Source organism: Oxyura jamaicensis, chromosome 23, assembly GCF_011077185.1.
Source record: "Oxyura jamaicensis isolate SHBP4307 breed ruddy duck chromosome 23, BPBGC_Ojam_1.0, whole genome shotgun sequence".
Classification (NCBI taxonomy): Eukaryota; Metazoa; Chordata; class Aves; order Anseriformes; family Anatidae; genus Oxyura; species Oxyura jamaicensis.
Genome location: NC_048915.1, coordinates 6,740,807 through 6,803,648, shown reverse-complemented (window position 1 = coordinate 6,803,648; position 62,842 = coordinate 6,740,807). Strand labels below are relative to the sequence as shown.

Sequence of the window (62,842 nt, the reverse complement as noted above, 5' to 3'; positions counted from 1 at the left end):
ATAAAATAAAATAAAATAAAATAAAATAAAATAAAATAAAATAAAATCAAGGAAGCCTTTCCCCCACCCCCGCCCTCTTCTGGATGTTTCTCAGCCCACATTCAATACCTAATTTCTTTCTGCCACATCAAGATACTATGGATCTGAATCAGCTGTTTTTACAAGAGAGGATTTTTTTTTTCTCTTTTGCATTTGCCAACAAAAGTATTAATACTTTCAGCTTTGGAGATGAAAAACGAGAGGCTGGAGAAAACGCAGCCCAATTTCCAGGTGTGGAGCTGTGGGGAATCTGCGAGCTGCCCTGAGCTTGTGCTTTGGAGAAGGCAAGGAGAAGCCAGGAGCTGCAAGTCCAGGTTAATTTCCACCAGAACAGAGAATGAATACCAGCAATTTTGCTGGCCCCAGGCAGCCTGCATATGGCCAGGGAGTATTCCTGTGCAGCTCCCCAAGCTCGTCTGTAAAGTAAAACAAACAGGGGCTCAAATAAAATAATAATAATAAAATCTGAATTGAAAAATACCAGCCAAGGCCTTTTGTATAAAGGGGACCCTGGGAGCTGCAAAAATGCAGGTCCTCTGGTTTTCTCCATTCCGCAACTCCTTACCTGGACTGGGGGCGGCTCACGGCCGCCCCCAACCCCAAGCAGCCACGGAGCCAAGGCAGGACTGCAGCAGAGGCAGGACCTGGTTCTGATTCTGCACAGCTTGGATGAGCCTTTCCTGCACAGGCATGCAAAGAAGCAAGGTACTGAGTGGGCCTTTCTCTCTTACCTGCTCAGGCTGCAGAGTTTTTAGAAAGACAAGTTCTTTGCTGCACAGCAGCCTGACTCCAGCACACGTAACGAAGGTCCTTGTCAGCCTCATGCTCGCATGAAGAGTTGTGCAAGAATTAAAACTCACTCCTGATCCCACCTGCTGCTGCTGGACAGAAACCAAGGCCTTTCCCCTCATTCAAGTCTCTCATTTCCAGTGCACCAGGCTCGTCCATTCTTTCCTCCCAGGTGCATCATGCCATTGCCGGTGACATGCCTTCTCTCTACTCAGCAGCAGCAGGTTAGGGCCATCAGTTGGCAGAGTTTGATGGCAGTTTTGCAACTGAGTCGCTTGCAAAAGTTGTGTTCACTTTCCATGGCACACGTGGGAATTTATTCGTGAAGGAGCTGTGCTTGGGGACTGCATCACAGAATCAGCATGTTGGACAAGGACCTGCCCAAGGAGCCCCCCGTCTGGAGCAGGCGAGGTGCTGGTTGCTGGGCTCTGCCTCACCCTCCCACTTGGGCAAACATCGCCAGGGTCTGTCGCACGCCTGAGAGCATGGTACAATAAGGTTTAAGTTGCCAGAACCACAAGGGAAATAAGCATCTCTTAAGCATCTCTAAAAAAAAAAAAAAAAAAAAAAAAAAAAAAAAAAAAAAAAAAAGAGGGAAAAAAAAAGTCACAACACTGATGCTTTGGTCTGGGATTTTTGAGCTGGGGCAAATCCGAGCCAGCATTGTCCCTGTACCAGAAACAAACCTTGGGTCTAGCCCAAGCTAAAGGAGGAAATTCCAGTCCCTTTCATTCTATTTACCACTGTAGAAAGATGCTGAAGGTGCCCAGAAATACATATTTCAGAAACACGCTTCGCAGTGGCTCAGCCACACAGGAATAACACTTCTGTGCAAGAAGTGTTTGGGCTGGGCACTGCTTCTGCAGCTTTTTTTCCTGAATTCATGGGCTGTAAGCTTGGCCTTCCATAAAAACAGGGGTAGGAATGCTGGCAGCACCTGGGCAGCTGCAAGCTGCTGTGGCGTGGATGTTCCCTTTGGGGCTAGCACAGCCTTCCCAGAGCAGCAAGTGCCTCTCACAAGGGCAGGCACTAGCTGAGCAGCAGGAGGGGCCTGGGGACACGGGGGCTTCACAGGTCCCTTTGTGCAGCTGCGGGGCCACCAGCCTCACAGAGAAGCCATTCCATGGTGTGCTGCAGCCAGGACAGCTGGTGAGGGAGGGACTGCTAACCTCTGCAGGGCCTGCAGGCTCCCTGGGGAGGAAGGAACATTTGCCTCTCCTGCCTCTGCCTATGCTCGCACGAGGCTGCCTTTGCTTTGCAGAGGCTAGATGGGACCGTGCTGTCGGCCTGCTGGGTATGCAGCCAGTTTCATGGCTTTGGCTTGGAGGAAGCCCACAGAGAGCTGCTGCTGAACAGAGCTCTGCAGGACCCTCCTGCTGGCAGAGCGGCATTTGCAACGTGCTGGAGCTGCATGGGTCCCTTCCGAGCAAGACAGCATGGGCTCTTCCTCCTGGGGAGTGAAACTAGCTCCACTGAATGAGGCTGACAGCAGCTCCAAGCTGCTGTGAATACCCACATCTAGTGAAAATTACTGGAAATTAAAGAGTTCACCATCACATAGCTCATCCTTCCCAATTCACCTGAATGCCCCATGCTTTGAGAACTTTTACTGACTCCTGGGTACAGGTTCAATCCAAGCCACTGATGCAAACACCCTGCAACAGCAGCCTTGTCCAGCAAGTTAGCATGGAAAAATATAACGCCCGTGGAAGCACTCATACAAAATTAACAAGCACTCCTGCTGCTGCTCATCACACTGAAGCACCCCAAAGGCATCAGTTCCCAGCACAGCGATTACCTGCTCCAGAGCCTTCCTTGGCTGCAGGATGACCTCTGGACCCTCATGAGACCCACAGGAAGGAAGATGAGAGCTCACCCAACTCAGCTGTAGTGCTGCCCAGACCAAAGTGAATCCTGGAGACGAGCTGGAGAATCAGAGACCCTGGAACTGCTCCTGCATGGCACTGCCTGGCTCTGTCCCACAGCACCTCCTGACACCCTGTCCCTGTCCCACATCCCCTCAGCCCCGGCAGGGCGGGAAGCAGGGCCCGTATCTCCCACAGGATTCCCCTTGCCTCGCCAGCCCAAGAGGGAACTGCGTGTGCGTCCAGGGGGGCTCGGCTGCCCTCCCTGCCATGCGGTGGAAACATGGCCAGGACATGCCCATGAGCGGCGGGATGGTGATGGGAGCCTGGAAAAGCTGTGGGCCCTGCCCTCTGGCAGTCTGAAGATGGGGATGCAGAGCCCACCCTGAGCATTGTCACCCTTGGACACACAACCCCAAGAGGGACCAGGACACGGTGTGGGGAGGGGCATGCTTTCTCACCCTGCTCTATTGCAGTGGGGGCAATTAACAGGTGCCTAATGAAGTCCCCGTCTCACCCCTATTTCCCCAAGCAGGGCCCAATAGCACCTGTGCATCAGGGGCCAGAGAAAGCCATACAGCTCTGCCTCGGCTGCATCCTGCCTGATGCCAGTGGCAGGCTCCGCACTCCCAGCCACTGCCAGAGCTGGGGCCAGGGCCGGTGCCTCCCATGGCTGAGAGGAGCTGGGGCTCCCCACGGTGCAGGGCTCGCTCCCCCTGGCCCAGGGCAGATGCTGGCCCCGGCCTAAGCAGTGAGAAGACAGCACAGCACAGATGAAAGTACAGGGGAGTGTTTTGGAGTGATGGACAATACCAGGGGAGAGGACAAGCAGATGTGAGCCTGCCCCAGATCGGCCTCATCAAGGCTGGGGTGAGGATGGGGAAGGTGTGAGCCCAGATCCAAGCTCTGCCCCAGATTTATGGAATGACCTCAGGCAACTGCTTTCATCTCGCTGTCTCTGTAAAACTGGGTTAAACACTCCCCTCTTTCCTCCTTGTTTGTTTAGACTGTGAGCCTGCCAGAGCGAGGGCTGCCTCCCTGGTCCTCCCATGGCCAGCACCAAGGCCGAGCTGCTCCAGATCCTGCTTGACCTGAGAGCCAGCAGGCTCAGGCATCCCAGCTCAGTGCATCCACTCATTGCACAGCTCTGGGAATATCCCAGAAACCCAGTGTTTCCTCTAGAAGTCAGTAGAAGTACAAAGTAGATTCTAGCTCTGGAGTTACAAAACTTGGAATGAAATAAAGGCGCTCCTGGAATGAAATGGTGCTCCTTTTCTCCATTGGTAGTCATCAGCCCCCTCCTTACTCCATCTCCAAGGGAAAGCAGAGGAAGAGAAGTCACAGAGCCCCTCCGTCCATGTCTGAGAGCTGGGACGAGGAGCTGAGGGCAGGAGCCATTCCCTTTGGGGCCCAGAGCCTAGGGCCATGTTGATGCTTTTATTGCACATGACATGCCTTGTCTACCCCGTACCCCAGCACAGGGATGGGGTGGGATGGAGATGGGATGGGGCGGGAGGAGAGCCACCGCATTGCTCACCACCCTCCCCAGGTACTCTGCCGGGGTTTTCCAGGACAAGACAAAAGCACACCCATCTCGACGGGTGCTTCACTGCAGACTGGGGAGAGGACCCAGGTTATTAACGCAAACACTGAAGGGGAGGAAAAAATGAACCTGAACCAAAACCACACAATACTTGTTTACGGGAATGGTTTACAATGACCACAGGAAATACCGCACCATGTCCAGGCAACCCTCCTGGCCAGCCTCTGCAGAGCCATTACCTCAGTGCAGGCAGGCAGAGCTTGGGCAGGAGCCACTGGGGTCAGAGCCTGGCCTGCAGCTGAGGAGGCAGTGCCATGTCTGTCCTCAAGGACACGAGCAGTGCACGGAAGGGGGATGCACAGATACACTCAGACACAGAGCATTCCCTTTTCTCCTCCTCTCCCTGAAAAAAAAAAAAAAAAAAAAAAAAGCAGTACTAGAGCTTTCAGAGGTCACCTCTGTGTGCAACAACATTTATCAGGACTTCTGCAGGCCCCTACCTGCTCCAAGTGCCACTGTTTCAGAGCTCAACAGTGTGGTTCACATCCCTCTGCAGGGGCAGCCCTGCATGCAGGCCCAGTGTGGTCCTGAGCTCCCCGCCAGCCAGCCTGGCCGCCGCCGTCAGCCACACAGTCCCGACCAGCGCTGCTGCCGCCACCAAACCAGCAGACATGGGCACTCTGACTCATGGCGCGGAGCCATCCCCAGCCTGCAGAGAAAGTTAGAGGCGAGAGCTGCAGCCAGCGATGGGGGAGCAGAGGCCAAGCTCCCCAGGCAAATGTCCCGTCTTGGAGCAGCGCGAGCTGATTGTGCAATAACACCCCTGTGTGAGCGGGGCTTTGAAATGCAAAGGCAGAAAGATCTGTTACGTTCATGTAGTGCTGTTGTGGTCTAAGTCAAACAAAGTACACAATATAAATTGGCTGCAATTGCTAATCAGCAGGCAGATTCAGACCAAGAGGCATCTCACATGTAAATCATATTTACCACTAATTAAATGCACAAAGAAGCTTTTTCCAGGCATTCAAGGTTGCTTCTCCAGAGTTTGAACACCCACACATGCACACACCCATCACCTCTGCAAAACGACAACTTTTTTGCACACAAAGCAGTTCATTTCCATGCGCGTGGATTAGGCAAGCACTTGCTGAGATGCCATTCCCATGTTCCCATCCCTGCTCCTGTGAAGGTGCATGGGCTGAGCAGCAGCAGCACCCAGACCCACTGAGAGCTTATTGCTCCCCAGGCACCCAGGTGGCTCCCAGGGTGCAGCCTCACGTCCACCTCAGGGCATTTACATGGCAACAGGACCGTTTCAGCCCATTTCCAAGTTCAATGGAGATGGGAGAGGTCTCAAGCTGCTACAGGGTCTGTGAAAACATCTGGTTTGAGGGCGGGAGGCCTAAGAGGTTCCATTTCCCCAGAGAAGAATCCAATCCCCGTTCCACCTTCCCAGGGAAAATCCCAATCCCTGAGGTCCAGCCACTTGTTTCCAGCTGATCTGCTAGCCACTTGACACGTGGACCATCAGGCACTTGCACCAACAGCCACAGGAGAAAGTCAAGTGCTATGCCAGTGTAGATATGCTACATGAGCCAGGCAGAGGTAGCTCAGCACCCGATATATTGGGTATCAGCTGAATGCCAAGGCTGGAGAGGCATTAGGAAAATGCAGCCTTTTTCTCTCCGACCAGTTTTGGGGCTGCCATGATATGACATGGGCAAGGGGATGTGCACGCTTGCCCTGCCCGGCCGACGTCCCAGCCCCTGTGTGTGAACAGCAGGCAGTATCACAGGCCATGTTCTGCTGCTGCAAAGCTGCACACCAATCGGGAGACTGGCTGCAAGCTAATGAGATAATTTGGCAGAGGAAAGCTTGGGGTCAACAAACAATTGGGTGGTGTGCTGTCATGCACTAGGGTTTGTGAGGCAGCCAGCCTGCAGGACAGAGCAGCAAGTGTTGCCTTTAATGGGTGATGAATATAAATCATCTGCTAAACATACCTGAAACTACGGTGACTTCAGAATGAGGAGGAGGTGATGACAGTGAAACCGAGCTGGCCTTTTCCTCGATCTCTTCCTGGAGCAGCCTTACCAGTGGAGACCTGCTCTGCAGCTTGGCTGAATGCGGGCTCCACAGCCAGGGAAGCAAGGTCGGCCTAGGAGGAAACGCAGAGCGGCAGCTCACAGGGATGTCGCAAGCTGCAGTCCCTGGCCACATGTGCAGTGCATGAACCCCAGCTCCCCCATCTGCACTGAGCGGCATGGCCAAGCACACTCCAAAATCCTGATGCCTCTATCCAGGAGCCACAGCACAAGGTGCTCCAGGAGCAGGGGGCTCCATTGCTTTGAGGAGCAGGGTCACTCATGAGCATCATCTGCGTTTGCAAGCAAGGCTTTAATCTGCACTACCCGGCATGCCTGTGAGCAATCATCATGCTGCAAGGATGCCGGCACGCACTGGCCCTTGCACAGGACACATTTGGATCACATTATACTGGGGGTGTCAGCAGAAGGCATGGTGGTGAATGCTTCAAGGCCCAGAGCCGTGGACAGAAAGACATTCCAGCTGCTTTCTGACACAGCAGAAACCCGTGTACGTGTCACATGCAATTAGAGGAATGATCAAATATATGTCAAGGCACTGGGAATTAAACTCCTAATTCAGCACAGCACTAGTCCCTGAGAGGATCAGGCAGCAAGTCTGCAAACCCTCAGAAAGAAGAGCTTTCCATGTGGCGCAGCGCTAGGCAGAGAAAACAGCTGTCAGGGCTGAGGACAGGAGGGTTCAGGAAGCGTGGAGCTACTGGGTGGGATGGGCTGCAGGCAGCGGCTGGCAGCTGCTTGTCTATGGCAGTGGGAGAGATGCAGCAAGCAAAGGCTCGAGCTGGCTCTGCCTTTCCACTGCTCTGGCCCCTTGTGGCGGCAGAGCCATGCAGATGGCACTGAGATCTCTCTGTCTGTGCTGAGCACACAGGCTGCCCCAGCACAGATCCCCTCCAGCACCTTTTTCCTGCAGAGGCAGCAGAGACATGATGCCACCAGCTGCAAATCAGCCCCTTGCCCTGATGCCTCCTCCCTGCAGCCACAGCATGCCCAGGCCCTGGGCACAAACCTCCACTTGGACAGGCAGCCTCGCACAGTCCTCCCGTATGCGGTGGCTGCATCCAGGGCTGCCCAGGTGTGAGTGGCCTCGCCAGAAGGGTGCATTTGTGAAGGCAGGCTGCGAGGGGGCGCAGAGGGAAACAGCCCTTGCGCAAGAAGGCAGGCGCTGCTGCAAGCTCGGCAGGACGGCTCCAGGGAGTAAGTGATGGAGAGGGGCGGGGGGGACAATGTGGCATTTAGCAGCCGGTTTTCAAAGCCCACTCCACCCAAGGGAAATGCAGGGGACGTTCAGACAGCAGACAGCGACAGAGGGCCATGTTTCACAAGAGCAAATGGCTCGTGCCCCCCACCACCCACGTTTGGGGCGTGTTTGAAATCTAGATGTCGACTTTGTATCTCCTGCTCATCTCCAGTTGAAACATTCCTTCTTGTTTACTGGTCCTCTCCCAGTCACAGGATCCCAGTTGAGCGAAGGAGCCTTCGTTTCCTAGGGACATCTTGCATTCATTAGGACATGTTGTTATTGACTTACAAGGCTGCTAATTCTCAAGGTCCAATTTAGCCCTCAAAACCACTAACATGTGTGCTGGGGAGTCGCTACATTTCTGTGACCAGCCAAGTGCTATTCACCAACAAAGCAAAGCCGGGCACAAAGGAAGCCTTCATTTAAAGCCATCCTCCATCTCCTGGTGCGGCAGAAGTTTGGCTCCTCTCCTCTGGTGCTCAGGAGCTTCAGCCCTGCTTGTTGTGTGGCATCGGCTCTGCTGGAGCTTGGTGGACGACAAGGTTGGCAGATGAGCTTGAGCATCTGACCTCTGCAAATGGGAACTGATGTCAGGAGGGGGCAGCTGTGCAGCAGGCCCCCACTGGGGAACCAGGACTCCTGGCCCCCAGCACACTGTGGAAACGCAGGCAGGCTCCTGCCCGAGGAGCAGAGTGAGAGCCTCGGGGCTGGAGGAGTGCAGGCTCCCAGGGCTGGTGCCCGGCCAGCTCTGCACCAAGAGGCAGCACAGCCTGCTTCGGGGTGAATTCAAGTGGTTTAAGAAGTTGCCTCAGCCGCAGATGAACTGTGGCAACTGACCACGGGCTCATTGTCTGGTCCCAGCATTAAGTAAAACAGGCTTGCTTAACTCCCCATCTCAGGGTACTTCTCCCTGCCTGTGGTACCCAGGTAGCCAACAGGGAGGGGCAGGTTTCTAAATTGCCTCTTAGCAGCCCCACTGACTATATATAGTGAGCCCAAGCTCTTAACTTGAGCCCCTCAGGGCACTGACTCACCAACATAGGTGGATTAAAGCTGGGCGGCTAAAGCAATTACAGCCCCCAGCTGCCAGCCCCACCCCAGCCGGGAAACTGCAGCCCCCACAGCAGCGATGGCTGAACCACACTTGAAGCAATGCCTGAACCACCGTGTTTACAGGCTGGTGAATGAAAGCAGTGCTGGGGTGCTCCAGTGAGCCAGCCCACAGCCACCACAGGCTCCAATGTGCGATGGCGGCTGATTGCGCCTGGCAGGATGCACAGCCCAGGGCCTCCACCATGGGTTCCGCAGCAGCAGGCACAGGGTGCAGCAGGGACGCAGTCGATGCACCTGCGGAAGAAGCCGCTCTTGGAAAAGCCCTCCTGAGTTTTGCTGGCCAACGAGAAGCTAAGACCATGGACAAAGCTAAAGAAAAAAGGATGAGACTGAACCCATAGCCTCCAGTCCATTGCTGAGCTGGTACCAACCCTATCGCTTCCTTTCCCCAGGAAAGGGGAGGTTTGGAAGCACCACAAGGCAGGACAAGACACCCCTTCTCTAGGCATACAGAGCTTGGCATGGGACCAGGAGCTGGGGCCACCAGCACAGGGATACCTGAGAAAGGTACTTGCTGACGGCTCACTCATTGCTCCAAGGCTGAGGTGCTATAAAGGTCTCTTCTTGAGGAGGGGGTCTGGTAACAGAATTCCCCCCCAAAAAATCCACCCTGCAAAGCCCGTTTTGGGCACCTGCTGGCTGTGTCTCCTGGGATGGTGCCTGGCACCAGACCGATGGCAGCCAGGCCCCAGGCATCTCACCAGCACTGCCCACAGGCTGGGCCCAACAGGCCACCTTCCCCAGCTGGGCCTGTCCCAGCACACACCGGTCACGCAAAGCCCATGCACTTATCGCTGCCTTTCCAGGCAGCTCCTTGAGCAAAGCAAAGAGGTGACAGCCACCAGGAATTGCATTAGCCCCCTGAGGTGTTTACACAATGCACAGAATCAGAAAAGCTTCTGGCCATATAAATATCTTCACACACACAGGAGCTGCTTGAGTCACTCGAGCAGAGGGATAGCAGCCCAGTCAAGCACAGGGGCCTAAACCACCAGAAAGATTCATAGGTTTGCAACATAAGGTCCAGAGGCAATGCAAACTGCTGCTCTGGTGGGAAGAGAGAGGGCTGGAAGGGAACAGAGGTGGCCAAAGCTGTCAAAGGCAAGTGACAGAATCCTGGAATCATTAAGGCTGGAAAAGACCTGCAAGATCACCTGTCCAACCATCCCCCTACCACCAGTATCACCCAAGTCCCTAAGTACCACCTCCAACCTTTCCTTAAACATCCCCAGGGACAGTGATGTTGTTAACAGCCAGCAGGCTGACACGTCCCCAGGGCACGGTGCAGAACCAGGAGGTGCTCCAGGCCCAGGAGAGGTCGAGGTGTCTTCACGTGCTTCTATACCCAAGCTAATCTACCCTAGCTGCAGGTGAAGCGCCATGCTGATGTAACTCTGTCACCCGCAGGCTTGGCAAGTACTACTTTGAGCAGCACATCCTTGGGTAGCAAAGCAAGCAGGACCACCTTGCTTCAGACACGCTGTGCCTGGGAAAGGGCTCCCCGGACAGCATGGCCAATGGAAACCACTGGGGTGCTACATTCCCTTTGGAAGTCAGACACTGTGAGAACCTTGGGAAGGGACTAGACTGTCTTTGAAAGCCCACTGCAAGGACCAAGTCCTGGGAAACCCAGCCTTGGGCTCCTTTGAAAAATTGATTCTCAGGTCATGGTTGAAGGACTTGAATTCATTACCATACATTAAAAAATGCAGATGAAGAAGAGCCTGGGACCAATACACCTTGCTACAGGCAGGCATAAGGCAACCTAATAATTAAAGGCTTCAAGTATTTCTTCCCAGGTTCAAGTCATCACTTAACTGCCTGTCAGATGACTTTGTCCTCAGAGGAAGCTGGCCCTGGCCACTGCTCTTGGAGTGGCTGTTCAATATAGAAGTGATATCAGACAAAACCAGTGAAGTACCTGCTGATTAATGCTGGCATGAGACATGCCATCACAGGGCCAGTGACCTTAAAGGTCACCTAAAGAAGTCATCCATGTTAAATAATCAGGAAAGTCTTTGTTGGCACTGAAAATCTGCCTCTATAATTGGATAAGCAGCCCCAAAAATTTTCAGCATGCAACGAGTGTCACCAAACACAGAAGTCCTGCTGCACGCAGAGGCTGGGTTGCTCTCAAAGTGCTGTGCATCTTCAGAGAGCTGTGAGCCTGGAGATGGCCTCCCAACACACAGCCATGAACAGCGCCAAACCATGCAAGGCCTTAAAACAAGAGCTGAAAAATCCAAGTAGATCATTTCCTCATGGACATATTTGGGAATGTATTTATTTTATATCTTGTGAAAAAATTCCAGGATGTAAGTGAGAGGCCAAGAATGAGGGGAAGAAAAAAAAAAAGGAGGGGAGGGGGGAAAAAAAGAAAACAAATTTGAACTGGGAATGTTTTACATGCAGTATTAAATCTCCAGCACACAATGAATCATGCAGTTCTTGGTCTAACAAGAAGGACTCCAGAAAGTCTGTAGTATGAAGGAGTCACTGGAGACTCTAAGAAATATGACAAGCTCAATCCAAAGTGCACAAAAGTTTTTTTTGTTGTTGTTGTTTTTGTTTTTTTTTTTCTCTCTGTGTGCATGTGTGTGTGTTTTTAGGTAGAGTAAGAAAGAAATAAAAGAAAAAATTAATGGTAAGAAAAATTCTCTGAAATTACAGTCCTACAACAGCTCCATTTGTATAATCCTTCTCATACCCAGAAGCACTACAAAACTGGAGTGCTCAACGAGACTAGAAATAGATGACAATGCAACAAGGACAATATGTATTTGAACTTTTGTTCAGATCTCAAATGTGTGTTTATGGTGGGACAAGCACATAGGTGAGTGAATGTGCCCACAAGCAAGTATGTACATACAAATCACAGAGAAAAAGAACTGGTGCCCAGGGAGCTGCCGAACCTGTTCCCTCGCCCAAGGCACACTCCTGTTTACATAGACAAACATCTGCCTGAGTGCTTTAACACGTCCTTCACCCCCAGTGGTGGCGGCTCCCCAGCCTGCTGAGACAACTGAGGCCTCTGCTGCAAAGCCAGAGATGCTAGGAAAATCCACACCTTGTGTCCTCTCTTTTGGACATCAGTTCCCTTCGCAGCTTCCATTTGAATATGTGCTTCTTCCTGCTACTTGTTTCTCTAGACGACACGCCGTGTCCCTTCGTGTATCCTGTTTGAGGCTCCCAATGTCTGCCTCCTCTCTGTGAAATTCCAGAAATAGCCACTTACCTTTGAGGTTTGACCTTACAGCCTCCAGCCCTGACTTCTCAGCTGGGGCAGCACAGCAATCAAAGCAGTGCAGAACCACCCAGAAAAAAATAAAAATAAAATAAAATAAAAAAATAAATAAAATAAAATAAATAATAATAATAATTAAAAAAAAAAATGGGGAAAGCCTCCACTCTCCTGAAGCTCCAGCACAGCCTCTCCCAAAGTCTTCCCATGCATGGTTTGAGCTGGGCAAGGCAGGAGCCAGGTTCCTCTTTTTAGGGCTGGAGATCCTAAGGGGTAGATCTGAAGGAAGGTTTGCAGCTGTGCGACTGATTTAGGTCTGCAGAGGGAGTATGTGCATTCAGCCAAAAGCTCTCCAAGATGAGGTGCCTGAGAGCTCTGGGGTGATGCCCAATGTATACAAAGGCAGAGCAGCCTCTGGCAGCTGCACAGCCAGCAGAAGAGGCAGGAGAGGCCATGCAGAGACCTGGCCAGTGCTGCAGCACAGACCCCTTGTCCACAGTTCCACCAAGACCCTCACCAAGACGTTGCTTTGCCCGCTACCCAAAAGCTGCACTGTGGCATTTTCCCAGTCCCAGGACACAGAGCTGCATTTCTTACCAAACCTGTCCAGACTGCTGCTGCCCAGCTTGGGACCTGGCTGCCCCTTTGGTATCTACAGTAAAGCCATGGCTCTGTGAAGAAAAATCTCCCCAACAAGAAGCATGAGCATGCACAGGGGGGCTCCAACTTCCCTTTGTGCCTGCAACAGGGAGTGGCCAAATTCCACAAGGAGATTGCCCACACGTACTGACTGGGGTAAGTCCAAAACTTCTGGCCTGTCTTAGTCAAAAGCAGCAATGTCAACAGCAGAATGTCCTGCCTTGCCCAGTCACACCAGGCTCCAGCTGGAGCAATTAATCTAGTATGTGGAAGGAGGAGTGCAAGAGTCAGCAAGCAAGCAGGTCTGGTGGAAGAGCCTCCAGGAAGGAGCGAGGCTGCCTTTTTTTCAGTAGAACAACAGACTGCAGGAAGCAAAAGATCAACCTGTCAGCTTGGCTCAGCCCAGCCATCAGTCTGTTACTTCACAAGCAGTGAAACACTTTGTGGTTTTGCTCCATTACCACCATTGCAGGGCCTTTCTGGAGAGCTCACTTGCTTCTTGAAGCAACTTTGATGCAGGATGAATACAATAAAAACGGGGGAGGGGTAGAAAACTCACCCCATGGGCATGCACAAGCACAGCAAACTCGTTCCTTGGCCTTTCATCTGCCTTAATAACATGCCTTCTGTGGCATCTACAGAAACCTGCTAATAGCAAAGAATATGAGCTAAATGTGTATCTAACTTCTCCACATATTAATGGCTGTGATGGAGCCTGGGGAGCACAAAGTGAGGAGAGTTACCCGGCCAGAGAGTAGCAAAGAGTCTCTGAGCTTCTGCTGTGGTTAACAAGAGTGGCCACACCGTTTAAGCAACAAGGGCACCAGCTCGAGAGAGCTGGGGTAACTCCTGGCTCCCCTACCCTCACCCTACCTGTCCAATCTATTGCCAGCAAAATGGGGGCATGAGACCTTCAGATCTCACTGTTAAGCTTTTTCTAGAATGGATTGATAAGTACTATGGAATAGACCAAGGAGAGAGAGGTAATTTTTCTTTTCTTCTCCATCAGTACTCCACTGACCCTGAAGCCTCACTGCATACCTGCAGTTGGGAACTTCCTTGCTTCACTAGAGTTCCATCAACCCAGCTTGTCATACAGACCATAATCTCTGTGATTAGTGACAGTGTCATGAAAGCCATGTCCCATTGGCAGGAGCCCAGCACAGGTCATTTCAGGAGCCTAAACTCAGCTCTGCTGAGCACTGGGCACTACACAGACAGCACGCAGTGAGGAACCACACTGGCATCCAACTGTGCTTCAGGTTCCTCTGTGGGAAGCCAACAGAAACAGGCCAAGGAAACGCCTTGTGAAATGAGATGGTCTTAGAAATACCATGCTAAGAGGCACTTGTCCTGACAGAGAGGCACCACACAGACTTCAGTCAGCAGACCTGCTCTGTAGCTTGCCCCAGGGGTCTTCAGAAACTGCCCAGATCCAGCAGTGCTACAGAGGCATCTTAGAGGTTTGTGGCATTTTGAGGATGGGGACTCCTATCACAGCAAACATATACCCATAAACCCATTGATATAAAACCCATTGATTTCCAGTGTTTCTCACTTGGTGCTTGAGGAGGAATCTGAACTGTGGTGCAGCTGGACAAAACAACACAAGCTTGCCAGATAAATCCACAGCCTCATTGGGTCCTGCCTGTATGTGTACCTCTGATTTCAGTCTTAATAGCATCCATGTGCTCCACTCACAGCTGAGGACACCTAACACTTAGAGGAAAGCAAGCACCCACGCAGAAGGGTCCCTGATGTGCATCCGTGGCCATCACTTACCTGCATCAGCACCCTGGGGATGCGGCACAGGCCCTACAGGGCGGGGAGGAAATTTTCTCTGCGTTTCTCCAAGGCGACCTCCACATCCCCTGCACGACCCCCGCTGTCAGGAGGGGCCAGGCCGCAGCACCGCGGCTGCTTCTCGCCCTCCTTCGCCTCCCCTTCACCGCTCGGGCCTTGCTCGGTGCCCCCGGCCGGGCCGCGGTTCCCGGGCCGAGGCCGCCCCCTGCCGGCCCCGCGGGGCGCTGCCGCCGCCTCCCCTCCAGCCATAAAGGGGGTGTAAGGGACGGGGATGCTGCGGAAGCAGAAGGTTCGCAGCAATTCATTACGCTGTCGGTCCCGCTTCTTCAAACAGAATGCTAACGTGAGCTGGCATTTCGCCAGCTTCCCAGTTAGAAAAGCACAGCCGGGCATGATGCAGGCCGGAATCCACAGATGCTGAACTACCAGCAGAAAGTTTGCGCCTTGCCTTGTTTGCATCCTGCATTTCCCTGCTGAAGTAAAGCCGCTTGGATCTCATACGGACACAGAGCAGCTTCTGGCAGCTCCAAAGCTTTTCACTCCCCATCTGCCACCACATGCCCCAGACCTTTCTGGGAGTCCTCTCCCACCTCTGAAACTGAAGCAGATGCTGCCTTCTGTACTGTTTTTGGAAGAGCAAACACACACAGGAATAGGGCCCCAGACTGATCCCAAAGCAAAATTGGCTGCAGAGCAACCCATGGACTGTGATGAGATCCACACCTGGTGTATACAGGTCACAGTGAGCAAGACGGATTCTGCGCAGTAGTGGGGAAAAAAAGGTTCCCCAAGAAAACAATCTTTCAGGAAGGCCCTTGACAGATAAGCTGAAGTACTAACATGCTTTCCAGAGTCTTGAGCACCCCTTTTGCACAGAGAGGATGAAGCAGAACTTCACAGCCAGGAGCAGACCCAGGAGTCCTGATGCCCTGAGATCCACACCATTTGCCCAGAGCAGGTGCTGAGAGGCAAGGACTGTGCACTTTTGCACTAATGCAGTGTCTGGAAGGGCTTAGCAGGTCTCCAGTTTATCAGCAGGGCAGCAAACACTGAAGATTTGGTTTTCAGCTCAAAAACTTATTTTTATTAAAAAAAAAAAAAAAAAAAAAAAAAAAAAAAAAAAAACTCCCTTACATAGCCAATATTGAGGCTTCTTTTTCTAAAAAAAAAGAAAAGGGCGCAGTGCATATGCCCTGATGGGGAGCAAAGTCATCTCTGGAAGGCAACAGCAGCTCTAAAGCCTCTTGCCTTGCTGAGGTTTTCATTAACAGCTGCTGATCTGAACTCCTAGATGCAGCATTTGTCTCCTCAAAGCTTTGGCTTTGTCTAGTTGTTAGTGCCAGATGCAGAAGTTCTCCTGGGTCCAAGTGGGTCTGCTTTGCCCTCTGTGCACACCAGCCTCCCCATGGCACAGCATATGACGGGACAGAAAAGTGCAGCCCCGAGGGGCAGTGTGTGGCTGGCAGTCTCCCTGCAGAAGGGCAGCTTTAAGTTGGTGATGCTGGGGAGACATCAAAACAAGAAAATCAAACAGAAGATTATTCCGAGAGTCATTTTAATGCCTGGAGGAAGAGAGTGGGCAGAGCAAAGCCACTGAAACTGACAGGACTGAGTGAATGGTTTGCAGGTCAGGACTGTTTTCAGGAGGGTTTTGGCCAGACGTGATGAGATGCCCCATGCCCCTCCACCTGAAAGAACTGCTTTCCTCTCAGCCCAGCCTGTGCTCTGCACGGCACAAGGTGACATCTCCCAGCGGCAGCCCGAGCCCTGTGCTCCAACACCGACGCTGTGGCAGGTTCTCTCACCTGCCCAGCCAGGAAAGTGGTTTCCACAGAGATGACAAAGACCTTCTGTCTGCAGAGCAACATTTGGTACACTGAGGCAGTTTTTCTCTCTTCCACTGCCACTACTGATGGGAATTGTGGGAATAAGCAGTGCTGATGGGAAAACAGAGCCTCTGGCATGGAGAGGGCCAAGATGTCTGACTGTTCTGCCACAGCCCTCTCACGTGGTAACTGGCCTTCTCTGCAGACCCTTCTTCTCCCTCCTGGCCAGCTGCTCAGCTGGAAGGAGCAGCCTTGCCAGACTAGTGCTGTGAAGATGACATGAGAAAGTCTCCCATGAAAACTCACTCAGGAAGGCGCCTGGCAGACAATGTGATGTACCGACACATTCTGCAGAGCCAAGTGTTTATACTGAAGTGAACTATATACAGATATGCACTCTAGGCTGGGCAGAGATCAGGATCACAGCAAGGGTATAAATAAGATCATGAATGTAGCACTGATTCCAGTTTGCCCACTAACAACACTCCCAGTCACTTAAGGAAACATTCCCAGGAATCATTCCCATTTGCTATCTAGCAATTCAGGCTGCTTTTTTCTCCTCTGTTGAACCAATGCTCCCGATAAAGCAAGGAGCCTTCCAGCCACTGTCTTAATGTAAGGATACAGAAAAGGTTTTCACTGTTTTTTCACTAGTTTTCACTGTTCAAACCAGACAGTGGGGCCAAATCAGGGATCCTGGGGAATCAGGACTCCTGGACTCCTTCCTAGACCTTCTGTTAACACCAGGAGAGACACTCCACCCTCCACATGCAAAGGGGGTACCTGACATGCACCCACAGTCCACCAAAATGGGTGCATTTGTAAGGTCATCTCCCTGTGGACATAACATCAGTCCTTGGAAGCAGTGTAATCACAGCAGGACAGCACTGCAGCTGGGTTGTTTAACCTCCATACAGCATACCCCAGATACTGCTTCACCCCTTCGGGTCAGGTCACAGCAGGAGACCTCCCCTCCCGGCTGCGCTGCACGATGCAGACAGCCACTAGGTGACTCACACAAGGGCATCCAGAGTCAGCAGCAGAGCCAGCTACAGTGCCTGTGAGCAAGTAACCTGGAGGGACCCCCAACGAAGCTGTGAAGCTCAGCTATTCTTGGGAACCAGTCACAACTTGCCCTGGTTTCAAGGCCTTCTCTTATCTTTTGCAGCAACTTGGGCTCATTGTGAAATCTTACCACTGGAGATGTTAACAGCCAAGATTTATGACTTCTGTAGTTTCCCTTTAATAGCTTCAGCTGGGGAAGAGTTGGCGAGGGATGAAAGATGCTGGTACGGGATGGATGTCAGGAGAAGACTTCAAAGACTTCCAATACATTGAGTCGCGTTATGATACTCAGGATCCTTCTCTTACAACCATCCAACACTTTCAGGAGCCTCTCCGTCCTTAAGCACAGGCTTAACCATTCGGACCCATAGTCAAGCACCTGTGTCTCCTCTCTAGAGGCTCACAGGCAGGATTCTGCCCCAAGGAGCCCCTGTTCACTTGCTCCCAGCAAGTTTCTCATCATCTACAGCACATTTTGAGTGGTACCTTCCTCCTTACCCCAGACTTCCCTAAATCCTTCACGTTCCCAAAGATGCTATGAAATGCCGACTGGCTCAGACCAATGCAGTAACCACTGCAAAATTCAGCCTGCAGCAGGAAGTTTCATGGGAAAGAGCAGCAAATTCTGCTGTAATGAGTTTCAGAATAAGTACCCATAGGGAAAGTTTCATCTGGAGGGGAAGGACAGAGTGAGTCTGAGAAGGGATTTTGCACACTAATAACTGTGGATTGCATTGCCCTGTGGGCTAGTCACACTGTGAGAAAGCTTGCTCATGTGCATCTTTCACTGCCCACTAGTATAAAAGGATCCTAGACTAACTAAGGGTCTGTCACACGTTGTAACTGCAGGGCAGGTAGCTGGGACCCAGGAACAATCTTCATCCTGCAAGTGTGCAAAATTTCTTTCTTCAACAGATTAGGACAGTGATCAGAGCAGCATTATTCCACCGTCTGGCTATTGCAAATTTTACTGCATGGTTGATTCTGGTTCAAAGTCCAGAAACATTCTGAAAATAGTTAGAACCCCTTGAGAAAAATCTCATGCTGAATACTTCAAACCTGTCAACCCCTCACATTATGCCTGCATTAAACGCGCATGTGCTGTAGTGTATCTGATTCCTAGGTGAGTGGGTGCAGCAAGACAAAGAGCCAACCACTGCCTTAATAAAAACACAAACTACAGGAACTCCCAGTCCCCATAAGAAATATTGCCTGGGGAAATTAAAATTAAGAAGTAGCTGAAGCAGCATATGCCTGCCTACACCTTAAACCCACATATACAAGCAGGAGTTGTAATAACTCTCAGCATTTTCCTGCCCTGTGTCCCTGTGACCTTGCATGGTGTATCCTGGCTTCACATGCTCATTTGTCACAGGTAATGCCACCCTGCATGCAAACAGCATTTTATGTTGTTCTGGCCCCTGAATAACAAGAAAAGCATACAGCGTATGGGTCTGTTTCAAACATATCCAAAGCAGGAGCCCATGGATACAGATCATCCCAGCCAGACCAAATGAAAAAAAATCAGCTACAAGCCACAGAATCAGTATGAATGCTAACACAGCATTGTTACACCAATGTATCTTCATTCTCAGTGAGCCAGCAAAGCAAATAAACAGAAGTCATTGTGACCAGAAGAGCTAATAGAAGCCAGTTTCCCTCTGGCACATGCCCTTGTCCTCAAGCACCCCTCTCCGCTACAGCAATCTCAGCTCTCCTCTTCACCCCACAGCCTGCTGACACCAGGCAAGTTGCAGCAGTGCCGTAACTCGTCTGGAGCTCTGCATGTGCTTAGGCCAGCTCTGCTGCCAGTGCCAATAATGCAGCAGCTGAGCTCTGCCCTTCCTTGGATCTCAGAGGGACATGAGCGCCCAGGATAACTTCAAGTATCTACAGATGGAAAGCAGTAATCAAATATTTTAATGGAAATCACTTCCTTTTTATGAAAGCAAAAAGGAGACAGCACAAAGGAAAACAGTTTGCTGAAAAGAGGCAAGAAATTAACCCAGGTCCCCTTGCATCGAGTCCAGGGAACTATTGTTAAGACCACAGTTCTTTCACAATTTACTCTACAAGAAATTCATCCCAGAAAACCTCCAAAGATCCTACAGCTGCAGAGTAACAGCTCGACTTAGCTCACAGGGCCCAGTTCTACAGCTTTATGAGGTAGTACATTGTTCAGAGAGAAGATAGGGGCCTTCACCTTTTGCCTGGCATCCCACATAGCTTCAGGAGCATTCAAGAGTGTAAGTTCTCCTTGGCAAGCTGTTCACACAGCATGACAAGTACAGAGCAACTGGGCCTCTGGGAGAAGGCTGTAAGGTGGGGTTCATTGCTACCAGGCACTAAGCTGACTGCAGCTGGCTGCCTCGCCAGGAGGTTGCAAGTGGGCTGCTCTAAATTAAAAGCAGGAGCCAGCTACAGCCATGCTCCACATCCAGATTATAGCATCACACAGCTGCAGCAGGGTTATGGAACTAAAGGAGCAACAAGAGCAGAAGCTGTCACAGACAGATGATATTTAATGCTGGGAACAAGTAGGGGCAGTCAAGACTGTTAGGTTTACATGCTGGGCAAAAGTCTGACCAACAAGCTTCCCATTTCTAGTTTACATCACTTAAATTTTGAGAGAAGAAAAGGTAAAAAGAACAGCTACCTGCGCCTGGGTTCTGCTCTCACTCCGACCACCAGCATCTTTTAAGATACTGGCCAAAGATTTCTGAAAGCCATAGTCCTGTATTACTAATGGGCACATCAGAAGTTAGGACTAGAACAGGACTCAAATGGGCACCAAAAAAGAGAACCCACTCTACTGCCCAGCTCTGCCTTGCAGGCAGCTCTCTCAGGTAACTAAGTTTCCTCTTTAGCACAGCAGCAAACGTGCTGCCTTGGTGTGTTTTGCTATTAACAGCAGCTTCTTCAGCTTCTTAGAATCAGCTTTTTAATCACACATCGTTTATAACTTTGCCACATTCAACATCTAGAGCTCAACACTGGAAAAGGGTTCTCCTCCACCCTACATCCTTTGGTACATTCTACCAGTGCATGGACTGAAAAGGTCATTTTAACCAGAATAAAAGAGGAACCATATCACTTTAATCAGACTCTTTAAAATAAGAATTCCATGTGCAAACTGACAAAGTCATTCTCCTAGGTCCTGCCAAGCCCTTTGCCGTAGGCAAAGGAGCTGAGACATCCCTTAGCATCAATTTTGTTTGTTTATTTATAACGTTCACATGTTTGATCTTTGTTTAGCAACTGTTTTCATCTCTCTGTCCAGTGGCAAGAACACAGCAGTTCTCTTGAGTCAAAGAATCATGAGTTCTCTTTTTCCGGCTCTGGAAACCATCCAGCACCAGCTCTGAGCGCTCACAAGAAGTTTAGCAAGGCCAAGTGCTGAGAGAAAGACCACGTACCTCCAGACCTTTCATTTTTCTCTCACACAGTTAAAAGAAGGCAGCTCTTTAAGTCATCTAAAGTTTATTATGTTTCAGAAGTTATTTATCATGACAAATGTATTACTTTCCCTGATCTCTGGTTAATGTTGAACACAGCAATCACGACCCCAAGTTACTACCACAAGTGTGTCGTGGCTGAATCTTGGCAAAATACTAACCCAGGCTAAAGAGCTTTGTTAGTGCCAGTGTTACTGCACTTTTTTTCCTCATTAAACTGCATTAAGTCTCACACTACACCTACTGAGTACAGTAGACCACCACAAAACCAAGCATTTGGATGTGAGCTATTCACCAGTTCCAGTTCAATCTTGCTTTTGCAAAGAAAATTCACTGAAGTAAAGCCCTAGAGCAGAAGTTCCCAAAGACCTGTGATTAAAATGCCTGTCAGCTACTCACAGACCATTCACCTTTCGTTAATGCTATCTCCTGCTTCATGTAGGCCATAAAAAACTCTGGTTGGCATCATGGACCACCTGCGATTCACAGAAAGGAGCATGGGAACCACTACAGTTAAACTTATTCTTGATTAATGAGTCACTACATCCACCCTTTCTCCTGGAGACTTTCAGAGACAGCAAAAATGTTCAGACATTCGGCTCATACTTAGCTTTCATTGTAATGGGTGTCCAAAAGCCTTCAGGCAACCATGTCAAATGAGTTCCTTTTCTACCCCACTGAATACAAAGGTTTGTCCACTTTTTTTTTCCTTCCATAAAAATCTCAACTGCACTCTGACAAATTGATTTATTCCTATACCAGCATGTAGTCAGAGATACTAGCAGGCTCTCCTTGGCCTTTTAGCTACTGTATTTTGCTGCTGTTTGTAAGAAAACTGATTTGAGGAAGTAATTAGAAAATTTGTTTCTGGATTTTCCACACCTTAACTAATATTAATAAAACTTTTTTTTTTGGGGGGGGGGGGGGGGGGAGAATGCCAGCTTATTTCTAGGAACTTCAGTGAAACATCACAAAAATAAGGTGATGAGTATCCAAAACAGTATTTCCATACAAGATACCAATACTTCAAGGCCAATGCCACTAAAAAAAAAAAAAAAAAAAAAAAAGATGAACCAGCACTTAAAATCTCCAGATCTTCCTGTGGCTTGGTTGCCCAGAGAAGTTGTGGATACCCCATCCCTGGAGGTGTTCAAGGCCAGGATGGATGGGGCTTTGGCCAACCTGATCTAGTGGGTGGCAACCCAGCCTAAGGCAGTGGCAGTTGGAACTGGATGATCTTTTGAGGTCCCTTTCAACCCAAGCCATTTTGTGATTAAGCTCAGTCAAAATAGGCCAGACTACAAACAAGAAGAAAAACATTACTCAAATATAAGTGGGGTCTAGCTAAAGTCCATTGATGTTGGGAGAGGTGGCACAGGAGAGGAAGTGACAAAGCACAACAGTCACTGCAGTTCAGATTCCACTGGTCTCAGTCTTTGCAACTGAGCTGAACAGATACTGCCTGCTTTCACAATTACTACACACCATAATTGTGGTTCATGAACATGAAACATTCATAGACATGAAACACTCAGCCTCATCTAGCTCCCCTCAAGTTCTCTCCATTGCTCACAGTCAGCAGCTACATAGAACTGTTTGGGAATGGGCTCCATAGCTTTCACCGAAGCCAAAATCCATCTGTTTCTTGCTAAGACATCCAGTAATAACCTTCCACACCACACTAGGCACCTGAAATGCCTTAAAACAACATCTAGCAAAAAAACAGAAAAGTTATCAGCTAGATGAAAGAAGCACTTGCAGCAAATTTTAATTATACAAAAAAAAAAAAAAATATTGTACATCCTAGGACTATTGTTTTTGCTCTTCAGGATAAACACCATCTTTGTAGCTTAACACCATTCCCTTTCTGTGTGCTCTTCACACAGAGCGCATTATCTTAACTTACGGTCTGCACAGTTGCATTTCATGGAACTATGTGACCAAACTGAAGGTAACTGGAAATCTCATTGCAAAACCCAGCTCTGATCACAGACCTCATGGTCAGCAAAATAATACAGAGATACAAGCATGTAATCCTACCAAGCGTTTAATTGCTGGATTTCCTACTCCTTCAAGTAAAGCCATTGCTTTCCTGCACACGCTTGAACCCTGATAATAGCATCCCAGATTACAGGCTCCAAGAACATCTTCTGGATTCCACACATTTCCTTTCAAAAACAAAATGAGACCCAAGATGCACCTCAAACACTTACAAGACAGACAAGAGATTGACATGATAACGCTTAGGAAGTTTTGAAGAAAACTTCCACTAGCAGCTGGTGGTCTCTGCCCTGGAGACCTAATACCTACTTACACTCAGAATAAAAGCAGGAGTGTATGGTGTTTACCACAACTAGTTTAGACATACTTGCAAGCAAAAGACAGTAGGGAACCAGGGCTGAAACTCAGAATAAGAGCAGCAGCAAAGTCTACAATCCAAGATTTCTGTAGAGACGTGAATTCAGTCTCGACTCTTGAAATGCCTAGTTTTAGTGGATTATTTCGGTGTAAGCAAGTTAAAAAAAATACAATTTTTGGATGTATTTTTAATCAATTTTCCCAGTTTAACTTTGAGTATCTAGTGTTCTGGAGAAAAACAAGCTATCAAAATTTATATTCTTAAGAGTTAATACTTAAGAATGTGGAAACCTGGAAGGGGGACCAGAGGGGAACACAAACCTTTTCAGAGTTTCTGTAGGAGAATTTAATGTTTCTCAGTTTGTTCTGTTCCTTTGTTAAGGGGTATTACAGCTAGTAAAAATGTAAAAAACAGTATGTATTCTGCCTTAAGTAAAAACAGAAGGCCAAAAAAATGAGAGTATAATTAACTAAAAACTTCTCCTGTAGTTTAGCACACCACATTCATGTCATAGCTTACACATACAGGAACTGTAGTCTTCAAAAACAATAGAAAATCTGCTCGGTAGTGAAAATATAATTTTATTTTTAACAATAGCTGCCAGCAGTATACTGGTATATCTGTAAAAGATGATCAAGAGGGTGAAAGACATAAGCAAACTACAATAAATTGTATCAACTCAAGTATTTCTGCAAACAATGCTCCAATTTTTGTATCTTGTCTTGGGAGTCTATATCCTATTCTGCCACTCTTCTCCCATCCTCACACCTCCTCCCTCCAGAAACAAAATGCAATAGTGGCACAGGTTCTGAGGCAGATGAAATATTTTTCACTTGGGATAAAGCTTTCTTCTGAAGATATTAATTGGATGTGTTCAGATAGTATTCTGAGTGGCAAAGAGTAAAAAAAAAAAAAAAAAAGTTGACTGTACTTAGCCACTTTTTGTTCTACATTAAGATAGGCATCAGTGGGTTTGGCTCAGGCATCTTCAATTTATTCATGTCTGTGTTTCTTTGATATGAAATGCTAATTTGCTACTTTAGCATAAAAACTTGATTACATCTCTCTTCTTATCATGGAACTGCACGCAACTCTCAATCAGTTTAGACATGCCCATTGTGGAAAAAACACTAATTTTATGGGAAAATGCAAACATACAAGCTACGTGGCTGTGACTGTCAATGAGGGACATTTACACAGACCAGCAGTGAACAGTAGATGGATAGGAAAGTTTTGGAGTGCATGAAACTTTTTCAGAAGTTCGCATGCCTCTTGTTCAACAGGCAACTGGGTACACATAAGGAATCTCTTCAAGTAGTAAAGCTTTGTTAAGAAAAAAAATCATGCACATACTATAATCTGTTCTCCCACACAAAGCCAGGGTGAAGATGATGGATTTTCCCTTTATGTTCAGGAAACAGAAGTCACCTGTTTTAATGGAAAATTAAGAATATTTCAGCTTGAGAATAGAGCAAGTTATTCGGCATGCTAATACACGCAACCAACTTGCAAACTGGAATGCCTACTTGAAAGGGCAACTGCTGCTTTTAAATTGTAGAAGGGGCTAGAAGCATCATTTTAAATTTAAACAGGGGGTAGATTAATTGCTGTTTGATGAAATTAAAAATGCATTTAAAGATCAGATTGTAAACAAGTTGACAGAAGTCAAGAATTTACATAGTTATGAAAGAGCTTTTTTAATTAATGTGGGGCTGGTGATTGGGGCCAGATGAAAGTGCTCTACCCACACCAGACGCTAAGGCTTTTACACACCACCCTAGTTATACCGTGCTGCTCTGAAAAGATCACCTACAAAGGTGAAAGCAGCTCACTCTCCATTAGATTCCTGGACTCTGCTGAAGCCAGCAAGAGGCTGGCCAGCTTCTGCCACAACACAACGAAGCTGTGCAATAGGAAGCCAGAAAGTTACCAATTCCTTTCATGTTGGACAGTTAACAGCTATCATATGGTAATCGCCCTAGAAATTACTAACCTGGCCCTCATTTGAATTACACCTATAAGGGAAAGACTCTAACACTCAACACTGCATTGTACTGAGATAAAAAATACATTACTTACAGCAAGAGCTTCAACTTTGTTTACAAGCTTTCAGACACAATCATTAAAATATTTAATGCTGAATATAATGTATTACAAGTGTTTGAAGATCGCCTAAAAAGTAGAGAGAATATATTATCTACACAAGACAATGTGTCTGGTGTTTCAACAAGTATTTGTGTGCATTGATATGCAGGCAGCACACGCTAGAAAACTGCATGAAAGCATTTTCATGTTCATATGCACAGAGTTGCCTGGTGCATTGAAGCATGCACACAACGGCTAATTTGCTTTCATAAAGAGCAAGGCCTGATTACTACAACCTCAGACAGCTTCTAAGGGCCATCATGATATAGGTTTTAAAGCAGGGTTAAAATTTAACAAAACTATGCCCACAATGACTTTGCTTCCTATACCGTTTTTAAAGGTTAACTACAGGATGGCAAGGAGCACCCAAAGAATGAAGGCTTTTTTTATTTTCCTTTTTTTTTTTTTTTTAACTCTATGTGTTATTAAAAATGCTTTTCTCTAACAGAAGAGGATGTCATTCCTTTTTCTAGATGCCACGTATCAAAGACTGAACCCCTACGAAGAATTATTATGGCTGAGAAACTTTATTCAGGATGAGAACATGACGTTAGAATACAGTAATTATTAAAAGGCTACAGTTAATTCTTCCTAACCAGGTCACCCTGCAGAACTTACCTTCTGTGCCTCAACACTCCTATAGTAAGTTATAATAGGGTCTAAGTGTATCTATGGTTGTCTTAGAAAGACATGTAACAGGATTGCTAATTGCCTTTATATTGCAATTCTAGTTCTAGGAAGGAAAGACAAGGCACCACAAGCCATGTATACAAATACAGATCTTTTACACTACTTTTTCTATGTCAAGCTAACATCATGGGTATATAAAGTAGTAAAAGCAGGATGCTTAGAAAAGTCAGGCTGGTTTTCATAAAACCAGTGCTTACCAAAAAAAATTAGTGTATAAAAGTGTTTATGTGAGCACTTTTATGTTATTGCAAAACGATAAATATTCCAAGAACAACCTAACAGGAATAGCACTTTCCAGCTTCTAAAATCAGTTAAATATAAAAGTATCTTTACAAAAAAAATAGGTATATAAGTCTAGCTTTCTTTGGAGTTGTTTATGATGGCCTTTTAAAAAATAACCTAGCAATTTATTTCATGCATCAAAATCTTTAATCTTAAACAAGAAAATTATTCACCTGGTTTAGAAATATTTGAGAATTGTTTTTTAAAAAATGCAGTGCTATTCCTCAGTGTTGCTGTAAAAAGATTATGTATAGTAGTGCAATGATTATGATTATGCAAAATTGCAATCCAGGTGCACAGATAAGCAATCAGGATAAATTCAATGTACAGACTCATTTTCACGCACCATTTCTTTATAAGAGAAATTAATAAGTTTCCTTTCAGAAAAAAAAGGGATACTATAATTTAAGGCAAATGTTATCTTTAAAGGTCACTTTAGCTTTCTTCAAAAAATAAACAAAAAAACAGCTTAAGAAAGTTCTCAGAAAGACTCCAACGTTAACAGCTGTCAGTGTTCAGTTTTATATTACTAATCATTGCACTGCTATTCACCATATACAATAGCTATCTATAAACTATGACACTAATGTTTACATGTTTTGTTTACAACAGCAAAGATTTTTAAGTAAATATCACCGGAAAGACCTATACAAAATAAAGGCTCTTAACAACCAAAATGAAAGCCACTTGCAATTTTTAAGGTGAACAGATGGCAAGCATCCAGTTCTTTTTGTTTCATGATGTTAAAGGGCATCCTGACAGTTATTCGCTGCAACTCAGAACTCGGGGCAAGTGTAAGCTGATGATTTATTTATTTTTTAATCTCAAACTCTTGAAGACATAACTAAATGCTAGCTCTGATCTGCGAGCTTCTGGCTATAGTGCACAAGCCTAGATTCAAACTTCCTGATGTTTGAGGTCATTCAAATTGGAGTTTCACATTTGAGTCCATTCTCAACCATCACTGTGATTTCAAATCCAAGAGAAACATGTGGGGTTTTTTTGTTTGTTTGTTTTGTTTTGTTTAAAGCCAAATATTCTGCAAATGGCTTTTCTTCTATATGCAAAGAGGATAAACGAACAGGTACAGTTCAATGTGTTGTAGATATGACAAATGTGTATAAATCTTCTGGAAAAGCAATAAATTCCAAAATACATAAATATTCCTGGTACCATATAGCAAGACAGTATCCTAGACCAATTCATAGACAGGGACCAAATGTTTGCAAGGAAAAGTAGCAGAGGCAAGGTAACTCTTCATATTTAAGAATCTAGAGTTATCCCAGTGCAACATTAACATAACTGCATTAATGATATTCAGACTTGCTATGAAAAGAGGTAAGGAAAAACAAGTGTATAATTATGTCTGCAAAATTTAGGTAATTACTGTACCTGGTCTATCCACCATTAAGTTTGAATAACTGCAAGTTCATGCAAAAAAAATGCTATCTTATATGAAAAGAGCAGTCTGTTAGAAGCATTATTACGGAATATGTAAGAAGTCATCTCTTTTGTAAGTGTTGTTTACTTAGTGAGTCTCTTGGCTACATCACTGTAAGCTATTTCAATTTCTTTGTCTCCAGGACAGGTATTGGTGAACTCATCCCTGCTATAAGCATTTGTCAGGTATCTCCAAATCCCTGTCATTTCCTTGGGAATCTCGAAGTTGCGATATTTTTTGGCCACCACCTAGAACAACAAAAAATAGATTATAAATTTATATATTTCAGCATAAGTAACTTTTCCATCCCTCGTCACTCTCTTGCTATGTTACCCTTCCAACATGCTCAGAGTCACTTCTCAATTCTGTAGAACCTGCCCCTGGGATATGCCTGGACCTGGCAGCATACTGCCTCACATAGTCTTTAATTCTGTCCTCGCCAAAGTAAATACATCCACATCCAGGCAAAAGCTTAATCGGTGGCTCCATCTGCAGTACAAAACTGACAAAGATCATTGGAGTGAGTGAAAAGAAACCAACCCATGACTACATAGGCACATCTTCACTTCTGTAGTTATTGTGTGCTACTTCCTCCTTTCTAAACCTCTGACTTGCCTTTTTTTTTTTTCCTTTTACCTCCTGCATTGAGCTATTTACACTGTTACTGTTAGAGCAGTTTTCTCTACCTGTATAAGTGGACATCCACTTCAACATTACCTGGTCACACGACGTTCAATTTCCTTTTCCTACCTCATTCATTTATATATTGCAACTTCCTCCTGTAACCATATTGGTCAGTGCAGTAAAATGGGATTTAGCTTGTCCCATTGTATCATCTACTACCTGACTTGTCTATTGGTTCACATCTTCACAGAATTCAGCTGCTCTACTCCTAAAGCTTTTGTGAACAGTACCTATACGTACTGTTAATATTGCAGTTAAATTTACATGGGAGCATGGTTGAAATGAGTTGAACTCCAGAACGTCATAGACTATAAGCATTTTTTCCTTAATTGTCATGTAACTACCTACAAGTCATTTACCTTGACAATGTGTAGTTTGGGTAGCAGGTTGCAGTCTGCTAATGTCATCTCACTGCCATCCAAAAACTTGCGAGTAGAAATTGTAATATCTTCCATGCTATTTTCATCTATTTCATCAGGAAGAGGAGAGTTCAGATATTCATCCAGTTTCTGGAGGGTTTTCAAGAGGCCACGTTCTAAGGCTATTGAGGAAGGAATAGCTTTAAGAACAAAAAGCCATACCACAGCAAGCAACTTTCAAAGCAAATTAACATTTAGGATATTGATACTGGTACCAGACCTGAAATACAAAATCCATATCACTGTGCTACCCAGAAGAGATTATACAATGAAGGATTTCTAATCCTTGCACAATTTTGGTGACAACACCTCTGCTGGAACTGCGATTGCAGTCACTTGTAATACTAGTAACAACGAAACAGAACTAGAATCTCTTAAATATCACACTGATACAAGTTATCTCAAAGTTAGGTTATATACAAGCTTGCACTAATTTGTAACACTGTAAGACTATTCACAAATGTTTATTTTTGGATTAAAAAGTGGCTTATGTCAGTTTCTTAAGACTCTTCCTAACTGGTTTAAATTCTAATTAGAATTAAGTTAAGCTACATAATCTATTTAATGTCACATGCTCAGCCAAGAGGCACGACTAAGCATGCAGACTACCTAGGTTTTTGAAACACAGCAGCAGAGGGCAGCATAACCCATAAAAACAAAAAAATATTTCTCATTAAGAATGTTTGCAAATATTTTGGAGCTCTCTGACTGAAACAGAGCAGAAAGGGATTCTGATTCCCTGAAAGAAGTTTCCCCTCAGATTACATTGACCAGAAAAGATTTGTACTGAATAACTTAAAGTCCTAATTGAATATTCTTTATCTCTTATTAACCTCACACCTTCCATCTACTATGTTCTCTCCACACAGAAGTGTAAGACACTATTCTTTACAGACACAATTCTTTACAGAAACTGACATGAACTAAGCTCAACTCATCAGTGTGAATAGGAGCACTCAGACACAGAAAGGTCAAATATCAAGCGTGTAGTAAGTCCTCATCAACCGGACTGGAACTCTGTCACTGAGGCATGGTACAAACTCTGCATGGAACTCGGTTCTGGATGTTAAAATCATTACTACTTAGTTTAAGACTTTTGAATGGCTGTTGCAGAGAGAAATTTCAGTGTTAGGGACATGTACAACACATGCACGCCCTACTGAAATTTCCTGCTTGTAAGAAAAGTAAGTGGACAGAATGGTTCTTTTTAAAACAAGCTTCAATAGATTTGAAGGGGTGCAAGAATGGAGTGATGTCCTTCTCTTCACCCAATCTCCTCTGCCATACATAGAAGGACATGCTTAGTAAAAGAGTCTAAGCGGAGACACAGGCACGCAAAGAGCTTTAAAGTTCTTCATGTTTCCACCCTTTCCCCAGTCTTACTGGGAAATAAACCTTTTGATCTTGAAGAGTGAGACACTTCACATAGCTCTGAACAACACAAGAATATACAGTAACGCAAGTACGGCTATCAGCCCCCCAGTGACATACCTTCGTTAGCCTCTGGTCTAGAATTTTTTATAAATGCAGAAAATTTGGCAAATATATCCATTCCAGCAGTGTTTGATTCTGGGTGCTTTGGAGAAAGTTTTAGGTACCTAAGAAGTAAAAAGAAGTAGATCTACAGCACATTCAGCAGAATGACGTTCATCATACATTAATGAGCATGAAATGACTTTTTTTTTTTAAAAAAAAAAAAAGATTCTATATCACATACATTTACCAATTTATTAATTTTCAGATTTATGTGAAGAACTTGCGTCTTATGTGTATTATCACACACTTCCATTTAAGTTTAAGATTTTTTAATCCAACTTAGAGGAAAACCAAAGCATGTTTCTGCCTTCTGATGCAGACATTTGCTTTAAGCACAGTATTTGAAACAGACCATAGCAACAAGAACAAGCTACTTTATTCTAGCATAGCTGTGTTGCCAGCAGGGCAGATCAAACAGGTAGAAAATGCCCATTTTCTGACCGCAGGAGATTTTTTTTTCCAAGTTAATATCAGTTGTCCCAGAAAATCATGGACCCCAAATCTTTCAACAAAAAAGTAAAGCCTTGCGAAGCTTTAAAGGCAGAACAGTTCATTCTGCTAAAGATGGCGTCTGCATTTTGCTATTGTCTCCCAGTTGAGGTAGAAGAAAGGAAACAGTTTAGAGAAACCTCAGACACGTTTCCCATGTTTGTGCTGTTTTATTTAATTATCTCAAGAAGCGTTCAGTATTTTCAACTACACTTTCCAAATAGTAAATACTCTATCTCCAGTTTTCATCATTATGACCAATATGAAGGAATTTTTAGAAAAATATTTCCAATTTGCTTTTTGCAATCATTTCTGTACAATTACCAACTGACAATCTGCTTATAAAAAGCTGGAAAGAATAATGGAAAAAAATAGTATTAAATACAAAGTTCACTGATACTCCTGGTGAGAACAAGAAAACTACAAGTTCTTAGAAACTTAAATAACACCTTACTTCTAGAAGAATGACTGCCCATACAAACCTCCAGAAGGAGGCGACACATCTTAAAAATCAATTTCTACTATGGTTCATTAGTGAGTCAGGGCTAAATTTTGTATAACAGGCTCATCTTAATTTAAATTATTTGGACACATCATCAGAATGGCCCACCATAGTCATCAAAAGGAAAAGTCATTTAGTCTGAAAAAATACAGCTAACAGGAAGGGTGACAGTACTAAGAAAGGACAATTTTTAAGTAAGTAAATGTCTTTTAATATAAAAGATGGAAGAGCTGGAGGGAGGAAAGGTATGACAAACAATAATTCCAAACTATTTTCAGTCCAAGCCGCAGTTTACTGATGCTGAAGAACTTACTAACTAGTGCAGAAAACCCCTCTGAGAACACTCCATCTAATCTAAGGTAAGAAATCATCATTTTAAAACTTACTTTGGTGGAGCCAAAACTTCTTCCAGGAACTCTTCAATTTTATTCACATCTGTTTTCACCTCACCATTATAAGTTATAAAGGGTGGATGAGTGCCTGGAGCCAAATTTTGAAGGTCTGCTGGTTTTCTAGGGTGAAATGCAAACAAATACAGAAGTAAGCTTGGGACACGCATTACCCTACCTTTCAATGATACGATCGCAAAAGCAGTGTGTGAGGTTTTCCAGTTCTTGGCAGTTCAGAAAATAAATCACCAGTTTTCTTTTAAAAAACAAGTTCAAAACTTAATTAATATTTTGAATATTTTCTTTAATCATTAAAGTGCTTTAAAACTACTGCTTTCTCCTACCTTCTGGTTACCTTCTTTTCCTCAAGTCAATTGTATAATGTTGAATAGTGTAGCTGGGATTAGGTGTTATGTACTATTACCACTCCCCAATTGGTACTATTACCACATGTACTATTACCACAATAGTACCAATGTGGTACTATTGCCAGACACTCCCTCTTTCCCAGCGTATGCAGTACAGGGTTTATATAGAGTGTAATCTGCTATCAGTGATAATCCTCCCCCATTACACATGGCTTCTCTGGAAATATGCAATGCAGAAAGAGCACTACATATAAACCATCTACATGCACCCACTCTGCAACTCTAGACAAGGTGACGTGCTTAAGCATCATGTTTAAAAATGACACCTGCAGCTTCCCCCCGGGGGGGGGGGGCAACATTTACAAATAATATCAGCACACTTAGACAAGGGGAGGAGAATAGCAATTCTTACCAAGCTAAGCCAGTCACGCAATTTGCTCTTCTCTCCTCTAGTGGGCCTTAATGTTGTAGTGACGAGTTACAGGCATTAATTTAGGGGTCTGTATGTTAGCTGCATATACACAACTAACTACTCATTCACCCCTAAATGCCTAACTTACTCTTTAATGTAATGCTCTCACATATGCCTTATCAGCAGGTTTACATGCAAAGCTGGAGTCAATTCAGTAATGTGATGTGGATTCATTAGAAGCTGTAGAATCCAAAACAGACTAAAAAAACTTTTTCTCCTGGTAAACCATTATGTTATTGGTTAGTCCCATGATAACTGCAGCAGTCTTAGTGTAGGCAGAAATAAAATTACAGTACCGCTTGGCACAACAGCAGCAGCACCTCCCTCTGATGAAGCTACTGACTACAGCTCAGAAGACTATCAGAAGAACAAATACTGAATGCCTGAAGAACCTTTTCACATTTAAAAGGGCAGCATGCAATTTCTATCTTCTCATATCACCCCTGTGTACTGATACCTGACAGTGGAGGCACAAGGGTGCACCTGCATTTCAGGCAAGTTAACCAGAGCACCCGCTGGGGAACAACTAACACCTCTTGGTAATATGCTGGACGAGGAACAACAAACGATACCCACATCCAGCGGAAAGTTTGCCAAGACAAAGTTACCCCATCCTTACTGTTTGAACAAATCCAGGCTGGAACATCACCCTTGAACTGGGTCTGTGCTTCGCACAGTGTGGCTGTGACTCTGGAGCCGGACCTGCTGTGTACTGGAAAGCCTCCTGACCACACTGGGCAGGGAAACCAGCCCCGCCACACAGCCATGGCCAGCCAGGTCAGCACGAGAAAGCAGTTTCCAGGGACAGCACTCAAACTGTCCACACACACAGATACAAGTCTGTCCTGTGGAAACCTAGCTTCCAAGTTCTTACAAGATTAAGATCCCCTGCCAGGACTTCATGTCCTGCCCACTGCCGAACCTTCTAAGCAGGGGAAACATCAATAGCACGTAGTGCCAAATGGCACTTAGGACAGCTATGAGCACTGGGCTGAACATGTAAAACCTGATTGAGAAAATGGAATTTCATACTTAAGAAAATTAACTTCTCTGTTTTTAGTCAGGTGACAGAAGTCAGATGTTAATACAAGAATTTAACCATTTTCATTCAATTGTTGAGCTTCCAAGAATTTACTTCTCACTATGAGTTGTCATTGCCCTCTTACTGTTAGGATTTAAAGTCTGTCATAGGTTAATGCTTCAACCTTAGCTTAACACTTCATTTAAATACAGCTTTGTAACCCACAACAATTACAGGAAGTCATTGTGGCTCACTTCCAATTTTGGATCTTGCCTAGATAACATTCCTCAAAAGGAACATAACTAAAAACTAATACAGGCAAGACCTCCAGATTTGCACTAATACTATCAAAGGAAAGAATTAATTTCAGAAGCAGACTAGTCTAATGAACTAAACAAATAAGTTTTCCAGAGAACCAGAGTGCATCTCAAGGATGCCAGAACATTTCATTGACCCCTCCTGCCACTCCAGTCACACCATCTGCATCTTTCAAAGACAGCAGAGATTAACATAGCACAGCCAAAACCTAGACATTAATACTGGCTTTGACTTCCAGTTTGCTGCTCTTGCCAGTAGACACTAAACAAACCCTGGCTTACCACATACAAGCCACAGCTTCTCAAGCACCGTATGTACACGAGAATATCCTTAAAAGGTTGTGAGCACAACTTCCCTTAACAAAGAACATCATTAAAAATATATAGTGAAGTTTACTTCAAATATGAAATTGGGCAGTTTAAAGCAATTCCAGGATAGTTAGTACCTGCCCCAAAGTGCGCTGAGGTATTTGGAGGTAGGACCACATACTTAAATATCTGCCTATCACTAGCTAATTAAATGGGCAAACTCTTTAACATCAGAGCTCAGCTACAGAATAAGTATAAACATCTTGTGGCTTTGCCACAAGCCAGAATAACAATCAGTGTTTCAGTAATTTCTTGAAGATCACACAAAAGCCATCCCCCAAATGTAATATGCTCTACTGTGATGTGTAAGTTAGACAAGTATTGAAATGAGTGTCTGAAGAGTTAACTTGGAAAAAAAAAAGCAAGGAAAAAAAAAAACACAAGAAACCCATCTCAAGTTCCTAAGCAGTATTGTACATGCTGAAGTTACATTCACCTCTGGGCAGTCTTTAATATTTACGAATCTCTTTATTTAATCATTGTCTGTCAACATAATTGTAAAGCTACACAATCAAGATGTTTAAAATAGGATTTCAAAACTTAACTGAATGCAACCCGGCCCTGAATGTTGTGACAAGCCCAACAATGTCCTGTGACTGGTTTACGTACTGTAACCGTTCTAGTCACCAGAGCAAGTCAGATCTCTGAGCACTGAAATGCTGCTTCTGCGAAGGGAAAGAATAAAGTCTCTGTCTGGCTGAACAGAAGCAAGAAATGCATTATTTCTTTGAAAGAGCTGTGCTTCCCTCTTCATTTGCCTATGTGCATATTTTGTCCTAAAAGTAGAGCTGGGGACTGCAAAACTTTTGTTAGCACAGTATGATGCTCAATGCAAGCATGGAAGGGAAAAATACATGCCATAAAGTCAATCAAAACAGACTCATTTTTTCCTGTGTCCAAAAGTATTAACTTGTGAACTTTTGTATCCAACCCTGACCTTTCAAGTCTCGCAAATAGAGCTTGTCTAACTGCTGAACAGACATTACACTGAGCCTGAAACATGGTATGCAAGTAAACCTGTTTTCTTGGCTAGTAAAATAAATGCAAATGATAAAACATTACTACCCAGGATCTTGAACAAGTTTGTGTCTTTCCTATAACATGAGGGGAAAAAAAAAAAGAATAATTGGCTTGAACAATGAACTTATGAAATCAGTTTCCTGTGAAATATTAGAAGTACAAGGACAAAAACTATCACCTATAATCATTCTGGTAATGCTAACAGGGTAAAAATACCATCATAAAACATTTCCACTTGAGCAGTTTGCTGAACTTCACGTTCTGCAAGCTACACTAGACTACAACTAGATATTAGACAATTCAGAACATTGTTTTGTTTGTTTGTTTTTCTTCTAAAACTTTATTCAAAGCCTACAAGGAATCAAGTTTGCATCATCATCTATTCAAATCTGAATTAGCTTCAACGGTCCTTATTTTCCTTCACCAGTGTGCAAGGAAAAATAGAGTTCATTTTACCTATTTTTGTGGATTTTTTTTTAATTTTGAACTCATTTTGTGTTTTCCCCTTCCCAACGTAAAAAAGAAAGCCTGTAGGTTCTCTCTTGTGTAAGAAAGGACAATTTTAAACATCTCCAATCAATTTTAATTCTAAACATTAGTTTTACATCCCATCATGCCCCCATCCACAGAATCACAGAATAGTCTAGGTTGGAAGAGACCTCCAAGATCACCGAGTCCAACCTCTGACCTAACGCTAACAAATCTTCCACTAAACCATATCCCTAAGCTCTACATCTAAACGTCTTTTAAAGACCTCCAGGGATGGTGACTCAACCACTTCCCTGGACAGCCTATTCCAGTGACTAACAACCCTTTCAGTAAAGAAGTTCTTCCTAATATCCAACCTAAACCTCCCCTGGCGCAACCTTAGCCCATTCCCCCTCGTCCTGTCACCAGGCACGTGGGAGAATAGACCAACCCCCACCTCGCTACAGCCTCCTTTAAGGTACCTGTAGAGTGCAATAAGGTCGCCCCTGAGCCTCCTCTTCTCCAGGCTAAACAGTCCCAGCTCCCTCAGCCGCTCCTCGTAAGACTTGTTCTCCAGACCCTTCAAAAACTTCGTAGCCCTTCTCTGGACTCGCTCGAGCACCTCCATGTCCTTCTTGTAGCGAGGGGCCCAAAACTGAACACAGCAATTGAGGTGTGGCCTCACCAGAGCCGAGTACAGGGGGACAATCACTTCCCTGGACCTGCTGGCCACGCTGTTTCTTATGCAAGCCAGGATGCTGCTGGCCTTCTTGGCCGCCTGAGCACACTGCTGGCTCATATTCAGCCGACTGTCAACTTCCAGGTCCTTCTCTGCCAGGCAGCTTTCTAACCACACATCTCCCAGCCTGTAGCTCTGTTTGGGGTTGTTGGGTCCCAGGTGCAGGACCCAGCACTTGGCCTTGTTGAACTTCATACAGTTGTCCTCGGCCCATTGGTCCAGCCTATCCAGATCTTCCTGCAGAGCCTTCCTACCCTCGAGCAGATCGACACATGCACCTAACTTGGTGTCATCTGCAAACTTGCTGAGGGAGCACTCGATCCCCTTATCCAGATCATCGATGAAGATGTTAAAGAGGACTGGTCCCAGTACCGAGCCCTGGGGGACTCCACTAGTGACTGGCCTCCAACTGGATTTGACTCCATTCACCACAACTCTCTGGGCCCGGCCATCCAGCCAGCTCTTAACCCAACGAAGCGTACGCCATTCCAAGCCATGAGCAGCCAGTTTCCTGAGGAGAATGCTGTGGGGAACGGTGTCAAATGCCTTACTGAAGTCAAGGTAGACCACGTCCACAGCCTTTCCCTCATCCACTAAGCGTGTCACCTTGTCATAGAAGGAGATCAGGTTCGTCAAGCAGGACCTGCCCTTCATAAACCCATGCTGACTGGGCCTGATCGCCTGCTTGCCCTGCAACTGCCGCACGATGACACCCAAGATAATCTGCTCCATGAGCTTCCCTGGCACTGATGTTAAACTAACAGGCCTATAGTTCCCCGGGTCTACCCTCTGGCCCTTCTTGTAGATGGGCGTCATGTTTGCTAGCCACCGGTCAAGTGGGACCTCCCCTGATAGCCAGGACTGCCGATAAATGATGGAAAGCGGCTTGGCCAGCTCTTTCGCCAGTTCTCTCAATACCCTCGGGTGGATCCCATCCGGCCCCATCGACTTGCGTGCATCCAAATGCTGTAGCAGGTCGCCAACCATTTCCTCGTGGATTGTGGGGGCCACATTCTGCTCCCCATCCCCTTCCACCAGCTCAGGGTACTGGGCATCCAGAGAACAACTGGTTTTGCTGTTAAAGACTGAGGCAAAGAAGGCATTAAGCACCTCAGCTTTTTCCTCATCTCTGATTACTAAGTTTCCCCCCACATCCAGTAAAGGGTGGAGATTCTCCTTAGTCTTCCTTTTTGTGTTGATGTATTTATAAAAACATTTTTTCTTGTCCTTAACAGCAGTGGCCAGATTGAGCTCCAGATGAGCTTTGGCCTTTCTGATTTTGTCCCTGCACCGCCTCGCAGCATCCTTGTAGTCCCCGAATGGCCTGCCCTCTTTTCCAAAGATTATAAACCCTCTTTTTTCTCCTAAGCTCGAGCCACAGCTCTCTCTCTGCTCAGCCAGGCTGGTCTTCTTCCACGCCGGCTCTTCTTTCGGCATGTGGGGACAGACCGCTCCTGAGCCATTAAGATGTCTTTCTTGAAGAGCGCCCAGCCCTCCTGGGCTCCTCTGTCTTTCAGTACCGCCTCCCAAGGGACTCTGCCAACCAGTGTCTTGAACAGCTCAAAGTCAGCCCTCCGGAAGTCCAAGACAGCGGTTTTACTGATCCCCTTCCTGACTTCGCCGAGTATCGAGAACTCTATCATTTTGTGGTCACTCTGCTCAAGACAGCCCCCGACCAGCACGTCTCCCACCAGTCCTTCTCTGTTGGTGAACAGAAGGTCTAGCAGGGCACCTCCCCTGGTAGGCTCGCCAACCAGCTGCATCAGGAAGTTATCTTCCACTCTCTCCAGAAACATCCTGGACTGCTTTCTCTGGGCTGTGTTGTGTTTCCAGCATATGTCTGGGAAGTTAAAGTCCCCCACAAGAACAAGCGCTGACGATTTTGCAACTTCCACCAGCTGCCTGTAGAACTCCTCATCCGTCCCCTCATCCTGGTTTGGCGGTCTATAACAGACCCCCACCAGAATGCTTCCCTTGTTGGCCTTTCCGCTGATCCTAACCCATAGCGACTCCACCTTGTCATTCCCAGCCTCAAGTTTGATGACGTCAAAACACTAATATAGAGAGCCACTCCACCACCCCTTCTGTGCTGCCTGTCTCTTCTGAAGAGCCTATAGCCAGACATTGCAGCACTCCAGTCATGAGAGTGGTCCCACCATGTTTCCGTGATGGCAACCAAGTCATAGCCTGCGTGCTGCGCAATGGCTTCCAGCTCCTCCTGCTTATTGCCCATGCTGCGTGCATTAGTGTAAATGCACTTCAGCTGGGCCTTAGCCTTCTCCCCCAGCCTTGCCACTGTTCCCCCTGGCACACCTCCAACAGGCTTTGTTTCATCCCCGCCCCCCTTCTCACCTAGTTTAAAGCCCTCTCAATGAGCCCTGCCAGCTCCTGGGCCAGGATCCGTTTTCCCCTTGCGGATAGTTGGGACCCATCTGCGGCCATCAGGCCAGGTGCCGAGTAAAGCGCCCCGTGGTCAAAGAACCCAAAACTTCTGTGTTGGCACCAGCCTCTGAGCCATGTGTTTATCAGGTGGGCTTTTCGTGTCCTCTCTGAACCATTCCCTGCCACTGTAGGAATGGATGAAAACACCACCTGTACTCCCGCTCCGTCCACTAACCGTCCCAGCCCCCTAAAGTCCCGTTTGATAGCCTTCAGGCTTCTCTCATCAATGGTATCACTGCCAGCCTGGACTATCAGTAGCGGGTAGTAATCAGAGGGGCGAACCAGGTTGGGAAGCTTTCTGGCGACATCCCTGACCCCAGCCCCAGGGAGGCAGCAGACTTCCCTATGGGCGGGGTCAGGCCGACAGATAGGGCCCTCCGTTCCTCTGAGAAGGGAGTCGCCCACCACGATCACTCTTCTCTCCTTCTTGGTGGGAGCAGTCTTGAGGCGTGGAGCAGACTTCCTCGCCCTGGGCTTCCTGGTTAACTTTTCTGCCACACCCTCCTCTACTGCTCTCTCGAGCTCCGGGGCCTCAAACCTGTTGCGTAAGGGCACCTGGGAAGGTGGGGCAGGCAGCGGGGGGAGTTTCCTGCAACGCCGAGCAGGGACCTGTCTCCACTCCTCCTCAACTCCTAGGTCCCCTCTCTCCGCCCAACAGCAACCGGGCAGGGGGTCCACCCCCATCTGGGGAGTCTCACCCCGGTGCTTCTCCTTCAGGCCTTGCAGGGAGTTGCTCCACCAGACTGCAAAAGGTTACGTAACGCCATCATTAAAAGTAAAGCAGGTCCAAAACCTATAAACAACACACAAGCACAAGCTCTGCTCCTGAGGTTTCCACAAACCACATGCAGTGCTACATGGAAGATATGATATATTCGGTTTGTGTGTACTAGCAGCAATATTTATGTTTGCAGTATTATCTCACATCAGCTAGAGAAAATCTTAAAGCTGCTACAAATGCAAACATTTGACAAAAGCTGCTTTTTACCCCTGTTTGAGAGGTCTGCCTCAGTCTTACTGCACATAGAAGTATTTAACACTCACTGCCACTTCAATGCTGGCAACTGAGAATTAGGTAACACTAGTATACTAAAAAGCAGTATTGTCAGTCAAAATGGAGGGGGACAGTAGAGGATGTGTTATTTCTTGAAGAAAAAGCAAAACAAGTCACCTCCATCAAAAAAAAGTTAAAAATTGAGAGGTTAATCCTAGGAAAGTTTACAGATTTTACATTTGATTCATTGGAGAATGCTGTGTATTTCTATTGGCTTTACTTCTGAAAATAAGATTCTAGCAGCCTCTCCTCTCTCCAGAGAGTTCAGTGACTAACAATACATTAGTGCTTTGAAAGCATTATTCCACAGCAAAAACAAATACAAGGCCTCTGGTGAATTTAGCAGTACCACTTCTAATAAAAGTACATCCAACCTTAGGAAATTGAGATTCCTAGATTCATGTCTCATCCTTCTCATCCACTAACTATTTCAAAGAAAGAAAAGTTATAGTTCAGGTGACATGCAGCATTGTGACATTTATTCTTATGCATAATAAACAATACTACGTTAAAATCTTAAAAGAGAGGAGTAGTCTGCACATTATTTGTGACAGTTATCCAATATTAATTGCAGATTTGATCTAAGATTTTTTGATCTAAAATACTCATCTGGCAGTCTCTACTTGTGGGGTCTCAATGTGAAGTTAGTAAGATCCAGTATTCAGTTATAAGAATCTTCATGTTTTAGTTTGTAGTTTTACAGAAAAGCATCATTTATCAAATTCAACAGAATTTATCACACCAATTCTTTTTGATTACAACTGCTTATAACATTTACATTAAGTCTGCCACTTAGTATTGAGGCCTTTTTTTAAATTTCGGAAAATAAGATGCGAGAAGCTGCTGACAAATATTTGTTCTACCAACTGTACTATTGCTTTTCAGATAAACCAAATATTTCTTACCTCTTCAGGTCAACTGTTGTGACACTAAACACCACTCCCTTCAGCCAAAGTATCATGAACAGTCTCTGAGAAAAAGGACAGTTTCCTATGCTTTCACCATCGCTGCCAGCCTGCAGAAGAGAACAGAGCATGACTATTAAAAGATAGAACTATGCCATCTACACGTGCTCACAATTACTAAAAGATCTTTATTTAGAGACAGTAACAAAACACAAACTCTATTGCCTGTACTGTCTTCACATCACTAGCTCTTTTAAAGACCTACAAGCTTACAGTCAAACCTAGTATCATCTTGCAGGAACACTCCTTTTTTCTCGAAGTCCAACCGATGCACCTGGAACAGATATCCTGATGGCACCTCCATATAATGCATAAAGGTAAGCACCCTTAGAATATGTAAACGTATTTCCTATACCGGGAAGGTATGGCTGGGCTTCCATGTCATTTTGTTTCCATGTTTTTTATACCTGGACCTTCCAGTGATGTTCTTTTTGTAGCAGACATAACTAGGATTTCATTACAGTGAAATTTACAAAAGACACACTTTTGACAACAGTTTTCCAAAGCCAATGCTGTTCTTTGGATTTATTCTTTATGCCTTCTTCTATTAAGCCTTCTTCTACAAGACACAGATAATCAACTAGTCATCTTCCAATTTACTGTTCATCACACTGTGTAGTCCTGCTGAGATAACTGCAACCAGGAGCTACGAAACTTTGTTGTACTGCAGGTGCTGTAAGGAAGGACATACCTAAGTACATAGGTACTTACATGGCAAAACCGTAATATTCCAAATACAGTTTTTATAGGCAATTTATCAAGAAGCCTTTGTCCTTCCACAACACATGGTCCATTGCATAACAACAGTAGGCCACTCCAGGGCACCCAGCGATGGCATGCATCTCATGATTGCTCTGACAATGAAGTACATACTGCTGAGTTGGAAGATCTTAGTATTAAAGTAGGCTAGAATTAGACATTGGAAACCTCAAATCCTCTTAAAAAAATGAGCTTTTGAATAGAATATTGATGCAGTTCTTAATACTGCGTATGTCAGATTATCTTGACATTTACTTTACATTAAAAAATTATAGAATCTTGGTTCTTATTATTAGAATATTTCCAAGAATAATTTTAATCAATGAAATTCTCAAGACCAAGCTAATCCTTTCATTGTTACTATTACCTGTTCCCTAGACAGCTTTAAAACACATTGTAAAATATGCTGGCTGTACTCCTCTGAGAAAGTACACAGGACAGTTATGTTTACTAAACACCGCATAGTCACAAGTGGAAGGGCTGAATACAAAGCCTGGGCATTGACTGGTAGAGATCCATCTTAAAAATAAATAAATAAATAAATAAATAAATGTTTAGGCACTCACGCAAAGGAATTGCTTTTTCTTCAATTTTCTGCCAGTTCCCAGCCATGCAATGAGCAGGGGCCCCAGTGGGGAGAATGAAGAAAGACTGAGCAAGTTAAAAAGACTAACAGCAGGATTTTCAAAGATTGGGAAAAAGGTTTTCAGAGAAAGTGTCTTAAATTCAAAAAGCTATTTTATTTTTTTAAAAACTCAACTGCCTTTCCACAGATAAGCCATCTAGACATATCAGGACATAAGGATTCATGACTTACAATGCCTCAAATTTATGCTTTGTTGTGGAGAATATATAGAGCCATTTTTCTTCAAACCTTTACTAGTTTCACTAGTGAAGGTTAGAAAGAAGAAAAGCTGGTAGGTTGTTTTTTTTTGCCTAAGTTACAAATTGTCTCCTTTTTCTTGGGAAAGGAATTAAAACTGGTAGTTAATTAACAGTATTAGATTGTCTTCAAAGCTGGCACATGACTTCTCAGTGTCTGGGAGCCTGAATTCTAAAAGCACCTACTGAAATGAGAAAAGTCAGTCTGGTCACTCTGGCCATTTTGCTTTATACTGTTCAACACACAATTTTCTATTGAGCACATAACCATTGAAAGGATTGTAGATGCTACGTATGGATGAACATGTTCCTACCTCGCAACATGCTAACATGAAGAAAGAGCTCACTCTGAGGTATACTTCCAACAGCTGTATGTTTTTATGTGTGTTAATATTTAACCACAATGCCCATCCCTCCAGATTGCAGTGTGTATTTCAGAATTTTCCGCTGAAGTGGTTACTGTGTTTACAATGGAACAGACACTTTCTGCAGTTGAATTATGCCAGTGTAGATTTGCACTTGTTTACTTCCCCCAGAAACACCTTCAACACATGCAAAATCACCTCCTTCAAAAAACAATATTGAAAAAGACACCACCTCATCCCATCTGAGTAAATATCTACATTTTCCTGCCCAGGCTAATTCATACTCTCAAGCAGAAACGATTTTTTGATTCAGAATCAATCCCCATCTTCAAGTTTACACCAACTTCACTGACACTATGTAAACCAAGGCACAGGCAGAAACAGCACAGGTGGGCATGTCCCATTCTGTTACGCTGTACCCCACTTCCTCATGTGGAAAAGCCACCACACATTTACTGTAAAAGAGAACATGGGCATCTACCAAGGCGCAACACCAAGACCATACGGTCATCCCCTCGGTGCCTCGCAGCAGCTGCTCACGTCGTCGTCCTCAAAGGGCTCCCGTGGTGCCACCCGCAGCAGCCAGGAGCAGCTCTCCTCGCTCTTATTTCTTTCAGTGCTTCTGACCTCAAGACCAGAGCTGGTGCAATATCACATTTCCAGAGGCCTTGTCTTATACATCCCACGTGAAGACGTGTAATATAATTCCACCACCAAGTTTTATAATTTCCAGTGGAAGATTAAAGAATTTTGAGTGGAATAAACCAAACTCAAATTCAGGAAGCATTTTTGCTTGTACTACAAATGCAATCTTAGTCCATCTGAAACCCAAAACAAAACCACTTTGAAGTCACAGAAGTGAACAAAAACAGATCAAACTTTAAGGCATAGCACAGAACTGTGGCTTTCACTGAAGCCCAATTACAAAACCAAAGCAATTCTTATGAAGACCAAAAAAGGTCAAATGCATTTATGCTGTACCACCAATATGTACAGAAACTTTTCCTCTCTCTCAATATAAGCAAAACATTCAAAATGAACAAACAACATAATCAATAGCATCTGGTTTTGTTTAAGCATTACAGAATTTTTAAGTTACTTTAAATCAGAGAAAAAGGATTACAGCCCCCTACCAAGCAGCAATTTTATCAAACCTAATGCATTTTCAAAGCTGCAAGCAAACAGCTAAACTGAGCCTAGACTTTTGTATCTACTTTCAAAAGTTTGTCCCACTTCTGCTCCAAAAAGTCCCGAGTTATTCTGAGCGCATACTGGAAAAGGAATGCGGTCAGAACGCCAAGAAACTTCTGGCTTCAATGCTCTTGCGCCAAAGAATTCTGCTATGTAACTGTTTGCCCAAGAGGCCCATTTTTTATCTTCCTGTATTTGATGCACTGAGAGCTACAGCCCAGATCTGTTACAACCGCCATCAAGAGCAGTACCACACTGGCAGTACAGCATATTGTTCTCCTTCAGTCGCACACGGAACTTTTTCTCTGGAGAGAGACGACGAATTTGGTAGTTGCTGAATCTCTGTCAGAGTCAGTGCAGACTGATCTTCCCCCTGGAATACTGTGTCGGCAGTAAAGTACCTTTAAATATTGCAAGAATATTCTGAAATTCCACATGACTAGTCATGCAGGGGATTATCATACAGTCGTTTCTCAAGCTTGCTGTTAGGAGCCAGAAATTTGGCACTACCTGGTCTTTTAATTCAGGCCACAATATACCAAGGTATCTTTAGTCTCTAATGCTCAACGTCTAATCCTCAGCACCATCAGACTGAATATTAAACATTGACTTCTCTATATGAACATCAGTCTAGATGATTTGTTATTTCAACAAGATTATACTCATTCTATACAGAAAAGCTAAAGTCATCCAGTTGACTTGAACAAAGTTGTGTTACCCTCCAAACTGACTGCAACTAAGAAATACCTGAGAAGATGGCAAAATGGACCTCACATTACTTGTCAGGTGCGAGGCAGAGAAAGGGCTGGGCAGCCACTGCTGCATGCAGCGGACAGGACTGTATGACAAACTGGGCTGCTTCTAAGAACAGAAGAGTCACAAGGCAGTAAAACAAACAAGCGTGCTCCCTGACATGACAATCTGATTTATCATAGCCCACAAACTTAAAAGGACTAGCAACTTCTAATATCAAGTACCTCAGATCATGCCAAGAGTGCCAGCTACCTGAATAAAAAAAATCTGCTTATCCCACTGCCCAGGAGGCTCAGCTCAGCTGATCCAGCCAGTGCAGAAGCCACCTCCTTTCTCTTTCCCCAAAGCAGTGATTTCATTCAAATTAGATTGTCTTTCCCCCAAAAATAGAGAGTCTAAGTAATCATACATTTTTCTAAGAGCTAAATAAGCTAACAGAAGTAAAAAAAAAAAAAAAAAAAAAAAAAAATCAATTAAAACTGTGAAATGTTTGTGTTTACAAGAGCATAAAAATTAACTTGACTCCCAACACAATGACCTGCATGCATTTACTTTACCAAGATAGGACTGAAGTTTACTGCAAGACTAACAGAAGCTGACAGACAAGAAAAGAAATACTCAAAAGGATTCAAAGCCCTCACTATATAGCATACATCTAAAAGACTTGAGAGTAAAACAGAATTCTAGAAATCTTCGGTCCTGAAGGCTTGCAAAATCATTTCCAACAGAAATCAGTTAAAAGGAGTATATTATGAGTTTCCCAAATTGCATCAAATAACTGCAGGAATAACAGTAAAGTCAAATTGCATCTGATGAGAAATGCAATACAGTTCGGTCTCTGCCTATGTAAATAAAGGCAAAGAAAGAGCAGGACAGTAGACCACCCCCCCCCCCCCCCAGGAATGAAGAACTATCAAAGCAATCTTTCCCAGATTTGATATACCAGGAAGAGGAGGGAAAAAACTTTTTGTTGAAGAAGGAAAAATCCAATTTAGAAACACATCACAGAATACTTCCTGAGGGGAATAAAAAGGCAAAAAATACAAGTGACGAAGCTAGTTACACCCCCAATCAAGGCCCATTGCTCCGAACAAGAAAACTGAACTTCTGTCTAGAGGATTAAAGTTCAAAAGCAAGTAAACAGACTAGGAAAAATAAATAAATAAATAAAAAGCAATCTCTATTTCAGTTCTAACTAATAAAAAAAACTGCTGGGAAAACTACAAGAGAAAACAGCATGATATATACCCATTACCTCAAAACAGCAGATAAAAATCACTCTCACAGTAAGCTCATTCAAAAAATGAGCAAATTAATAATCCTACATGGATTAGTGTTTTAAGAGGAAAAGTTTAAGGTAAACCAACAAAGTGATTAAAGTGAAAAACAAGCAGCCGTTCAAAACCCTGGAGATGAAAGAATACAAACAGGAGTGGTTTAATGTTCCACACAGGAATACGGAAAAGCCTGGCAGTATCAGTCTAAACCCTTGCAACTTGCGCCTTTATCTTGCCGAGCTGGATAAACAGAATTCCATGCTGTTGACTGGGCAGGGCTCTCAGATAAGATGTAAGGAACCAGGACTGTGCGAGGACCGCAAGGCTCTCTGGCATAACGTCCTCAGCAGCCAGACCGGCTTCAGGGTGTCACAGGTATGTGCTGGCTTCGCCTGTAGAAACGCGCCTTAAAGGATCACAATGCCTAAAATATTAATGAGGCACCATTAGGAAGAGAATATAGGTGATGAGATGGTAAGATGCACAGCTCAGGACAGACAAAAAAGATGCGCTGTCTGTAACATATGACGTTAGATGGATTCTCGTGCTTCCAGACTTGTTAGCTTGTGGGGGAAGTCGTTTTCACGGGAAGAACAGGTCAGGCAGCAAGCTAGAATCCAGCCCCAAACTCTGCTGCTAACTAAATCTGGTTCAGCCACATTTAATCCGAGGTATGACAAGACAAAAAGACACCTCTGCCGCCAGTTCCCCCTTCGCCTTGCCCCTGGGCACAGCGGATAACTCGCATCCAGTTCCCAGTGGCAGTGGCCATCAGGCCAGGACATACCGGGACGCTGCCCTGCGGAACTGGCACACTGTGATAGAGGAGGTCCAGACATCTGACAGCCCAAAGGAGTTCCCTGACACAATAAGCAAGACAGACTGAAGGTCAAATCTAGGAAAAAAATGCATACAGCTGTAAAACCAACTGCAACCTGCAAAGGATTCAGAATACTAGGAGGACTTTCTTGCCATGTTGCAATATAGATCGAATGTTGCATTGCAGTTACTGGAAAAATATAGCTAGTGGCAGCAGTGAATCATTGCTTGTGATGCACAAGAAATCCAAATACTCATTTTCATCATCTTAGCAGCACTGAAAGTGATCAACTAAACCTTACTCTAACTTAAGTGCTGAAGATTGTTTCCAGGTACACAGCCTGCTGCTACGGGAGTCCTTTCTTTCAAATGCAGCTTTCCTGGGAAGCGTAAAACAGAGTGCTGAAAAGAAGACCTTAACATGGAAAAGTTGAAGAACGGTACTATAAGGATAGGCGTACTAGCAGCTGAAAACAAATTCTCAGGGTCTATTATTCAAATAACCAACCAACCAGCATCAGCTACAAACAAACCATGGGGCAGCCTTGGACAAGTCCTTGCAGCACGGTCCCTTCTCACACCAGACATATCAAAGGGTGCTCAAGCAACGAACACTTCACAAACATTGCAAGAATATCCTCTTGCGTTTTTTTTTTTTTTTTTTTTAATGTAATTGTTGATTATTTATTTACATGATTTAACATCTCTGACAAGCATGCTGACTCCTACAATTCTTTTATGATGCTCAGAAGATTGTAAATAAAACATCCAGCATCATTCTCATTACCTCAAAGGTCAGCAGTTTGACAAGTTACATAGCCATTAGTTCAAATTCACTTCTGTTCATCACAAGCCTACTACATTACCGGACACTACCACTGCATCATGCCTTTTTCTAGATAATCTTGCTCTCCAAATCCATCATTAACTAACCTTCATCCTAAGTCAACTGCTTTTGAACTCAGAAAGTAACTATTTTTATAAGGTGTGTGCTTAACTTGCCTCTACCTTCAACACCTAAAACAGGAAAGTACCTTGTACGAAAAGAATGTACATCCATTTACAAACAGGCCAGATGACCTCAGAAAGCATCAAATTAAGCTTCAGGTGCCTATATCACAGCCTTATCCCTACATGAACTATATTGATTTGTGCAAGCCCTTATTTGACCTCTAGAAGGGAACTTAGAGCTTGGTAGCACTATATCAACTTAGGTTTAAACTCTTAGATCACCAGAAAAGTAGTTAGTGCTAAAGAACAATTTAGATAATCATTGTTATCTTAAATAGTTGGAGTCCTAAGAAAAGCATAGGGAAAAAAGAAAACACAAGTCCAGTGCTCATACCTGGAATTAGCTGTAAATACAAAAAGCCTAAGACGATTAACCTATATTTTCTATGTGGTGATTGACACCTACCCCAACCTGGGGAAAAAGCAACCTTAGCTACTGCTGCCTCTGGACAAGCCGCATCTTCTTTACCTAATTTGTAATTGATCCAACTTCCACTTCAGCTGATGTTCCTGTAAACTCAAAAAGCTTTTAAAAAAATAAGTAAATGAATTGAACTCCCAGTAAGTGCTTGAGATCTGACTATTAAACCAGGGAAAGGAATGTTTATCAGCCCATTCAAGCAGCCTCTTAAGTCATCACCTTTCCAATTAGCCACTGCTGTGTTAGATGTTTGACTGTAGCAACAACTGACCATTTTAGGATGATGCTGTATTTAACCCTGTGATGCTGTTCCTATCAAAATACTTAAGAGATTTGTCTCATACAGTTTCATGCAGCTCTTGTTTATTGCTAGCTAATTTTCAGCATAAAGCTTTTGGAAAAAGCTATGGGATTTTCATGATGTATTAAAATAACTTCGTAATTCAGTAGAAATTAAGCCCTTCTATTTCTTTGGAGAAAAGACATTATCCCACATTCATCCTTTGGGAGAATTGGATAAACAGTCAGATCGAAACCTGCATTAAATACTAACCACCATTTTCTTCAATGGAGAAATTTGCTTAATGTTATGAATACAAAAACTTGGTATTACTGTGAATAGCCAGATGCATGGCTTTCTCCTAGCCTGATATAAGGAAAATTAAAGTTATTAAACAATGGCAGAAGCCTCACAGCTCATCTCTTCTAACCTTCTACTCCAATGGCAATACCTTCAACAAAGTGATTCAGTTGTAACATAAATATGTCCAAACTCACTGAAATCAGCTAAGTCACAACTTGACACATTCTTGCAATTGTAGAGTAGGAAAGGTGAGTATGCTGTTAACCATTCAGCACAACATGTTTCTTTTGTCTCCTAGCTTATTAAATTTGTTAATTAAGTGTGTGGTTCAGCTACACCCCAAGGGGCCCGTTTCCAAGATCTCCCCCACCAAACACTGAGGAAAATTAGAGGAAAAAATTAGAGAAAAGAACAGCAAACCTGGGTCACTGGGGTTCAGAAGACTGAGTGCAATTTTAAAAATTTAATAATTCTTCAAATAATCCTTCAAACACACATCACTTGCATGGGACAAAACAAAGTGCCTCGTTTATGGTAGTCTACAGCCAAGTTCTTGGAGCAAGGAGGTGCCGCCAGCTGGGCAGGATGCCCCCAGCAGATCCAGCACTGAATGCCCAAACGAGTCCCACCTCGATACACAAGTGCTCACCCAAAGTTTCAAAATTCTGAAAAAAAAATAACACAGCTAAGCACAACTGCCTCCAAATCTGAAATCAACAGCAATGTCTGTGGAAGAACTGTGTGTAAATAGAAAAAAATGCTTGAATTCTCAAAACTCACTGAAGCAGAGCTGCTGTTTTGAACCTGCACCCCCTGCTAACAGCACATTCAAAGCTCTATCAAGGAAAACCATTCACTTAGACCAAAATTGGTGTTGGAATTTTTATTCTATAGCTACTAGAACACGAAGGTTCCACGGGAGGCTTGTCCTCTGCTGCTTCTTGTGCCAGTGCAAGCACTGAGCAATTCACTTACTAAAAGGCACCTCTATGAATGTATTATACACCACTCTGGAAGTGGCATCCAAGGTCTTCATTCGCAGAGCAGAACTTCCTCCTTTGGGATATGTTGCCTTACCTCATTAAGATCCAGTACAGCATGTCTCACGAGGGCAGATAAAACATGATTTTGAAAGACTACAGAAATGTACTTATGCTTTCATTTTATTTTTAGACAAAAACACGTAAAAAACTATTTCCTTTATTTAAAAATAGCAGCTCTCCAAAATACAGACCAAAGTCTAGCCAAAAGAGTAATTCTTTAACAGAGCCAAAACACTCTGAAGCTGATCCAGTAGCACTGACTGATCTCATCAGCTCTTCTCATGAAAATATACAGATGTGACTTCACTCCTGGATTACACTCCTATATTTAGTTTATACCTAATATGGATATTCATTGCAGAACTCAGTCATTTCCTTTCCTCGTGCAAAGTCCTTTGTCCTTTGTCTAGCCAACAATACAAGGAATAAGTCTGAACTCCTAGAGAACTTGCACACAAAGACATCTGTAATAGCAATTTACCTTATGCTTTTAACTTCAGCATCAACAAACAGCATTCAGAGCCCTGAAAATCAGATTATGCCATAAATGCATGTTTGACCTGAACTGAAAAAAAAAAAATCAAAACAAGTTTAAAAGAAAATACACTATTCTTTTTAAAGAAAAAAAAAATATTTCAAGCAAAGAACATAAAGCCCCTGACATCAAAGCTCTATTTAAATTCATATCAAGGTAAAATAACTGTTTTTAACTGTTAAAATGTTCAGAAACTCTTAATACAAAGGAAGAGTAGAATGAGTACCTGACACCTATTTTAGGAGTATTCTGAATCAAAGAATATTCAAGAAAATGCAAGAAATAAAAAGTTGATTAGGACAAAAAGCAGTTGTTTCTTACAAGTTATTTACAGAATAACTTTGAATATAAAAATCGATTAGATGGATTAACAAGTTCAGATGTAAAGTATTTTTCCATAGATGGTCTACTTGCAACCAACCACCAGCTTAATTGAAGTTTGTTATTTTAGACAAACTTAAGGGGCTCACTTTTAAAAGTTTTTGCAGACCTAGGGGCCTCTATCCTAAAGGAGAAGCCACCTCACTTTCTCCCACAGTCCAATTAAGGCTTTATAGAATTGCCCTGCTCAGCTGGTTATCAGTCGCAAGGCCTAATCAGCCGAGAACATCTTCAAAAGAAAAATAAAATACCGTCAAGTACATTTATCCAGTCTTAAATGTAGCTCATGGGGAATTCTATACAGCCAAGCCCAAGCAGAACCTGGAATTGATGCAGGCACCACTGCAGAAGCACATCGGCCAGGAGTTAAGTCACATCACGATGAACGCCTCCTTCCAAAGCGAACCTGAATGTGCTCACACCAGTGAGAAAATAACAGAGCACACAGCTCTTCTTGTCCCTTTTAACTAATGTACACTTAAATTCACACTTGCAACCTCAGCGTACAAAAGTCACTTTCCAAAGCAGACAGATTACTGTTTAGCTAAAAGTTCAACAGATTCCCTGGCTAGGCGCCTAAAACCAGACTTTTATGGGATAACACTGCCCTCAAAATCTACAAGTTCAGTGACAAAAGACGGCTGCAGAGCCAGCTGCTTCTCTGCCCAGCCTCTTCCCCTTAAAAGACGAGCAGGATTACTTCTCAAAGAGCTCTTTCTTCCCTCTCTGATTCCTTCCACAAGCTTAGGCCAGGACAGCCTGCACAGGGCCGGGCAGGGACGCCGCGAGGAACGATGACTGACTGCTTGCCACGCTAAGGCCCAGAGACCCATGGAACCCCCCATGCCCTCCCAGCAGTAGAACCGACCTTACAAACAGCTCCGACATCCACCCGCTACTTCTCAGACATTGAGGCAACTCCTTCCAGAGGATTCTCATTCTCCTCAAATATTTTTGTATGATCTCTAGTGCTAAGTATACTCTTCTCTGCTTCTGTGCATTCCTTACTACACACGTAGATGGTTGGACTGAAACACAGAAGCACAAGGCTTGCACTGCTCAGCCCCTTGGCGTGCATTTCCCCCAGCTTTTTGATAGGACCCAGATCCCAAAGCTTCTCCAGCAATAACCGTCCTAAGTCACAGGCACCCCTTTCCTTTCAAGCCTCCAATGCACAGCCTGAGACACTTCCCTTCTGGGAAGGCTGAGGAAAAAATTGTCTTTCACAGCAGGATTTATGCTGAAAGAATGCCTTTGTGGCACACAGCTCCCGCATACACCACAGTGCCAGTGACTCAGAAGCCCCACTGCAGACGGCAGGCAGAGGAGCAGGCTGCAAAGGATGACAAGCTGAGGCTCAGGGACTCTACCAGACCGCTCGCTGGGGACAGTGGAAAAGCGCGCGAGCAACAGGCATCTTGCAACAGCAAAGCAAGCCACAAGTTCTCCTGACCACCTGAGCTGCCTAGATGCTAATCACAGGCAAGTGGAGGGCAGATGCCAGCAAATAAAACTATTGTTCCTGTGGAAAGACATTCAGAAGCAATTTCACAATGAAGATAAAGTAACTCCTCTCTAACCCATTTGGAAATTATTGCTAGAAGTTTATAAGCTTACTTTCCAATATTTTGGAAAGAAATAATGTCTAGACTTGGGACCATCTCTCTGTGAACAATACTGTGCAAAGTGCACTGGTTTCTGCATCAGCAACCAGATTGTAAAAGACAGAGGTTTCTGGATATGAAAAGTCTCCAAAGCAGAAATTAAAACAACGTAGTTTGTTGGCCAAAGAAAAAGGCCTGATTCACCACAATTAAGCACAGGTATACCAAGATGGTTATGCTTCAATGTATACAGGGATCCTTCACAATAAATAAGCAACACGTGAAATGTTGCTATCCATACCAAATGCATACTGAGAAAGTTCACAGGTGCTGAGGTTATTACACTAAAACCTCCAAAGGATGATCTTGTACATAAAGAGACTTATCCAATAAGATTACCAAGTGACAAGCCTGCCTCTGACAGCACCATCTCTGAGAAGCAATGTTACATGTCTCTAGTTTTGTTCTTTCTTTTTTTTTTTTTTTAATTTTACAGCTGTAGTGCAGATGACAAAAAAATGACAATGAGCAAGTTTATGGAATGGTGTGTTATAAACCAATATACAGCAGCACAACAGATTAGACCTTACATAAAGACACTCACAGGCAAAGAGCAACCATAAAACAAAGGCAGACCCACATGTTAGCAGGTCAGACAGATCGTGCTCCTTCACCCAGCATGGAGCTAGCATCGAGTCTGCTGCTAGAGATGCAGGCATGCGCACATCCCTTCTCTGTCACAAGCTTCAACATCTAACTGAACAAACTGCACCTAGGTCCCAGAAGACAGAGTTCACCTGCTGAATTTCTATTTAATTCAGCTATACAGAGATGTAGATAAACTGATACAATCACTGGGAGTTTTAGAAGAGGATATTTATCAAATATGAATTCACAGCTTTTATTCTACAGACAGTACAACTCACATCTGATTTTCAAAATTAGTGCCCAGTTTCACAAAGACATCCTATCTGAAAGCTGCTGGATATCCAAGGCCTAATTAAATTACATGTATACACATGTTACACAGCTGAAGACCACCATATATTCCTTAATGATTACCTACATCTACTATAAACCAATGTCTCCTGCCAACAGATATACGACTAGGAATTTCTTGTTTGTTGAGTTTGTTTTTTTTCCTTAACACTGAACTCACTGATCATCCATGTCTTCACCTTGCTGTTACAAGAAGAATGCAATTGCTGGCTGCCCTCTAGAACACCAAAGACTGAGCTATAGAGAGCTTCCATCCCCACCTCCTTTGTACACATCTTACTCTGCACAGGCTCTGTCCTGTGGTTTCTGCAGAAGAGTGGCTCTGTTTGACCAAAGCAGTCAGACACACTTTTTATTTATAGTAAAAATCCACACATGACCAATTAAATTGCAGTTATTATTGGTGGCCTATGTGAGTTGTATTCAGATCCCAATGCCTGAGTTTCTGTGTGCATGTTCATCACAGTGTAGTCTTCACTTTTCTAAAAATGCCACCAGAGTATATAAAAATATTCATTAGACAATAGAAGTGGGCCTCCCTTATTAATAATACACATGAACATATGAGGAACCGAATGAAATCAGATACATCACTAGTTTCTCCTAACCAACTCTCAGAAGACTTGAGAAATATTTTTTTTCACTTAGCTTAAAATAGCCTGCAGGCAGCCCACCAGAGCTATAACAAAAAAGCTCCTGAAGTTGCTCATTATGAGACCAAGAAACATTCATATCAGTTCCAGCACCACAATACAATCATTTTCTTATCTGAATATTCTACTTCTGCACATCCTTTATCACAGCCGATGAAAATACGAATTATAACAGACTGATACACTACACTGTCTTCTTGAATAAACTGAAGCAGTCAGCGTGTGTCAGACAGCTCTACACAGCTATTCGTAACTGAGGGCTCACCATCTGCACACTCCTTGCTGTGCCCACCCTATCCAGTTACTGATCAGTTAAATAAGATTCAAACACAACATTTTGGGCATGAAGCCAAGCAGTTTCCCCTGCTTCACAGGTTTGTTTCTCAAGCTTTAACCCATACCTCTGTTTCATCTTAGTCTAGCTGCTACAATCCTTTGTACGCAGGTCATACAGTTGCCGCCCTTCAGCCGCAGGCATTTGGCACACATTTCTTTTTTCATCAGGAAGTCCTTCCACCACCTCTGTCTGAAGCACTTCACTGACTAACAGTGCATGGGTAGACCCAAGACCCCATGCACTGCTTGGAACATTATCACATTGTGAAGTCCTGTTCTAATACTCAGTAACATCAGACTTTTTCTGGACTGCACCCATAGCCAAGTGAGAACTGTGCAGAACAGACAAAACCAGACACTGAACTTCCCATTTACAGAAAGAAAGAAATAAATAAAGTTCTAGTGCTCTGCTAAAAAGACGCTGTTAGTTCTATTGAAAAATGTGAGTATTTTGCTCTCATTTGCATGAAGCGATGATCTGGGCAGTCAGACAGCATACAAGACTTCTGTTAGCTTTAACAGCTTCAGCAAAGTATGGGACAGGTAGCAATGCCAGATGAAACAACTATTTCCAGTGTTCTGGGGGGTAGAGGGTGTTCTTCCTCTGCAGGATTTTCCATGAAAATAACCTTTACTGAAAGATCATGAAGACAGACAAAAATGAATCCCTTTTTGTCCTGAACTCTATTGCAAAGGCTGCCAAGTGTACAGCTCGTAGCAGCCATTCATAACACTGGGAAAAGGCTTCCTTGAGGGATAACCCTGAGCACAGCCATCCTAAATCCATCCAAATAAAGAAATTTTAACTGAGGGTGACAGAAAAGTTCCCTGCTTTTTCCCTTTCATACTCATTGACGTCATTGCCGGTCCAATACTAATCAGAATCAATACATTTTTCTGAAAAGTTATTTTATGCTTTCTTTCATGCTACTCCTCAAGCACAACACAGCCTCCTTGAGCAGATCCACAAGGATTCACCATGCCCCCAAATCTTTCTGCCATCAGTAACTGCTCTAATTTGTTTAAAAAATAAGAAAAAAACTGGTGAATGAGTTTTAGGTTGGATGAAGGTAAGTTAGCATGTTATACTAAAGAAGTACTGCTATAAATAATTCAGAGTAGCCTAGAACACAACTGCTGTGTCCCGGTGAGCTCTAAGTGAGCACCAGGAGCCTTCACGCTCAGATGAGGATCGTGCCTGGAACCCTCCCCCCCCAGGGGCTTCCCCTAGGTCCCGCATCTCCACACTGCTAACAAGTCTGAAAACAGGAAGAGTCAACTTTTTTAGAGTACCATTTAATAAATTAGATTACGTATTTAACAGCTTCTTGGCAAAGCCCTGCGTGGCGTGCTGGAGACGTGTGCCCGTCGCCTCCTGCGCTCGGCGGGCCCCCGGGGGCCCGGGGCTGGCCTCCCACCACGCCGCCACACCGGGGAGCTGCGTCCCGGGGCTCCCAAGCTGCTCTCCGAGCCGCGTTTAAACGGGGAAACCGAATCGCCTGCTCCGCGCTGTCGTGCTAAGCGCGAGAGAGACGCCACCAGGGCCCGGGCCGCACAGGCCCGCGACAGGCGGCGACAGGGACGACACGGCAACGCCCAGCACGCGGCCACGCCGGGGCTACCCCAGGCCGCCTCCGCTCCCCGCGGCCTCCGGGCGGGCGTTTTCCGGCCCCGGCCCCACACTCCCCCCGGCCACAGCCCCACGCTCCCCCGGCCCCAGCCCCTTTTGTGCGCGGCCGTCCCGCCCCGCCCCACCCCACCCCGCCTGACCCGGCCCGCAGCCCGCGGCCGCCCCGAGGGGAGCGCCCCGCGCCTCGGCCGCAGGACCCCGCGTACGGCCCGGGGGCTCCGCGCCCGCTGCTGCGGGGAACGCGGAGCCCGCGTCGGGGGTGGGGGTGGTGGGGGATGCCCAGCGGCCCGAGTGGAGCGGGACCGGGGCGGGCTGGGCCCCGTACCTTGACGAAGAGCTCGATGACGGGCTCCTTGTCACCCTCCTTGAGCCCGTTGACCGGCACGGACAGCGCCATGCTTCGCGCCTCGCCCGGAGCTGCCCCGCCGGGACGGCCGCCGCCCGCTCCGCCGCTCGCTTCGCCCGCCCTGCGCGCGACTGCAGCCCCGCCCCAGCGGCACTGGGACCCGCCGCGGCCGGCGGCCGGGGGGCGGGGCCAAGGCTGAGGGGCGGGGCTATGATGAGGGGCGGGTCGGTGCCGAGGTGCCAACGGTTTCCTCGGCGGGCCCCGGGGTTGGCCGTGGGAAGTCCTCAGCGGGCGGCGCAGGGGGGTGGGGGTCCTGCGGGGGGGCAGGCGTTCGCGGGCGGCCCGATCGGGCCCGGCCCTGGCGGAGGCGGCTGCCCCGCGGGCGCTGTCAGGCCCGGGGCGGCGGTGCCAGGCAGGGCTCCCGCCTGGCGGCAGGGAGGAGCGCGTCCAGCCGGGTTTCTGCCACGCTGTTGAGGGTAGGGGCTGGAGGCTCCGGGCGCGGTGGTTTTCGGCGTTCGCCCTTTTCCAGTCTTTTCACCAAAATAGCACAGGGCAATCCGCAGCATGCCGGCACGTTTTCCCCAAGCGACCTCATGCCTGCGAGCTCCCTGTGACCTGTACCCCGAAGCACTTGTGGGGACACATGAGCCGGGACAAGATGGGGGCAAGCAGAGCGTTGGCTGGCAGTAAAGCCTCGTCACTCCCCAGGGGTTTTGCTGTCCTCAGTCCTGCGTAACCGGATGTCTCTAAACAAATTTCATCTGAGTGTCCCTGCAACTTTTCATCTAGAGCAGGAAAAACTGCTGCCAACCTCTCTCCCTGCGCTGATAGGGCTGGGCAGCTGATGTGACAAAGTCCTTGTCGCTCCCATGGCTTCTTCACGGCACTTCGCAGGAAACTCCCTCGGAGCCAGTGGAAGATTCCTCACTGTTTGTTTTACAGAGTCCAAGGAGTCGCTCTGATTCACAGGGTGGGACAGGCTAAACTGGGAGTTGGTGTGTCACTGTAACCAACCGATCTGGGAGCAAGGCTGGACCACACGTTCAAGCCCAGTCCAAGAACCTCAGTGAATAATCCATCCTAAATTAATTGCAGACGGTACCACAAGGGATACCTTTGTTGGAATGTGGCTGGGAGAAAGGGGTGGGGAGGGAAAGGGAAGGAAAAACACTTCCCCTAAATGGGGTTGTCATGGAGGTCTGCAAGCACCCATTTGGGGTCTTCAAGTTCACATCTTCTGCGTGACAGAAGAAATTTGCACCAGTTGAAGCCCACGTCACTGGTAGATCCAGGAACTGCTAACAAGGGGGCTTTAATTGCAAGGCCATGGCAGCACACTGGCAGGTGAAAGCTGTTATCCTATGCTGCTTGTTCGATGCCTGCCGTGACAGGCCAGGAGCTGAGTCTGCTGAGCCATGAATGGGCAGCATGGGGTATGAAACGCAGGGCCAGCCATCACCCTCCACTCTGTGCTTCACCTTCCTTTTCTGCCAAAAGCTTCAAACTTGGGATTTTGTAAAAGCTGAGATATTTTGTGCCTCCCCTCCTCAAAGCAAAGACCCCCCTACTTTTGAGAAGATAAGGTACAGAGTACAAAGAAATAGGTCTCCCACAGAGCCATGAAAAGTAGGTGCAGAGGTTTGTAAAGCACTGTGTTTTGTTTTGTTTTGTTTTTATTTTACCAGCAGTACAAATGAGTTGCCAGGGCCATTTTTCCTCACTACCACTGAATTTCTTTAACAAAAGAGTTCACGTGGTGTTATCTTGCAGAGCAGCTAATAGCTTATTTCGTTTATATCCAGCTGCACCAGCCTTGTCGGCTGCTTAACATCTTTTCAGTTATTTTACTTTTAGATGACATGTTCCTGGTTTCCAGCTGCCTCATACCAAAGCCCTGATCCTTCCCATTCAATTGAAACTTCTTTAATGATGTTCAGAACAGTTTTGAATGCTGAAAGCTCTCAGTTGTTTCTTAGTTCTGTAATTGCTGGTTATGCTATTCTGGCAGGTTTTTGTGATAACACTTGGAATTAATTTGCCCAGGCTTTACAAAATAAATAACCAATCCTCTTAACGATTCATAGAGAAATATTACCCACCTTTTACAGCTAAGAGAAATGAGTCAGAAAAGTGACTTATTCAAAGCTAAATTTGCACCAAGTCAGGGAGTCAGAACAAAGCAACTCAGGCCCCCCACCTATACTCACAGCAGCAGGTCACTCCCTCTATATTATTTTATGCCATATTGAGAAGGCTTATTTCCATTTGTCAGAGCAGCAGTACAGTGTGTTATTGTTTCATTTCTCTAGCACTTTGGCCTTTATGCAGCAATTTTCCATCTCAAACTTTCCAAGTGCTTTTGGAACTGGAGGCATCAGATGTTAAACGTATCAAAGCAAGCGCTCTCCTGCCCCAGCCCTCACTGCACAAACTCAGCCAGGGGCATTTGCTCCTGCATTGACCCTGGGGTTCAAAAGTGGCTCTTAATCCCTGAGTGGGATTTTTCAGGTACTGGAGGCACTCAGCATGCAGATCGTGTTGCACCTCAGCAGGACCACGTGCCAAGTCTTCATCCTGTTTTTTAAACACAATGAATCTGCTTAGGGAAGAAAGGGTGCTGAGGAAAGGTTGGAAGACAAAAATGCCTCATAGCACTGTGCTGGACCATCCAGTGTTGGCTGCAGCTGAAAACAAGAGCCCAGCCAGACAGAAGGATTTGTTGTATCAATATAAAGCCATGATGGATGAAACTGTGAGAAGAACCCGCCCACAGACACCTATTAAAAGAAAAGCAGAAACTACTCCACCTGGTTTAAAAATACCAGTATTCTCATTCCAGTGCGAATTTGGGCCTGTCTGCAGGCTGGGATGCTGCAAAGCCCTTCCCTGGAGACTTGATGACATGGAAGAGCAGAAGCATGGGCCCAGGGATCGCGCATCCCAGAGGCTCTGCTGCAGTGGTACCCCTTCACAGAGTAACCCCATAAGCTCCAGTCTCCCTGTACCTCCTGTCCAAGCACAAAGTGGGACTTTTGGTTCCATCCCTCACCTGCTGTCTAGGATGGACTGTTTTGTCTTGCTGATATTGCTCATTTTTATTTTATTATCCCTGTGTTGAGCAGTGTTTGTTTATGGAGCTCATTGGAGGGTGTTAGCCCACCAGATTTACAGGAATTGCGGGGGAAATTGAGCTTCTGTTTGTGTCAGACTGTTTGCAGTTTGCTGTAGCTTACAACCAGCTGTCCCTAGATAGCTCGTTCTCATCCAGGGCGAATGCCAAATTTTAGCATTAACTGCAGGCTCACAGAGCTGATCCCACAAAGCTCTGAAGCGAGCAGCTGAGGACATGCAGCACTGTGCCCAGAGTTAGCGTCTGGCGCTGGTGAAGAATGTGGTGGAAAAGAGCTCACTGCTGTGGGCTGGCACAAGCAGCCTGCAGAACTGCAGGAGAAGGACATCTCCCATATCATTATGTGGGGAGCTGACTTCATCCCACAAATTCCAGGTCACTCCTCTTTTGCACAGTCTGAGTTAACACTGCTCCAAGCACAAACACTGAAGGATAAATGCCTCTAGGAAGTGTTAATCAGGAAGTTTTAGTGGAAGTAATTGCAGTTTAGAGACATTTAACCATCGATGTACTTTCCATGCAATAGCATTCTTTTTTTCTGGTTACTGGCATATGGTCCTTACTGCAGGGAGCTGGACAGTAATTAATGCATTTTGTGGTTAAATGTTCAGACTCAGCATCTCACAGCACCCAAGAAGAACAGAGGTAGACAAAGCATGCATTGTCTGCAGGTTTCCCTGGGCTGTGTAAGTCCCCTAAACTGAGGCATGCTGGGGTCAGTTTTACAGGAACACTGGCACAGGCAGTGTTTTCACCTTGCTTCCTTTAGAGTCACTGAAACATTGGGAAAGTTATCATGCTTGGCAGCTGGCCGCCTTGGAGCTGATGTCCAAGGGGTGGAAAAGGAAGGTTGGCTCTGAGAACCACACATACAGCACCAGCGGGAGGCTGGTGCTGTGCCTCTTGTCACCTTTCCATGTATTTTTTACTGCCCTGCTTTTAAAATTCAGATATTGGCCCATTCTGCAAAGGGTTTTCCTGTCCTGTTAGCATCAGGAAGCAAATTTAAAGATTTCAGCTTCACATGCTGTAGAGAGGGACCTGGAAAGGACTGAGGGTGAGAGCTGTAGAGAGGGACCTGGAAAGGACCGAGGGTGAGAGCTGTAGAGAGGAACCTGGAAAGGACCGAGGGTAAGACCCTCAGCTGCATGAGAAGGAAGCTGGGACCCTCCCAGGACACATCCTCACTGAGCCCACACATACCTGGGGCTCCTGCAAGAAAACCCCAAATCTATCACAGTGCTGGTTTTAAAAATTATTTGGAAAAAAGGGACATTTCCATAATTTACTTGAATAAAATCTGTATTTCCCTACCCTTATGCACAAAAGTTGCTTGAAAGTAAATAAATTGAGAGCACTGACTATTTTATTTTAAGGCCTTTGTCATTCCAGCTCTTTGAATTGCCTAATGTGATTTTGTTAAAGAAAAAGACACTAGGCAGACTGCTTCTCTCAAAATACCAAGTTTGTCTGTCTTTGGTTGATTAAATGGTTAAATCAACCTCACTATACTGAAATGCAGCAATCAAATGCCACCACCTGTGTTTCCTCTTGTGCAAAGTGTGTTTCCATCTTAGTGCAAAATGAAAAGCCTGAAAGTTGCTGGGGACTCCCCTAATGAACTCTTTATATAATATCCAAGTGGCTCCCAGTTGGGTTTCAACACCATGGACTGGCTTCTGTCATGAAGCTTAAATGGAAGAAATGCTCTTTGATGTGGCTTTTTAATGGACTGCAAGTCCTGTAAAAGACCCCGGGGGAAGATCTTGTGCCGAAAAGCAGTGCACAACACAGACAGCCCCTGGTGTGCTGCATGCTCTGTTGTGTGTGAGCTGAGGTTGGAAGTACCAGTCCCTTCATCAGCCTGCAAACAGCGTCTGCAGACCGTCAGCCCAATTAAAGCCGTGACACCAAGACGGTCTATTTTCTCTCTGGTTACAGGTTAACATAAGAAAGAAAAAAAAAAGGAAGGGAATTTTTTTTTTTTTTTTTAAAAAAAAGGAAACCCCAAAACCAACACCAAAAGCTCTTTATCCTCATGCTTGCTGCATACAAAACCATGCAACCACTGTAGATACCTGATCATCCATCTCAATTTCTTGCAAGACTATCACTCTTAAAAATATAAACTATTATGTTTTTTCATCAGTAAACATATTGCTGATGTCCTCTGCTGCAGCTCAGACCACAGCCACTGCTCAGAGCAGCATTTCAATGCTCGGGGCAGGATGGCAGCTGCTGCCTGGGCAGGGTGAAGCCGCACACTACGAAAGAGGCATCCAAATGCCCCCAAGCTTTCCAGGTGGTTCTCTGGGAAAAGCCCATATCCAAGATTAATTGCAAACATCTTAAGACACAAAAGCAAACACCCATCACATAGCCAACCTGCTCCGGACTAATGGCGTAAGTGCTGAGCTGACTCGAGTGGTGACATGATGACTGTGGATTTTATTTCCTCCTATCTGAGTCACGGTGGAATGAGCCAGTTTTTTCTTCAAATTACTCAAAAAAAAAAAAAAAAAAAAAAAAAAAAAAAAAGGAAATGTGACTGGGACAAGAATCCAAGGTCTCACAATCCTATGAGGACTTAGAAATAATCTTATTGATAAAATTATTTGTATTTCAGCAACACCTATAGTGGTAGTAGCTCTCTAAACATAGTGACAGAAACTCCACCACCTTCTTTAAACTTTGCAGGCACAGCAGTGCCAAGAAAGTGACTTGCCCAAAGCCCTGATATGCCCACAGGAGGATGCAGACCTGAACTTGAACCTCCTGAGTCACAGCTTAAAAGCTCACAGGAGCAGCTGTGGTCCTTATCACAGCAAAGCCTATTTGCTGCAGATGGGGAGAACGACAATCCTGCAGGTAGAACCAGAGCAAAGATTTCCCAAATATTCCCATTACAAGAGCCTGTTATTTGCAGCACGCACTCTACTTGCTCAGGCTGAATTTCTGGTGTTTCTGAACACTGGGTATTTGATTTTGCAAATGTAATATTCACCTCTTTAACCCAGTGGTTTTTCTGTGTAATGATCACTACAGGACACTCTTGTAGTGATATTAATAAGGTTCCTACTAAGTTGCAATAACAGACATGTAGAGCCTGAAGATTAGATGCAAAACTGGGGCAGCTGTACAAAGGGCCAATCCCTCCCTCCCTCCGTCCCTCCGTCTCACGGGACCAGCCCAGCACTGGGGGCTGCACACACACAAGAGCTGCTGCC

The 62,842-nt window shown here is 45.2% G+C and overlaps 1 protein-coding gene and 2 long non-coding RNA genes across 4 annotated transcripts; 1 reads left to right on the top strand and 2 right to left on the bottom strand.

The window, feature by feature from the left end:
• Positions 1-23,646: 23,646 nt before the first annotated feature.
• On the bottom strand, positions 23,647-56,624 carry CLIC4 (chloride intracellular channel 4). The gene is made up of 6 exons (XM_035345370.1): positions 56,465-56,624; positions 40,838-40,947; positions 31,660-31,785; positions 30,238-30,344; positions 28,687-28,868; positions 23,647-27,891 (listed from the first exon to the last, which is right to left on the bottom strand). The coding sequence occupies exons 1-6, from the start codon at positions 56,534-56,536 to the stop codon at positions 27,727-27,729; spliced, it is 762 nt and encodes a 253-aa protein (XP_035201261.1). The 5' UTR covers positions 56,537-56,624; the 3' UTR covers positions 23,647-27,726.
• LOC118177574 lies at positions 31,794-32,375 on the top strand. The gene is made up of 2 exons (XR_004755868.1): positions 31,794-32,099; positions 32,156-32,375. It is a non-coding gene; the product is annotated as an uncharacterized LOC118177574 (long non-coding RNA).
• Positions 41,326-51,221, bottom strand: LOC118177573. Of its 2 annotated transcripts, none has more exons than XR_004755866.1 (2): positions 42,853-51,221; positions 41,326-42,175 (listed from the first exon to the last, which is right to left on the bottom strand). It is a non-coding gene; the product is annotated as an uncharacterized LOC118177573 (long non-coding RNA). The 2 variants fall into 2 exon arrangements; XR_004755867.1 differs by having other exon boundaries at positions 43,360-51,221.
• Positions 56,625-62,842: the final 6,218 nt, after the last annotated feature.

Coding starts and splice junctions, on each gene's coding strand:
- CLIC4 (XM_035345370.1), bottom strand. CDS start 56,536: ATGGCGCTGTCCGTGCCGGTCAACGGGCTCAAGGAGGGTGACAAGGAG. Junction 31,786..40,837: donor ACAACAGTTGACCTGAAGAG/GTAAGAAATATT, acceptor ATTTCACCCTAG/AAAACCAGCAGACCTTCAAA. Junction 30,345..31,659: donor GAAGTTTTGGCTCCACCAAA/GTAAGTTTTAAA, acceptor TTTACTTCTTAG/GTACCTAAAACTTTCTCCAA.